At 44.3% G+C, this 57352-nt stretch overlaps 1 protein-coding gene across 1 annotated transcript; it reads right to left on the bottom strand.

Moving 5' to 3' along the window:
* Nucleotides 1–26844: 26844 nt before the first annotated feature.
* Nucleotides 26845–52784, bottom strand: NGF (nerve growth factor; the record flags this gene model as incomplete). The annotated part of the gene is made up of 3 exons (XM_082296324.1): nt 52710–52784; nt 30525–30652; nt 26845–27572 (listed from the first exon to the last, which is right to left on the bottom strand). The coding sequence occupies exon 3, from the start codon at nt 27559–27561 to the stop codon at nt 26845–26847; it is 717 nt and encodes a 238-aa protein (XP_082152450.1). The 5' UTR covers nt 27562–27572; nt 30525–30652; nt 52710–52784.
* Nucleotides 52785–57352: the final 4568 nt, after the last annotated feature.

Genomic DNA, 57352 nt, shown 5'->3' with positions numbered 1-57352 from the left:
ACTCAGAGTAAAACCCCACAATTTCCCTTTTTCTTCTGTGACGCTCTGCTAGGTGATGTTGATCTACCAGGTCCAATGTATTCCTTCTAAAATAACACAACCATGAATGCATTTGAATAATCAAAAGAACTTTGTGAAAATGAGATCAAACAGTAGCAAAAGACTTCATTATCCCCTGATACATCTGAAGCAGCGAAAAAACAAGGGAGCGGTTTTGCCTTGGATTATGACGGCAACATAAATAGTTTTTTAAAAAGTCTTTTATTAGGCTTCTCTGTTTCTCTAGTAATTTTCATGCTGATTTTCTCTGAAAGTGTAGGAATGGAGCATTCAACCTTCATAAGTAGTAGGTCTCCTTCCCACATAATTCTTGCAATGAATGAATCCCAAGGTGCTGATTTTCAGCACATAGTTCTTGGCATCTCTAGGAGGCACTTCACAGCTTCCTCCTGCACTGCCCAGGGGTCGCACAGGTTCGGGTGCCCGGGGGGTTCAGGCAGGTTTGGATGCGTGGGGGACAGGGATTACATGAGGCTGGCAAAAAGTCACTGGTGGGGGTCTGCAGGGCTCAGTTTTAGGGCTAGTGTGCTGCAGTGTCTTCAAAAACAACTCGGATCAGGACTCGAAGGGATACTGAAAAATTTTGCTAACAACACTAAACTGGGAAGAGCTGTTGACTTCCTTGGAGGCAGAGAGATCTTGAATAAATGTGAAGGCTGGGCAATCACCAACCATGTGGCATTTAACAAGAGCAAGTGCTGAATTCTGCACCTGAAGAGTTGCAGAACCTGGTAACCCTGGATGTGCCAACAGACTGGGGAATGAGACTCAGGAAATCAGTGCATGGAAAGGCACCTGGGGGTCCTGTCGATGGCAAGTTGGATCTGAGTCGGTGTGTCCTGGAGCCAGGAGGGACATCCCTGTCCTGAGGGGCACCAGGCCCAGCATCACAGCCTGGGTGAGAGAGGGATTGTCCCGTTCTGCTCTGGGCTGGGGCAGCTGCACCTCCACTCCTGGGGAGCAGTTTTGGGTGCCACAATATGAGAAGGATATAAAGTTGTTGGAGAGCGTCCAAAGGAGGGACACGAGGATGGTGCCGGGTCTCCAGGGGCCACATGAGGAGCGGCTGAGGGCACTTGGTTTGTTGAACCTGAACGAGCCTGAGGTCAGAGCTCATCGGGGACTACAGGGCAGCACAGGGACAGCTCGGAGCTCTGCTCCCTGTGAGCAGGGACAGGACCCCAAGGAAGGGCTGGAGCTGTGCCAGGGCAGGGTCAGGCTGGAGAGCAGGGAAAGGTTCTTCCCCCCGAGGCTGCTGGGCACTGCCCAGGCTCCCCAAGGAATGGGCACGGCCCCAAGGCTGCCAGAGCTCCAGCAGCGTTTGGACAGCGCTGCCAGGGGTGCACAGGGTGGGATTGTTGTGGTGTCTGTGCAGGGCAGGGGTTGATGATCCTTGCGGGGCTGCGGATATTCCTCAGTTCCATGAGGGCTCCGCGCTTCCCGCTCGGGCCCTCACGGCCCGTCCGTCCCGCGGGCGGCAGCGCCCCCTGCTGGTTCGGCTCCTGCCGCCGCTCCCCTCAGCGTGCGGCCCCGCTGGTTTCCGCGTTCCCCATTCATCAAGGGGTGTTTGAGGAAAAGCACAAAGGTGATCAGTGCTTTCATTTCGTAGGCTATTTGGAACAAATTAATATCGTTAAAGAAAGAAGAGAGGCATTGAATTTTTGTCGATTATCAGATTGTGAAGGCGGCATTTGCTTGGTAGACAATTCACAGTATTATTCCATGAGTTACTCTAGTTAGTCCTGTTTGCTGGGAAGAGTGAGCTTTCCATCTTGAACATGTCCAGCTTCAAAATCCATGGATTTTATTGCTTTTTATATTAAAGACCTTTCTGTTATCAAAGTGTCCTTTCCCCCTGAGGTTCTTAGATGAAACAAGCATGTAGATATTTGTAACAGGCTTCAAGTCTGGTAATTTATTTGCAGTTAGATTTACAATTATGCAGATTCTGGGGCAAAGACTATTTGGTTTTGGTTATTTTCTGATTGCAGACCATGCTCGGAAACTTTTCAGGGAAGTGATGTCCAGCTGTGGCACTAGGAGTTCAGATACTGCTAAGCACATGGAATTACTTGTACTTGTAGTGACAGATGAAAAAGAAACTGTCCTTGCTAGAGCAAGTGCAGTTTAATTTCAATTACTAGAAGAAAGCCTGAGTTATTCCCATAAAGATCATCCTGACTTGAGAATTAAAATATTTTAAAATGTATTTGGATGAGGGAGGGGATGAATTTTATCATTCTTCTTCCAGGTCTGACCTACACTTCCTCTGTTTTTCAGTCTTCCAAATGGTTCTCTGGTAACCCATTAACCTTTCAGATACCAGGAGAACACAATATTCTTTTTTCTTTCCAGTGTTTGACTGTTTCCTAAGTGTTTTACAATTCCAGATTTATGTTTTATGAACAGCAGAACTCCTATGAGTGTTTCTTAGCTCTGCAGAGGATTGTTCAGATTTCATAGCATTATAGAATAAAATTATAGAATGATTTGGGTTGGGAGGGACCTTAAAGCTCATCCAGTGCCACCCCCTGCCATGGCCAGGGAATGAAGAGGAGCTTCCTTAATAAAAATAATCTTATTCCCTGACTTAAATATTTCATTTGCATGGAACTACAACTGATTTTAAATTCTAAGCAAACAACCCCAAACCCATACTGGACTCCCATTCTTCCAGGGACAATGAAACTTGCATCATACCTTTGGCATCTGTGTTGCTGTTTCCATTTCCACTGAGTAATTGCCGGAATTCTGGGCCCGGCAACACTGTCTCTGTCTCTGAATGCAGCTCAGGAATTGCTCCCTGGAATACAAAGAAGATCAGATGGGACTGTACTTCTCCAAGTGTCTGGGCAAATCGTCTGCTCCTTTGTTTCCTCCCATGCTTTTAAATTTGTTTTCGATATATTTACTTGCTTTGCATCAGGCACTTGCGTTCTGGATCAGTCTGCAAAGCTCATATGGGGCTGTTGAGAACTGGTTGGATGTCCTGACAACTGCACTGGCCTGGTTTTCTCAGGAGGGTTCAGAATTTGCTGTGCTTCAAATCCTGGCCTGTCTCTGAAAGCTGCTTCTCAGAAAATGCACTGCAAGGGTGTAAAATCCCAGAATCTTGAAAACTACTTAATTTCTATAGCAAGCATAATCTAGATATTATTTCTAGCATCACCCCTTGAAGGCCAAAGTGGGAAGGAAGATAGAAGAACACCAAGTCTGCTTTTCTGTTGTGTTCCAAGAAGCCTTTCCCAGTCCCAGCTTGGCATTTTGAGTCCCATCCCAGCTCTCCACTAAACAAATGAGAGGGATTTGTCCAATTACCAGTTCTATTCTCTCTTTGCAGATTCCTTCTGCTTTTGTGCCTGGTTTCTCTCTACTCAGGTAGATGTGAGCTGCACAATCCCACTTGGATTAAGCAACTCTTCCTGCTGAGTCCCTCTGCAAGGTGCAGGTGAGTGGTCCCTGATGTTTACCCAGATGATCATCGTGTGTGTGATTTTGGTGGGCAGGAACAGAGGATGATCTGGTTTGCGGGCTCTTGTAACAGCCACAGCCTCCACAGCCTCTTAGATGTGAGTGTTCCAAAGGAACATTCCCACTAAATCTTCCCTTGCCAAGGAAAAGAAGCTTCTATATCATAGTTCAGCCTCTCTGCCCCGCTCAGGTAAGGCCCCACGTGCAGAGCTGCCTCCAGCCCTGGGGCCCAGCACAGGAAGGACCTGGAGCTGCTGGAGTGAGTCCAGAGGAGGCACCAGGATGATCAAGGGATGGAGCAGCTCTGCTGTGAGGAAAGGCTGGGAGAGCTGGGATTGTTCAGCCTGGAGAAGAGAAGCTTTGGGGTGACCTTATTGTGGCCTTCCAGGAGCTGAAGGGCTGGACATAAAAGATGGAGAGAGACAAGGTCCTGGAGGGACAGGACAAGGGGGAAAGGCTTCCCTCAGAGGGCAGGCCCTGGCACAGGGTGCCCAGAGAAGCTGTGACTGCCCCATCCCTGGGAATGTCTGAGGCCAGGTTGGATGGAGCTTGGAGCAACCTGGGATAGTGGAAGGTGTCCCTGCCCATGGCAGGGGATTCAGTGAGATGGGCTTTAAGGTTCTTTCCCACCCAAACCATTCTGGGATTTTGTGATGCAGGAAGAGCTGGAGTTGCTGTCCACGGGAAGAGCCCCTTTCACATATTTTTTGGTGGCAACATCCCATTCTCAGCAGTGGAGTGTCCTTGGCCAAAACACAGAACTGCCAGAGAGGAACTTTTGTCCCTGGTTAACGTTGCCTCTGGCCATGAAGCAGACTTTGAAAAAGCAAGTTTAATTGTTTCTGCTCCCCATTAAGCAGTAGCACATTCTGGGAAGTTGACGTTGATTTATCAATGAACCATCTCTGATAAAATGTAATGAATGCTCATGAAATGTTTTAATTTGGCATCATTTCCCTGGATGGATTAGAAAAGTAAGAAGATGCTTTGTTTCCCAGGAAACCTGGCCTAGAAGATAATAACATGGTCTGTCACACTGCGAAAATCACTAAGGAAAAACAGGTTATCAAAACTATTGCTCAAGTTTAATTAGAAGGAATTCTTCTGCTATGTGTGATGGCTGAGGGCTTTTTGAGCTAATCTGGCTGTTTGGGTCAGCATGGAAAATGAGGTATGGAACTGATTCCATGATGAGTCACAGGGGGTCTGGGACAGCTGGACAGGGATTAATTCATTTTGCCCAGGCCAAAGAGTTTCTGCTGTGGATTACAGTGGGAGCAGTTCCCAGGAGAAGAGGGTCCCTACTTCCACGTGGACATTTCTCCTGCATTTGCAGCCTTCCCAGTGAGAAGGACTGACATTCTAATCCTCATTCTTACACACTGAACACCTCGAGGTACTGCCTGATCCCAGTGCCCAGTGACAAAGGAAAAGGCATTTTTTTCCAGAACTTTTGTGTGTTCATTGTCTCTGGGCTCAGGAGTGTTCCACAGGTCCAGGGGACACGTATCACAACCAGGGTGGAGATTTTCTGCAGAGATTGGGCCACTGGAGTGATCCCAGAACTGTAAGTTCTTGAGTGTTGTCCTAGCTCAGCCCTGTGGTTTACTCCCATATAATCTGTTGTTCTCTTTAGGGAATTAAAATCTAATACACATAGAAGGGTCTAAGAGTGACTTATTTCATAGTGCTCTGGGACTGTTTATTACAGAAAGCCTATTAAAAAGCTCTGCTAATCTCTGAGCTGTGTTCCATCATCTTTTCCAACCTAAATGATTCTATGAGCTAGAGGAGGGTGTGCAGCTCTGCCCTTAGCCTGGAAAGTAGCAACAGCAGAAACCCAGGGTGCTGTACAGCACTCCAAACATTGCCAGCCATTCCAGGAATACCCCTGGGGTGATCGCCTGGGGGCACGTGGAATTTCATGCAGTCAGCACGGAGGTCCCAAAGGCCCTGACTCACAATCTGCATCACAGGAGGGAACAAGCTGTTGCTGCTGCTGCTGCTGTCTTGACTTGAAAATTGTTTGAGCCAAGTAGGAAAAGGAAACTGCTCCAAAGAGCAATGGAAAATAATAAAGTTACTCAAATTCAAAGCTTATGCCTCAGGATCAAGGAAGTTTACTAGACAGGTTTTAAACTGCACATTTCTGTGGTCCTTCAAAAATGCATCACGGCTGGAATGTGAAATCAGAGAAGTGAGTGGTGAAACGTGCCACGTCGTCTCTGCCTTTCACTTGACTGACATCGGGGACTGGGCTGATTTGTAACACCATGAGAAATACCAGTTCCACCAGTGAGGTCTGGGAGCCGGGTCAGCTCCTGGGGAGGGAGGGATGCGTTGCTGGGTGTGCTCCCTCCAGCAGAGCCTGGCTGCAGTTCAGAGCTGCCTCCAGCTGGCAGGAGATGAAGATTTCACTGACGGCAGGGGCTGAGTGGCACTGCAGGGTTTTCATCTCGTTGTGCTGGTGGAAGGGGTACCCAGCAGACAGCAGAAATCCTTCAAGAGAAGTGTCTGCTTCCATAAACTGCTTTAAACTGGGAATTGATGGAGGTTTAGGCATTTCTTCAAGTTTCAGTATAAGGACAGCATCAGCAGATGATGTATGAACTGTAGCAGGTGCTCAATATCACAGAGAAATACTCCCTGAAACCCAAGGCAGAGGGAAATCTGAACATGTTTATGGCCTTTAAGGATATAAATTTGTTTGTTGGTTAAACAGAAGAAAACAAGGGAACTGAAGAAGCCTAGTAAGCCCATTTATTTTCCTGTTTCTCTGAATATTGATGGCTTTCCGTCAAGAAAGGCAGCTATTAAAACAAACAGACATATAACACTATGGAGTTAAAAAGCTTCATCATTATTAGCATTTGGTTATTGTTATATCTGGGGCACCACCATGCTGCTGCTCTACCCTTACTATGAAATGTGATTTTCTCTTGGCACGGAAAAACTCTGTCTGTGTTGTATCAGAAGAATATTTGGACACAGCATTCAGTTATCTGAGGGAAGTTTTGGTTTCTGTTCAAAGAAACCATCAGTCCAACATGTTTATGATAAATGATTTTGTTAATTTTCTGGGAAGATTTCTCTGCTATTTAATCTGTCCTGCAGGCTGCAGAATGGCAATGGCTCCACTTGAGTTAGACTGGCAGCAGCGGTGCCTTTCTCCTCCTCCTCCTCCTCACTCCAGGAGTAAATTTCTTTGCTGGGCTGCACCTTGAATTCAATTGTTTCAACTCAGCTCCATCACAGGCACCATCAATGTTGAGGGAACTTTGGGATCCAGACCCTCAGCACTGATTAAATGTAAAATGATCCCTGCAGGATGAGCTGCTGCTCAGGACAGAATCTCAGCCAATGACTGAGGAGTCCAAAGAGCTTTTCTGGGTTTTACCAGACTTACTCCTTTGCAAGGACAAAACAGAAGGGGAAGGTCCAAAATGAGCTTTGTTGTGAGAATGGTTGCTTCTCAAATAAACAGAAACACTGCTGAGTTTTCCATCTTCCATGGAAATTTGCTAGAAAGCAGAGGAACTGAGGAGAGAAGGAACTTTTAAAAATGATGTATCCAAAGCTATCCTTGTGCTATTTATACAAAGCCTTTGCATCTGTAACTGCATGTTAGAGAGGTACAAAATGTCCTTCCAGAGCAAATGTACTCAGACTAATTCAGACATATTTGGCAACTCATAAAGGTGTTTAACTGTTTGTGGATCTGGTAGAAAAGTCAAGTACTTTTGATTTTAAGACTGAAATCAGATGCTCATAGTGACTGATGTTTATCTCAAGAACCTGCCACTAGGACTAAAATGTCTACTTTCATGCTAAGTCAAATCAACCCGTGTCTAAAATCACTATTTATTGCCTGTTAACTACAGAAAACTTCACTGAGTTTTATAACGCTCCTCCCCTTCCCCAATTCCTACTAACCCTGGTAAGAAACACTCATCAGGACTGTTAAAATATTTGCAGGGTGGAAAAATATTTGCAAGTGTGGAAAGGAAAATCAGGGCTGTATGAGGACATAATTCCTATTTCACAAGGATTCCTATTTCAATCATGATAGAATCTCATTTTCTGTCCCATTCACATGAGTGCTACTTTTCTGCTTCTGGCTGGAACTTTTGAAGGAAATATATTGATGTGATCATGGTGTGATATTGTTTGGGTACAAGAAGAGAAAATTTCCATCAGGGAGAGCCGGTCTGCGCACAGCTGCTGCTGCTGCTTGGAAACTTGCCAGTGTTTTAAATAGACTTCTACATTTTCCCAGGTCTAAGAAGTAATAGAAAAGGCTGTTAAGAGTGGAGTAGGATTAAGTGTTTAGGAAAAATTGGAGGAAAGGTATTGGAGTTTTCGTGCCTGGCTGTGAAGTGCAGAGGAGAATTGGAGAGACCCATTTCCAGTGCTCCAATCTGTGTAACCATGAGCCAAGGGACAGGACTCTTCCTTTGAAATCATCCCACAGCTCAGCCTGTCCTTATTTCCATTATTCTCCTCCAAATTTTCTTTTTCTGATCTTCTTAAAACAAACATCACTGGATTCCAGCAGGCCAATAGTAGGAATGTGCTCCTCCTATCCCTACCCTTACATTCCCAAGCTGTTTCCTTTAGCATTTACTGGCAGCTGCCCATAAAGTGGACAGGCCATTGGTACTACGAGAACATACATTTATTTCTCTGGCATTTCTTTCAAGCCAGCTCTGAGAATTTCACTACTCTGCAAGATGTCTGAAACAACATCAGTCCCCAGCCTGTGCTCTTCCCATTTCCACCTTCAGTCTGGAAAAAAACAAACCCATTTGGTGCCTGAGTCTGTTCACTCACATGGTGTGCACACGACTGGAGCTAAATCAGAATTAGCTAAAACAGGAAGCTTATTTCAAAGCCTGTGCAGCCCAGCCAGGAAAGCTTCCAGAAACATGTGCTCCGAGATGATCTCAGCACGTTCATTATTCAGCCTGTGAATAGCTTTAAAAGGGCCAAATTTCTTCGGGTTGAATCAGCTAAGAAAGTAATTCAAATGGAGCAGTAAGAATCACTTGAGAAGTTCAGGAAATGTTTGTTGGAGCCACTAAAAATGTAGGAGGAAGAAAAATAAAAACGACTTGGATTAATATGTATTAAAAGTTTGGGCTTATGAGAAACTGGAGAAGTAAATAGAAGTACCGTATTTTTTTTGTAGAATGGTGATGCTCTAAATCTTTTTATATCAAGAGAAAAAATCCAACAACAGCAACACTCCGCAAGCAGATATAATGGTCATGAAAATATCAGAGATGTTGAGTAAATTTTGCTATTTTGGGGATAAAGTGAAAGTAGCCATAACTATCATTCAGCGATTTTGTTAAAAAATCACAACTGCCATCAATTTTGCAGTCAACCTGTTTTTCACAGTGGCTTAAGTCATGAAAATCTATGGACCTTTAGAAATGCCTCAAACCAAATCTCTCATTTAGAATCAAAAGCTTGGGAAAAACATGGGACTGGATGTTCTGGAACCACACTAGAGGGCACTTGAGCTGCTTCTTCCCGAGTAGATAAAGGTCAGAGTAGTAGGATGCTTATCCAGGAGCAGCCTTGGACTGAATTGAACATGGGAATTACCAGGATTTATCACTATTAGGTTGGTAGAACAATCAGTGATTTCCCCCAACAGCCTATTGGGAAGGAATAGGTGTGAATTTCCAGGTCTAAATTCTGCTCGTAGGTACTGTATGCAATTAGGAGGAAATAATGTAAAAATTGCTGATTGACTGCAATAGTGTTTTGTCTCTGTGTATGGATCAAGCACAGAAATGTGGGATACTTTGAAGAAAATCTAGTCTCAAACAGAGCAATGTCTGGAGATCTGAGCTGCTCTTTGCTCCAACTGTAATGATCTTGCTCCTGTCCTCTCCCCATTTGGAGTGTGATGCCCTAAAATGATTGATTTTGTGGGAATGGAGCCAACAGCACCTGACAGCCTTTCTGTAAAGTATCCATACTAAATACTGAAGACTAGGAAGGTAGTGCAGACCCCACTGCTTACAACCCACTTTCAGAGGTTTGGTTAAAAAAAATTAATATGTTGGTCTGGTTCCCAATGTGGAAAACACCCACAGAAGTTTGAGTGTGTTTAGCTGGAGAAAAGGACGCTCGGGGGGGACCTCCTGGCTCTGCACAACTCCCTGACAGGAGGGAGCAGCCGGGGGGGGGGTCGGGCTCTGCCCCCAGGGAACAGGGACAGGACAAAGGCAAGTGGCCTCCAGCTGTGCCAGATTGGATATTGGGGAAAATTTTTTCACTGAAAGAGTGATCAGACACTGGCACAGCTGCCCTGGGGAGTGGTGGAATCACCATCCCAGGAAGTGTTCAGAAGTCGTGTGGATGTGGCACTTGGGGACATGGGTTAGTGGTGAGCACAGCAGTGCTGGGGGAACAGCTGGACTTGATAATCTTAAGATGCTTTTCCAACAGAACAGGTTCCACGATTTTCTGATCTCTCAGGGATCAAGGCCTCTCTACCTTTGGTGCTGGGCCCCACGTTTTGAGGTCCTGGACCCCAACCCTAGCAGAGAAGCTCCTGGGCACCTTCTCTGCCTGTGCAGAGCCCGCTGGGCTCAGGTGCTGCTGCACAGCACCATTGACAATTCACTTCCTGCAGATGACCATAATGTGTTTGTAAAACAAACTCTGCTTGAGAATTGGCTGTCTCTGAAGCAGGAGGCACTTGAGTGGCTGAGTTTCAAACAATTCTTCTTTTGCCCTGACAGCCACAAACAAACTCCAGCTCATAGCAGCTTCATTCAACAAAGCTACGAGCTGCAATTAAATTTCTGGGTAATTTACAGACTTTCTGGTAAGTCAGATTTCTTATGAAGGACATGGACTCTTTGTATGTACTGTGGAACACCCATTTTTTGTGGATCACACTCCCCCAGTCGCAGGGAATTGCTGGTCAGTTTTGTGACCTTTCTGTGTTTGCTGTTCCTCAGCCTCTCATCTTTCCCCTTCCTGTGCCCTTGTGAGACCCCACCTGCAGCAACTCTTAAAAAAAGCTGAATTGCTGTGCTGCTACTTCTGGCTTTCAGTACATGTTTCCTCATGAATATCCCGGCACAGTGGGAGTTTTCCTGCTCCCAGCAGTGAGGTAGGACACGTTTGTTGACAGGCTGACACGTGCAGCACGTCCTTCCAGTGGGACCAAGCTGTGTGCAGAGGGAAAAGCCTTGTGAGAGCTGGCTGAGGGCTGCTGGACAAGCTCTCACAGGATCCAGGAGCCACCTCAGACCTCTCTGCATTCCATTCAAATGCCAGGTGTGCTCTTTTGATCTGGCTCCAGGAGCAAAGAGGCATGGAGTGAGGCAGGAGCACCTCCATCCGTGTTCCCATGGATGAGGAGAGGGGAAGGATGTCTTGTGGCAGATGCTGGTTTTGTTTTTTTGGAGCACTATTGGGTTATGCTTGGAACCTGTTAATGAGATTAATGCAAAAACTGAGTGGGATAGAGTGGATGGAGACACAGATCTGCTTTTTACTACTGACATATTGATCTAATCTTTCCATGCTTTCCATGTATATCCTATGGATATTTATGGCATAAGAACACACCACTAGAAACACTGAGCACCCAAATCCTCCAAATTTTATCACTTTTTTAAAGATCCTCTTTGAAGTATCTTGAAGGGGATTTTTTGCCGTTTAGTTATAATCAGAATTTAGAGCACATGGGTAATAAAATGAGTTATTCTGTAGTAACCTCCTGAATGGTTCCAGTGCTGTGCACAGGGGAACTTGTCTGTCTAAAAGGAGCATATCCTTTAAAACTGAATAGATTCTACCTCCCTAGGAGGAGATTTCTGTGCCTGGAATAAGAAGAAATTCCCTTCCTTCTGCTGAGCGGAGGTTTTGCAAATATATTTTGTTGTTGTTGGGTTTTTAAATTAATTTCATGTTGTTTTTTTTAAGCAAATACCATAACCTGAAGTGTTTGGTGAACTCCCTCCTTCCTTAGTGTTTTTGGGTGGAATAGAGAACAGGAATGAAAGTTTAGTGAAACTCTGAGGCTAATGATTTTGTTCTTTAGCTTAAATTAGATTGTTTCCATGACAATCCTTCAGTTAATTGCACTTAAGCTACTTAATACCACAGTTTCTTCTGAGCTTCCTGTGCTGCTGCATGTGTGGCCTGACAGGACCTTTCTTAGCAAAACAGCTGAAATTGCATCAGAGAGGACTCAGAATATGGAGAGGAAAAGAGGAGTGAGGAAGAATAACAGAACAATGGACAATAAGTGTGAGTCTGACCCAAACTGCTGGGATGCACATGGGGCTGGAGGATGATTTAGGCAGAAAGGAAGGAACAAGAGCAAAAACTTCTCCCCTGGGTTTAAAGCACTTGGTAAAAGCATAGGAGCCCCTCCAGTTGCTGAGGTCAAACATGGAGGAGATTACTATGTAGAGATTTAGGATGTCTGGAACTGTCAACTTTCCAGTTAAATTACAAAACAGTACTCTGAACATGGAAAAACATGCAGGAAGAAAGCCTGTGGGATGCCATATGACTTGATTTGGACAAGAGGTAAATTTAAAAAATAGTGCATGGGCAGAGCTGGCAACAGATCTAGACTCAGAATTTTGACCTGTTACTGAAAAAGCAGCATTTCAGATTTTAGATAGGGAGTTGTTTCTCTAAGTTGTGTGGCTGAAGAAAACAAGATAAATGTGATTAAAGATCTGTGAGAAGTTTCTGGGAAGTCAGTCTTTTTCCTTGGATGTTTTTGGTAATATAACTTGCACCAGTTCCTTGTGCCCCTTAGTGCCTACCAGGTGAAGTTGGGTGACAATGTGTTGGCCAATATTTTCTTTCACACATGACCTGGATAATGTAACGGGAACTCTGTCAGGAATTTATGAATGAAAACAAAGCTGTAGAATGCTGCCAGAATGGGGGAGGACAGACATAGAATTATAAATGACATATTGGGGAAAACCTCTAAAACAGTAGGTATAACTTAATAATAGCATAGAAGATCATGGGTTTGTGTAGGAATAATCATCATCACAGGGGCAGCACTGGGAGCAAATGGCCAGGTAAGGTCTGCAGTGAGGAATTTGGGAGATGCTGTGAGCTGAGCAGAAAATGCTGCAGGGAAGGAGGCAACCCCTGGTTAATGTGGAGAGGTCCCAGTTTGTGGATGACCATGACAACCAGCACTCACAGCCCCTGTGGGATTCTGCTCCCCAGGAAAGGTGGGGACCACTAGGGGACAACCCAGACCAACTTTCAGCTCTCTGATCCCTCTTGGAGCTGCAAACATGAGATAATTCCAGGGTATCTCCTGCATATGTCCTACATATGTCTTAAGTCTTTACTGTGAACTCTGCAAATACTGCAAAGAATAATATAAAAGCACAGCCCAGATGAGGTGGTATCAGAATGTAGGAAAAAAGCTTAGAATGTAGGGGAAAAAATCCAAGTGACAAAAGCTGGATGAATCTGGAAAATTGCTCCTTCACAGCTTTGTGATTAGAATACTGCTTTCTGTCTTTCTTTGGCTGTCCTCTTTGATTGCTCAGAAATGTGGGAAGTCTAAACCCATTTCCTTGATTCTTAGTCAGTAGTAGAATGTCTTTTTCCCAGCTCTCCCCTGCACTTGCAGGCCAGGTAGGTAACTTCTCGTGGATGCTTGTGGAAGGTGGTGATTCAGGATGCCTTGGAAAATTACTGGTGCTGTTCAAAAGCTGTTGGAAATCACAGGATTTCTGGTGCCTCTGATGCTGGCCTGCATCTGGCTTACTTTTGTGACTTTCACAGGTCCTTGACTATTAAGCACTTCTGCTGGAATTGAGGTGGTGTGGGAGGATCACCATTCCCAGATCACCTGTTTGTCTTTCCACCCACATCTCTTGGGTGTTTCTGTGCCTGCTGCTGTCACAGTCGTGCCCTATTGCAAAAACTTGGGGAGATACAGATGTGTTCTGGCCCAGGATGTTTTAATGCTTTTAAGGGAAAAATTGTTATTTTAGTGTAAAAATGGGACCATCCACCACCCTGTCCTGACCTGATGACTGCCAGCTTCTCCATATCCTGCACAGGGAAGGACATGGATGGATTGGTTTAGATCAGATGTTAGGAAGAAATTCTTATCTGTGAGGGTGAGCAGGCCCTGGCACAGGGTGCTCAGAGCAGCTGTGGCTGCCCCAGCCCTTGGAATGTTCCAGGCCAGGCTGGACAGGGCTTGGAGCAGCCTGGGACAGTGGGAGGTGTCCCTGCCCATGGCAGGGGTGGGACTGGATGAGCTTTAAGGTCCATTCCAACCCAAACCATTCTGTGGTTCTACAAGTCTACGACCCCATCAAAACAATGCTTATTATTGAACATTTTAATTTTTTTTTTTTTCTGAGCAGTAACTTTGGTGTCAGTTTTTGGTGGCTGCAGTGAATTCTGGGCTGAGTTCAGATATCAGGGTACTCTTGGCCCTGTATTACTGGTAAGATGTTGACCAACATTTAAATGTGTATTGAGTCCTGTCTGATAAACCTGGCAATTTGCAGTGTCCCTACCAATGCCACTTTGCGTAGCAAATAGTTTTCAATCAGTATCATCTGTCTTGCAGGTTTTGCTTCTTCCAGGATAACAAACCCCTCCTCTGTTTGCAAGAGTTTTTGCTATTTCCAAGAGTTGAAAACTATTTACTGATGCAGCCCCAGTAAAAAGAACCATACGGTGAATTAAGATCCTCCAAGGAGGAATATGGCTGGAAGCAGCTCAGGTCTCTGCACTGAGCTGTTAAAGCTGAGCTTCCAAGTTTCTAATCAAAATCTGAAACCAGATGGAAGTAAAATGTGAGGAATAATATGAAAAATATGTTGCTGAGAAGATCAAATGGAAGAAAGAAAATGAAAATGCTCTCAATTGACTGCAGGGTTCCTTCAGAAGCAGCTTTGGAGGAGTCACCTTCTTCATCCTACACCTTTATTTTGTCCCTTGGTGCACCCAGGTGAAGCCAAGTGGAGCCTGTGGACCTGGGGCTTTGCCACAGTGCTCATGCCAGCACTGAAGAGCTCAGGTTTTTTGTGTTACTAAATCAGATTTAGGAATCTAATGGGTTTTCTGTGCTCTCCAAAGGCTCTCCCTGCAGTATCCACCTGAAAGGACAATAACTGAAGTTGTCTGCTCTGCAGGTAACTCTGTTCTCATTTCTTTATTTGAGGCAGTATGATGGCTTTCTCTGAAAAGCAAGGTTTAGAAGGACCTGAAACCTCCTGAAGATCCAACAATTTAAGAAGGAGAAGGGAAAATAAATAATTAAATCTCTCTGACAAGCAAGATGTGTCCTTATTCAGAGAACAGGAATACCATTCTTTCCTTCTTTGGGGAATACATGAACAGAAAAATGAACCCGGAGACAATAACATAAGAGTGTTGTCAAAGTATTCCAAAAAATAACTGAGACTTGTGCAGATGCCAAGTCTAACTTTGGCTGATTCTCTTTTTTAGGAATGTTGTAGAGCAATTTTCTGAATTCTATTAATATAACAAGCAAACAGACTTTGGATGCTCTGGATCTACATTGTGGGAAGTAAAGGTGATTTCTTGGAGATTTTATAGAGGCCAAGAGCCTGTGTGCTCTTGAAATATGAACTTAAATGTTACTTATAAATTAAAAGATGGTTAAAAGTTTGGGGAAGGGAAAGAGGGATGCGAGGCCTATGGAATATGCTGATAATGGTACAGGATATATGCAGCCCATGATGAGGGATGATTACAATAATAAATTCTGTATATTCCAGCCATGGCAGAGAGGATGGAGAGGGGTGCTCTGTCAATGGCTCTGAGTTAAGTACTTTCTGTAGCACTTTGCCTCCTGCTACAGCAGCTTTGTTTGAAAGTACATTGCTGTGTTCTTCAAACTTCAGATGAGACTGAACTCTTTCCATCACTGAAGTGCATTTGTCTTTCCCAGATATGGTTTCCCAGACTCCTGGTAACACCGGTGAGGTCCAGTACAGGAGGCTGAAATGTTTATTTGATTCCTTGCTCATTCCCAGCTCCCTGAGTGTCTTAGATTTATAAGGGAAGAGGCTAAATAGAGGCACAGGTGCTTTTACAGTAGTACCAAAATCCTGTTTAGGTGCTAAAAGCAGCTGGTTTTGACAAGGTTAAGAAGGTTTTTGGGTTTGCTGCTGTTGGCTCAGAGGTCCTCTATTTCTTATCTCTGTTTTTTTCCTATTTTCTTTTCCCACCCTGATAAAATGAACCAAGAGCCTTGAAGTTTCCTCCCTCTTTCAGGGACCAGACTGTCCCAAGGGTACCACAATTCCTAGGTTCCCAGGTTGAGAGCAGAGGGCTCAGCTTTCCTTTGTTACTGCTCCAAAACATCCCTCAGCTGGAGCCTGAGCTGCTGTCTGCAGTGTCAGAGTTGTCACAGAGGAGCACCACCATGTTCTGCTGCTTCCATCACACTGGGAAAATAAAAAAAAAAGAAATTTCACTTTCACCTCTGGTTTAGAAAGGAAGGCAATTTAAACACTAAGAATAAACATAAAATGGGGGATGTACAGTTGAAGCACTACCAAGTAATTCCTGCATATTCTGTTTATCTTCTGCTGTTGATTAGACTCACTTGACAAAGGATCTCCTGTGCCTTCACAGCAAAGATGTGAATGAAAGTAACAGGAATTTAACAATACCAATGAATTAGTTCTTGTGATGTTACCTGTCAGCAGTGGCAGACAAGAAGCTGTCTCCAGATGATTTCAATTTCTCACATCTTCTATCTTCTAAACAGCTTTAGGTAATATCCCAGCAATCAAAGAGGATAGGAAAAGCTGAATAACAGTGTCACCTGAGTTAGGAAATGTATTCCTAAGCATGCTGTCACAATATGACTGCAGGAATAAAGGTTTAATGAACTTCTAACAATACGTGTGTCAGATTTACAGGCAGAATTCACTATTTCGGTGTCGTGTGGATGTGTGCATAAAGTACCCAGAGCAATCTGCTGGAGCAGTGAGGAACAAAAATTGATAAAACTCACTTGAAGGTGCTAAAAAGGCAAGGCTGTGCAAGTTGAACAGTCTTCATTCAAAGTGAAGGCAAAGGCAAAAATGCCTTTGAGAGTAGAAATGTTTTGAATGAGAAGCATTACAACTCCACTGCCTTGAGTGGAATCTGCAAACTGAACAAGTCCAAACAACTCTCATAGAAGAAGAAAGGGGAGATCAGCAGGCAGGAGAAAAAACACCCAAGCAACTGTTAGGAAATGTTGCTCCAAAGTACTTGATGAGGAGAAATTACTAGGAACTTAGGTTTTTAAGGCCTCAGAGGCTGGTTAAGCTCTGGCTGGTGCAGCACAGTGGAGGTGCTAAGAGCATTTTCCTGCTTCCAGTTTCATGCTGCATTTGCGCTTTCCAACTCTCAGTCCTGAAGTGCTCATCTCTCCTACTGGTTCACTGAATGAGGAGTAGTCTTTAGCTAAATATTTCCTAAAGACTCTTGAATCCTAAAATCTAATGAGTCAGGAGAAAGTGTTTGAAGAGAGACTTGAGTGATACCTTCCCTTTCTGATCTCCTCACGTCTCTTCTTCTTCTTTCTGGTTTCCATTTCATGATGTTTGAGTAATTCGAGCTGAACCAAATGGTTGGTGTTAGAGATCATAGAATTCCAAGGTGGTTTGGGTTGGGAGGGACCTTAAAACTCATCCAGTTCTAACCTGGACACCTTCCATTAGACCAGATTGCTCCAGCCTGGCCTTGGACCCTTCCAGGGATGGACCAGCCAGAGCTTCTCTGGGCAGCCTGTGCCAGGGCGTCCCCACCCTCACAGGGAAGAACATGAACGTGGCTGCACATTTGCTGGATGGTCCAATTTTTTTTTCCTCCCTATAAACAAGCAAAGCACTCCAAGACACCTCCCTGTAGCAGGACATTTCTCCAGGCCTGGCTGTAACCTTGCCTTCTGTCCTGGGCAGGCCACAGGCACATCTCTCAGAAGTGTTCTTTGGTGCAGGACTTTGTCTAAACATTTTCCCACTGGATCTAATCCAGTCTGGGATCGCAACTGTCGTGAGAATGCAACAAATCATTCTGGGAAGTATCTAATTTTGCCCCTATTGGTCAAAGCAATGTTTATGCATGGCCAGAGCCACATGACAGAGGAGAGGGTACTCTTGAACCCTGTTAGCAATGTGTACTAAAAAAATACCAGAGCTCCCATTTTTTTGTATGAGTAAATGGCAAAACTACTGTTTCCTAGTTTGAACAACCCTTGATTTGAACATCATTGGAAAAAAGCCAGGAAAGCAACTGGAGTCAGCCCAGAAACATATTTTATCCTTGTGGCTGCTTTATTTAATCAAACAAACAAACAAACAAACAAAACCCCTCAATAAACCAACAAAAAAGCCCTTTCAAAAATGTACTTTTTCTTTGAAAGAGTATTTAAGGGCTTTACAATGATGCTTGAGATGTGGTACCTACACAGAGACTGCCAGGGAAATGTGAAACATAAAATAAATGCTGTAAGTGCATGTAAGTGCATGTGGTTTTTCTCATTTTCAATCCTGCCTCAAATAAATAATTGAATAAATAAAGCATTGTTCAGTTCCTCTATAGGAACTTCTTCACATTTCCAAGGTGTCTGGAAAGGCCCAGCCTTGCAGAGAGGTCTCTTTAGCAGTTTTCCAGCAGAGGGGATTGCAGAGCTCTCACACATCCAGGGCAAATGGCCAAGAAATGGATTGTTTCTGTGGGTTGCTCTGAATCCTGTGGAGGGGTGGGTTTACCTCCAGCTCTAATTGATGCTTGAGTTTAAAAACAGAGCATTTAATATGTACCTGAGGGAAAGATCTGAGGCAGCTGGGTGACAGAGGCTGTTTCAGGGAAGAGGGAAACATCCTGGCAGGAGCACTGGTGCTGTTGTAGCCTGTTCTGCAGGAGCTCTGCAGGGTAAAATGTGTTTGTTCCCCCAGCCACCACTTCATCATAAGCACCAAAACTGGCTGGGGTGCTCCTGCCTCCAGCTGCCATTTCACTTTAGGGTATTGACAGGGAAGATCTTTTGGGAAGGAATAAAACCTGGTTTGAAGGCTCAGATTGATGGAGCACCCACCCCGTGCATGGTCACCTGCTTGGGGGGAGTCACAGCATCTCCTGGGTGACAATTTGAGAAACAAATGAAGGTTTATGGCACAAAGTGCAAAGCAGGTAACTGAAAAATATTGCCAAAAATAGGAAAAATAGAATGAGAGCTGCTGCTGTTGAGGAGCATTTTAAAAATAATATTAATAAGCAAGATCCTGAGCACAAAAGAAAAATAGCTCGTGAAAATAAAAGAGAAATAAGAATGAGATGGAGAAAATTGGCTAAACCAAAACAGAAACTGGGCGATGCTGAGAAAGTGACAGTGTGAAATGTTTGTTGAATCACCTTTGATGCTCAAACACAAGATCCTGTTACAACTGGTTAACACAAACCCAGGGCTGGTTGATGGATGGGAAGATAAGTGCTGTATACTCTGTCTGAAGAATGATGGGTTGTTATGAACATTAAGAATAAACTATTACAATCAACATCATTATTCAGCCCAATGCTGAAGGAGCCAGAGCAGATCCAGTTTGCAAAAATCTCATTTATTAATTTGATTCTCCCTGTTTGCCCTTGCATGGCTTTGATGTTCTGAAGTCGGTGCTTAAGCCTTGCTGCAGATGACAGCTGTATTGGGAGTTATTAATCACCAAATGAATCATTTGTTCATTCACATCAGACAATGTCTAAGCAGTTTGATAAAGCTGAAGGTGATCTGAGTTTAGGGAAGATGAGATAAATAATATTTTTTTCAATTTGTCCCAAATCCATTGTAGATAAGATAATCTGTATCTTAAATTCTCCAAATAAATGTCTGGGTTTTTTTAAAAAAATCAGGAAATTAGGATCTGTAATGTCTTTAACACATTGGTGAAATAGAAGCAATTTAATTTCAAGTGCAAATTTGAAGAAAGTTTTTGGGTTGGTTATACTTGAGCTGCTGGGGACCCCATCTTCCAATTTCAGAAAGAAAAATCTTGTGTTGTAAATTAATTGGATGGTTTAAAATTGAGGGAGAGTAGGTTTAGATCAGATGTTATGGAGAAATTCTTCCCTGTGAGGGTGGTGAGGGGCTGGAACGGATTTCCTAGAGAAGCTGGGGCTGCCCCTGGACCCCTGGGAGTGTCCAAGGCCAGGTTGGATGGGGCTTGGAGCAACCTGGGATAGTGGAAGGTGTCCCTGCCCATGGCAGGGGTGGAATGGGATGGGTTTTAATGTCCTTTCCAACACAAATCATTGCATGATTCCATGATTGTATGAAAATGGAGCATTTGTCAGCAGTGCTGAGCTTATACAGGATCTGCTGCTTCTGGAATGTGTGGCCTTAATTTTCACAGTTCCACTCTCGTCCCTGTGCTGGCTGTGGAAATTACAATCAGAGTAGCTGGTTCCACTCAGGACGCAGCAGGAAGCATTTAACTTCTCCCAGAAACTTTATTGCCGCAGTTCTTCTGGCTCTGAGCTCTCTCTTACTGCAGCAGCAAGGAGGAAGCATAAGAACTCCAACAGCAGGTTGTCAAGAGCAAGCAAACCAAATGTTTGGGGGTTTTTTCTCTTTCCTACGTCAACAATTAGTCACTAATTGTATCAGTCCTTTCAATGCATAATGAGCTGCATTCTGTGTAGGTCACTTGTGCTGATGTGGCCAGGGTGGAGCAAGAAGATGCTGTGAGTTAGACACGGCTTTTCTGCATCAGCTCATGGCCTTGTGGCAAAAAGGTTTTCTGCAGTTCAGTGACAGAGCTGTGTGAAGCAATTCGGACCCTGTAGCTGGCAAATAACGCTGCAGGAGCTGCCTGTTGGAGATGGTGTTGGTGCCTGATTGCTCTGATTTGTCTGCGCTCACAACTTGCTGCAGTCACACAGCTGAGGAGTTGTTTGCTTCAGCCTAACAATAACTCTGGCCAAGTTTGTTGTCTTTGGCTTCAGGGATCTGCTTTGGGAGTGCACTTTGAAATGGAACTTCAAGAACTCTTGACTTCCTAGAACAAGAGAACTGGGCTTCCATCATTCCCCAGTAAACAGTCCCAGTTTAGAACAGCACTTTCCCATTAGATACTGCTCTTCCTGTGCTACTAATCATCTAAATTTATGGATATGGTTCCAAAATCTCTTTTTTGCTCTCCCTGTCTATTCTGATTTATAGTCTTAGGAAGTTAATGGAGGACAAGGGACTTTTCACACAATTTTCCATTCTGGTCACCTTCACATCTTCATTTTAGCTCATTACAGCTGTTGTGATTCAGAATATTTTTAACAGTTTTACTCTTTGCTAAACAATATTTGTGGCTAAAAATTTCTTTTAATTGTTGTCAGTGATGTAAAAGCTTTTTAAAGTTTTGTGCAAAATCTGTCTGCTTGGTTTTTTACTACCTTAATAGGGAAATGTTTTCCATGACTTTCTGAAAAATAGTCTGGACTTCATGTGAGAAAACAAAATAAAAACTTGGTTTTACTTTTATAGGTTTGATACAGTGGACATTGTCTAGCATACTGAACACACTCTTATTATTTCCCTTTTGAGCAGCTCCTTCCCATGTCCAGCATGTTCCACCCCACTTAAAATGTCAACTCATGGTGTCTAAAGGTTTGGAATGCACATGTTTTTAGAAATTTGGGTTCCAGTCTCTGTAAGGAGCCTAGAACCAAAGCAGTCCTTTGCAGCTGGTGACATGAACACTTCTCCCTTCCCTTTTCTTCCAGTGCATCATCAATCTAAAAAGAAAATGAATAGAGCTTGAATGTTACTGCAACAGATCAAAATGAATTTTGGAATGAGTACTCAGTTTAGCTCCTAAATCTGACAACTCCTGTTCTAATTAGAACCTGTAATAAAAGGCTTGTTATTTATTGCTTAATAGACCTGTCACCAGGGAATTGGGGTTGTGCACACTCCTTCCTTCCTGCCACAGCTTAACTTGTTCTCAGACTTGGACTGTGTGCAGCAGAACTGGAATGTAACCAAATCAAATGATTCAAGAGGAAAAAGGGAAACGGAACAAAATCCCCAGAGGACACATCTGATCAGTAACAACAACAGATGTGTTTTCCACAGAGGTGCCATGAGCATCTGCACCGTGTTCATCTGAGGCTGAAGGTATCACCTGGGCTGAGGTTATTGCAGAGCTTTCCAGCTGGGTGAGTCACTCCTGCACCCATCACGAGTCGGATCACAACCCCGAGGGCAAGATCTTGCTAAATGCCTGACAGGGACCACTGTGTGTGCTGGATTATGGAAATAGAGGTGATAAAAAAAGAGGCAATCCATGAGTCAGTGCGCTCAGTACAGGCTTGCCTTTTCCAGGCAGAAGGAGCCTTCACACAGGCACTGGAGCAGAGCAGAGTAGGTCTGGTGGGGTTTGTGCTGGAACTGGCTGGCAATATTCTATTTAAAAGCCATGTGTGCCTAAGCAATGCTTCAAAAGAAAAAGCCATTTGCATTTAAAGTAGAAATCCATTTCACTGGCTTAGACATGAGTAGGTTTGGATTGTTGGGTTTTTTCTCTTTTGGTGTAAAGCAAGAAAAATTTGTCCTCCTGAACAGCTTGTCGGAAACACAACAGAATAACCTCCTACTCCATCCTAGCCACTTTAATTGTCAGATTGTAGTGTCCCCATCATTCAGACAGCAAAGATGCACAGCAAAACTTGGCAGCTTCATTGTTCCTCTTCATGTCTTGGAGAGTTTAGGGAAACCCTCCAAAAGCTATGAATTTCTGATTCCACTGGGAAGTATTTGGTGTTTGAAATCTGGAAGGACAAGAAGGAAAACACAAAGAGCACTGAGGATGTGCTAAGTACATTGTTGAAGTAAAGACACATTGCAGGAGCAGTTATCACTGTGAGGATAAGGACTAAATGTATTATCTGGTAATTTGAGGCCAGTGCCTGGGTTCTGCTTTAAAACTGGGCATGCAGGAAAGAGGAGATCCTCAGATCCTCTTTAACACCAACCAAACCAAAACCATCAAATTTTCTAACAAGATATTGATCCTGTCACGATTCCCTTCTGCTGTCTAAAACCAATGGATGCTGTCACCTGACCAGATTAGAAGCTGTATAATTCTGTCTCGTATTTTCTTAGTTTCAGCCCTGTGCCAGGTATTCTGCTGGACTGTTTTCTCTATTTATTAAACTGCTGTATAGTGGTTATTCCATATTTTGTTCTGCTTTGGGCTACATTCAGTGTTCCTTAGATTTTGTTAATTCATTTTCACTTCCTAAAGCAGCTTGGTTGAGGGGTGATACTGAAGTGTCAATGTAAAATCCTTGATGGTTTTACTGACCAAGGGATTCAGGATTGCACGTCAGGCCCAGTGATTTATATCAGGCTGGAGATGCTGTATCAGAACATTTGTAGGCACAGAGACACCGACTTCTCCAGAGCAGAGAATTCCTCAGGAAAATTGACCGAGAAAAGTGAAAACACACACACAGTGATTCCAAACCCAGCAAGTAAATTCCCGGAGTGGTTGTAATTGCTCTCCTGAATGCTGTTGCTTACTAAGGAAGAGCTGGCAAGGGTGTGGCTGCTCTTTAATCGAGTGTTTGAACAAGCGATTAGAGAGAGTGGAGCAGCAGTGTCATGTAAGGGGTGAAAGGAAACTGTGAGAAAGCACGACTGTTATGTAAACCATCTCTTGTCTGTCAGTGTCAACATTTCCTGTCTGTATTGGAGCTGAAGTGAAAATAATCACCCAGGCACAATGAAGTGCAGCCTGGTTGTAGGTGTAGGCATTGGAATGGGCTTTCTGGCATTCCAGGCTCTTGGCATCCAGTCAGCAGCAGGAATGACTGAGTAACCTGTGGGGTTTCAGACGTGTTGTTGCCACCCTCCTGCACCCCCCCCCTCAAAAAAAGCCCCACCAAACTAATAACAGCAGTGATGAGAGGATGAGTCCCATGCTGGGTGATGGAAACTGATTATGATCCCTCTCTCTAGAGATTGATCTGTTTTCCTCCAGGCAAAATTTAACCTTCACTCCTTAGTCAGACCCGCTGAGCAGGAGTGAAATTGTGGGTATCAGGCATGTGGCATTAGGCTAAAGGTGAAACCAAATTGATCTGATTTGCTTTTTAAATATAAGGATCTTGCTTTTCTTTCCTCAGATTCTAAAGAGAATTTCAGATTCTTGTAATAGTGACTATGCAATTCTTCCCAAAAAACTCCTTCATAGCAGTCCCTTTAGTTGATCTTATTTTAGATGAAGTAGCTTTAATTTTTCTTAGCCATAAATGTTTTCAATCCTTATATTTAGAAGTAGGGCTTTAAGAAGAGAGGAAGATGCTCCATCTTTAGAGAAACAGTTGGTTATTATGCTTATCTACATAATTAAAACTGGTAGACTTCTTAAGCAGTTGGAAGAGAATTCAGCACACAGTGAGTAGCACTTGTTTCTAGAGCAGTGGAAAAGCTGAGGGCACCAGAGGAACTCTTGGAAAATGCAGAGAGCTGTGAGTGAGCAGTTAATGTTGAACAAAGTTGGTCTGTAGAGATCCTTCCTCCCGGGTGTTTCAGTTATTGTCACCTTACACGAAAAGCTGAGCAGGGCATCAGGTCCATCCTCCGTGCTGAACTACAGTCTTGACTCATCATACAGATTCTAATGCAGCTGTTACAAGTGAATGGAATTTATCGAGTATGGATGGTCCTGTCACTCTTTGGATTCAGCAGAAACAAAGCAAATGAGGCTGATTTTGGTGCCTTTGGCAGCATTTCAGCACTGTGAGTTGAGCTGTGATGTCACCTGGCCCTTCCATCCCTCACCCCTTCTCTTGCAGTTGTGGGCTAGGTTTGATCACCTGAGATCTCGATCAGAACCCAGGATGTTCTTGCTGAGCAGTTAAGTCCTGCAATTGTTTTCTTCTTTCCTTAAAGTGACATCAACAAGCAGATTTCCCCCTCTGCCCTGCTGTGTGGCCTCTTGGTGTGATCTGTAATTGCCATTGGTCTGTGGAAGGGATGGCAGCTCCCAAGATTGCTTTCATTATCATGGAATCCCAGAATGGTTTGGGCTGGAATGAACCTTTAGGATCATTTTGTTCCAAACCCTGCCATGGGCAGGGATATCTTCCACTGTCCCAGGTTGCTCCAAGCCCCATCCAGTCTGGCCTTGGTCACTGCCAGGGATGGGGCAGCCACAGCTTCTCTGGGCACCCTGTGCCAGGGCCTCCCCACCCTCACAGGGAGGAATTCCTTCCCAACATCCCATCTAAATTTACCCTCCTTCAGTTTAAAGCCATTCCCCCACTATTACGAAGTGTCCTTGTCAGAAGTCCCTCTCCAGCTTTCCCAAGGAAGAAAGGCATCCCTTTGAGGGCTTTTGAAGAAATGCCTTACACATGTTTGGAATTACCAAAGGCATCCAGAAGACACTTTCAATTGCAATTCTCTTATGTCAGTGGTAATGTTAGTCTCCGTAAATCTGGGAGTCCTGAATGAGCAGCAGCTCCATTTTTCTTTAGTCCCATTGTGTCAGGTATGGAAAGCAGTTCTACTGCAATTTGGTACTGTGCTCCATGGCTTTAAGGCCACTGAGGAGCACAGGTGGAAGCCTGCTCCAGTTCCAAGTTTTCCTTTGCCTCAGAGCACTGTGTGTCACTGATGTCCCTCCATCCCTCCTGTGAGGGTGACAGGGAGGTGGCTGCCCCTGCTTCTGTGTTCTGCTGCTGTGTCAGGGCATCTGGTCCCTCTGGGATTGCACTCAAAGCACCCTCAGCCTTCCTTGCCTCCCCCTGCTCCAGAGCAAGTTGTTATTTGGAGGATCAGGACAGTCAGGAGCCCGCCTCTTCCTTGAACTTTCAGATAAGTGATTTTTCATAAAAATATTGCAAATATGTTGCTCTGGATAGAGCCAAACTTTTGCACTGGTACGCTGCTGCCCCACACCATAGAAACTTATCAGAGGGGGGTGAAAACTGGCAGAGCAGTGATGGTCAGAGTGGTGTCTGTGCCTTCCACGTCACGCAGACTGGCACTGTCCCACCAGGAGGCACCTCTTGCCTGGCTTGGGTTAATTCCTCTGGCACTGTTTTACCCCAGCACGTTTTCTCCAGAGATTTGCTGCCCTGCTGGGCTGCTTACGTGGAGGAAGCAAAAGTCAGCTCTGCTTTTTGCATTAAAGCAAGAACCGTGCAGGAGGGAAGGCGAGGGTGGCTGTGCCCTCTAGGATTTGGAAGGGACCATGCTGAAAAACCTTGATGGTATTTGTTTTGAAACAGTTTCTGCAATGGAGAACAGCTGCTCTTCCAAGGGAAACAATGAAGGGATCTGCAGCTTTTGGAGTGTGCAGTGAAACGCCCAGCACAGGCCTGGGGCTCCGCCGGGTATTTCTGGAGATCAATGTCCCCAACACACAGAAATCTTGAGCACAGGGTTATTTTGGGTCCTTGCTAAAACACAGCCTCAGTGATTTGTTTAATATTTATTTTTTGATTTTATTCTGTCGTGCATGAAAAGACTTGCTCCTATGGCAGGTCCCCATTACCAGAATACTGGCTTGAGAAAATTATCAAATTTGGATTATAAGGCATGTGAACTTTTAAAATTTATATAAGTATATTGGCATTTGAAATCCCATCACTCTAATATAGCTCTGAAGTAATGAGCTGTAAAATATCGTTTTAACACAAAAATACACACTTTGAGATTCTCTTCTTGTGCAGACAAATGTTCCAAAATAATTCAGAATGGATTATTTTTGCAATTAAAATACTTCAGCAATTTAAAAATATACACTAAAGGTCTTACTTGGAAATTGATCTGGCAACAATGAAGAACTAGTGTTTCTACCAGGACTAAGATGATTAATTATATATGATTAATACCTTTATGGATAATTAGTAACACTGGAAGCAAAATTCCGTTTCGGTCTCTTGGTATCTAGACAAAAAAATTTCAATTGAAAATAAACCTACAATAAACCGGCAGGTTTTCTGAGGGAAATTTTCTTGTAGAAGAGAGGACTATGTGTGAAAACTGTGTGGAAAATGTTTTCTTTTTGCTGAAAGCTTGTTCAATGGCCCTGTGAACACTTCAGAGTTGTAGAGATGAATTAAAGGTGAGTTAAAGAGCTCTGCCAGTAAATAACTTAAAAAACACCAAAGGTTTCCAAAAGAGTTTAATAAATAATGAGGTTCTTTCTGTACTGTATAAACTATAAATATACCATGCAGTCCTTTATAACTTAAAATAATTTACAGACTGAGGTAGGGGGGTCGGAGGGTGCGGGCGCGGGCTCAGGGCCTCGCTGCCTTCCTGCTGAGCACGCAGACGCAGGCGGTGTCGATGCGGATGAACCTCCAGGCCGCCTGCTTGCCCTCCATGGTCAGGGCCTTGACGAAGGTGTGGGTGGTGGTGCAGTACGAGTTCCAGTGCTTGGCATCGATGCCGCGGCACCCGCCCGACACCGGCTTGGGGTCCCTGCACTTGGTCTCGAAAAAGTACTGCTTAAAGACGTTGTTATTGATGTTGACCTCGTCCAGCACTGTCACCTCCTTGCCCTTGATGTCGGTGGCCGTGGTTTTGTCCCCGACCCACATGCTGACGCTGTCGCACACCGAGAACTCCCCGCGGTGCAGCACGGGGTGCGTGCTCCTCCTGCTCCTGGCAGTCCTGTTGAGAGCCCCCGTGCCACTGAGAAATCCCAAATTCTGCCCCTGCCCGGCCACCGGCGGGGGCTGCGTGCTGAACAGCACCCGGGGAGACCGGAAACGCCGCTTCCTAAAAATTTTGGGGTCCACGGTGATGTTTACAGCTTCTTTCCTACCGAGGCTCCACGTGGTGTGGCCGTGGGATGTCTGCGGAGCTGCCTGGGCAATGTGGTGTCGGTCGCTCTGGGTATTGAGCAGGGAGTGTTCTGCAGGATACTCCAGTGGAGCATTGTCCTCTGACTTGGGAGCTGCCTGTGTGCCGATCAAAAAAGCTACAATCAGAGTGTAGAACAGCATGGGCATTACGTTATGACCTAGAACGAGAGAGAAAGGCACTGTTACTGCGAGCTGGGCGGGCACAAACCGCTGCCGTTCTGGCCATAAATTTATCAGATACCCGGAATCATACGGATTTCATCAGGTATTCATGTGGGTGCCAGATGTTGTTCTTCCGGAAGAGCTCATTCAGACAGCATCAATGTTCTTAATAAAGCGAGAACATTAGAAAATAATAGCTAGATTATTATTAATTCCTCTGGTATTTGTTGTTAGAGCACTGTTTATGAAGCACTTGTTTGGTGTTATTAATGTGGAGACCATATGGCGACAGCATGTTCCCAGGAGTCAGATCTCTAGTGAGTTTTGCAGCAACCTTTTTGGCCAGGGCTGGTCTCTTGGCTGCAGAGGAGTGAAAGTAGAAGCAGCCCCTTGGCTAAACAGCTGCCCATTCCCTAAACTTGTGTGCAGAGGTGTCCTTGGGGCTATGGTGGGGGCCACCAAGCCAGTACTTCGTGCCATTGTCACACCCTCAGCAGCCACTCACCTGCCATGTGGCCAGGCCCCACTGCTGGCTGGCTCAGCAGCCTCCAGCAGCTGCCAGCTCTCCCACCTGCCCTTTCAGGACACACCACATCACTGATTTAGGGCAGATAAAGCCCAGGCTCCCTCCTCAAAGAGCTCAGGTATCTGTGTCACAAGGGCAGATGGGATTTTTCCAGATTCAAGGGCAGATACGGGAGCACTGTGGGTGCCAAGCTACCTCTGCATTGGCATCTTAGATACAGCAAAGCTAAAGCCGTTGTGGCCAAAGTACTGGGAATTCTGGACAGGGAAACACCTGTTTTTTTCAGAATGCCACAAGCAAGAACTCCCCAAAAGTCCCTGCAGAGCAGATGCAGTGCCAGTGCTGGTCCTCCTTCGATCCAGAGGATATGCACATCTGTTTGGGTGTGGAAAAGTGCAAGCCAACTGTCTAAACCCTTGCTAAGACCCATTTCATGCTGGCAGAGCAGCAGCAGCAATACCTCGTTGGGCAACTACCATGTGCTGACTAATTCAGCCACATGTTCGGAACGAGAGACATTCAGAAACGCTCTGGAATTGCAGTGAACGGCAGACATTGTGTTTCCTCTGTAAAGACTTAATAAGCAGAGACAGGGTATAAACAGAAAAGCCCGGGTGAGGCTCCTCCCCGTCTCTTTGCCTTGTTTTCCTGACATGTCTCAGCTGGCCCCGAGCTCTGCCGTGGTCGGCCAGCAGGCAGGGAGCCCCAAAGCCACTGGACAAACAGGGTTTTGTACCAGAGGAATTGGGCTCTGCAGTTCCACTGTGATTTCCCAGCATGTCTTAATGTTTTTTCTGGGTGTGGGTCAATTATGGTTGCAGTTCCCCCTCTCTGTGGAGATTTTTCAGATTAGAATCCCAAGCAGCTCTAAAGGACTCAACCAGGGTGCTCTGCCAGAGCATAATCCTGTGGAAAATGCAGAACAACCCTAAGATGTCCCATAGGATCTTGTGTGTCTTATCTCGGACAGGAGCTGAAATGACTTAAACAGCAGGGTTTGTGCAGGGCTGAGCAAACATTTAGGAAACCAGCAGGAGATGCCAAGTGAAGGTAGTGACTGAGGAGGGAGGAGAAGCAGAGCCTGCATGGAGGGGAGGAAGGAAGAGAAAGGCCAAAAGCCACGTGAGCACTTGTCTGTGCAACTGTTGGGCTGGAGGCATTGGGGACAAAATGATGACGACGAGAGTCAAATGTTTGTCACGGAGCAAATCCTTACTGTTCCAAAGCCACTTTAATTTGCTTAAAGCAAGGCTGAGGGTTGCTCCTTTCCCACGTGCTGCTCGTGCTGGAGCACTCGTCATCCTCTGTATAAGGAAACAGAGCTGGGTGTAGCTCAGAGCTTGGCTGTGCACCCTCCAGAGAGTAACCCCTTGTTCTACAACCAAATTAAAGTCAGATGCTTCATTACATCTCTCAAGAGTTAGCTTTCCCAACAGAAATGTTAATGGAAAAGGTTTGCAGAACAAAATCCAGGCACAATTTAGCCATGCCAATAGCAGCCTCAACGCATTGTGTTTATGCATAAACCCCTTTTTTATTATTTCCTTCTATAGGAAAGAGGTGCTGCAATGTCAGCAAAGAGCTGGTTCTGGTTTTGTGCTATACAAAATTTGCTGTTCTAAAATGCAGCTACATTTACCTCCCTTCTCTGCGTTTCTTGTGTTGCACGTGCTGAGATTTTTGCTTTAATGCCATTAACACAAAAGCAGAAAGACCTTGCCTGCTTGTATTTTTTTTTAATTGCCTTGTATTTCCTCTCCTTGAGGCAAATCATTCTGTGGAGTGTGGCCCAAACACAGACAGAACATATTTGGGATACGTGGTAACTTTTGTAAAGATTCAAAATGGAATCTTTTTATCCATTATTGAGTTAGTGGAGAATAGAAAGTGACACATTAAAAAATGAATGAGACTTGATGACAACACAGGCAGGAGAAGTTAATATTAAAGAATAGGTGTGCCTTGGGCTGTGAGGATTGTGAATTCTTTTGCTGGGACACAGAGGTATTTTACAGGCTGTTTTGGGGAGTCTGGGGTGTCCCTGCCCATGGGGAGCTTTGAGGTCCCTTCCAACCCAAACCAGGTTGGGATTCTATGATTCTCTGTCTAAACTTTGTCACACAGTTATTAGATCCTCTCATGGTGCTTTCTGGAGATGTTCACAGTGGATGCCTCGTGCAGCCACCTGAACTCGCAGGGGATGTGCAGCTGCCAGTTCCAATGCTGGTGGTCTGTGGATGTCTGATGGGAAGCCCGGCCACAAAGGTTATCACAGGCGTTTTAATGCCAAAATTACAACACCTGTACTAATCCCACTTCTGTGTTGGTCAAGTGTTATTTAAGCCCTTCCTCTGGTGTGGCTGCTGTGTGAGCCTGGCCATGGGTGGCTTCAGGCTGCTGTGGGCAGTGAGTGCTGGCTTACCTCTGAGTGGACTGCACAAAGAACTGCTCCCCCAGCAAGGTCCTTATTTCATCCAGAGCTGAGCCGGGCTGGGCTGCACCTTGCCATGGGGCCCTGCTGCACCTGCCAGCTGCGTGTGCCGTGGGTCACTAGGGGCAGAAGGGTTTGTTTCAATAATTAGCCAGCAAATCAGTGTTTTCAGTACCATTCCCCTCTTGGCAGCAGCACAGGGACAAACCCCCTTGGCTTTCTGAGCTGCGCCTTTTCCCTGTCACAGCATCAAGCTTGTCTAAAGCAGTTCCAAACTTTGCAGAGCAGCACATTTGTAACTGTGGTTATCAATACACTGCTTCCCACCCCTCTCAGACACCTTCCAGGCTCAGTAAATGTTGGACCGATTAAAAGTTTTAACTTCGGTTAACCGAAGTTAAAACTTTTAATCGGTCCGACAAGCAAACCCAGGAGTTTTTCCCTGTGGGGCAGCAATACCTGGCACTGCACAGCAGCCAGGGACAAACCAGGGCTCACAGCCCCAACATCTGTTCTGGGAAGCAAATCTGGTTACAATTAAATTCAGGAGGAGAATCACATATTGCCGCATTTTGGCAGACAATTATCTGACTGTGGCTGATATTTGAGAAGAATTGAAGATACAAAACTTGCAGGCACATAAAAGCACATACTTAGATGTTTGTTGTGTTGCTACTGTAAGGGCAGCAATGACTCCAGTCTTAATCACTACATTGTGAATGGTTGTATAGACCTCAGTTAAGGGAAAACCATTATTTTCCTCATCAATTAAATCCAGCACGCTGACACTTTCTCATCAAAACACATTTTCTGATATGGCACTGAAAGGAATAGAAATAATATTTTGTTAATCTTATTATTCAATAGCTTATCTGTTCCATTTCATAAGGTAAATAGGGGTTGTATAAGGTACTCCTGTGCTGCAAAAACCCTGCTGCATTCAGGCTGAAGTGCATTTGCTAAGGAGAACAAGCTGCTAATGCTAAAGCATGAACTGGACTCACTTTCCACCTGCACAGCGTCTGTCCTCGGGAGCACCGGCTGCCAGCAAAGGCAGCCACTGGGTTTGGCTCTTACCAACACACAAATACAAGTTAATTGATGTTTAAACCCCCAGCTGAAACCTTCCCAGCCTGTTTTCATCAGTGTAGGGCACAGGAGTCACCCTGTTACGTGCTCGTTGTGCAACACTTGTGCAGTGGTTTGGCCACCCTGGCTTTGTCTGGGGCTGTGGCTCAGGTTCCCCCTGGGTGTTGCAGTATTTAGGAGCTGAGCTGGTTACACTCGTATCAGTGTGTCAGAAAGGTCACACAGAGTTCCAGAATCCAAAGCTTCATGCTACAGATGGAGTATGCTGTATTTTTGCAGGAATGTGCTAGTGAAGTAATAACCCTTTCAGTGAACTCTGGAGAGTTGAGTACCAGTAATGATAGAGCTATAATGTGCTGGCCACTGCCAAAAATAATCCAACAACTTTTCCAACTGTTCTGCCACCCTAAGAAAACACTGTTTCAGTTCCAACTGGCTGGTTTTTAACCACAAAAGCATTTATTTTCAGCAGGACTTTTTTTTAAAAGTTCTTTTACTGTCTTTTTCCCGGATTCCTGGCTGTGGTGGAATCCAGTAAATGATGCGGTGTTATTCAGCATCCATAGACTATTCCTCTGTTCTACCACTCCCAGACATTCATAAAATATCCTGCTGAAGTGAGTGTTTCTTCAGGATTTACATGCACCCAGGATGACAGACACGAGGGGTGAAAAAATCTCACTTCAATCTTATTTCTTAGTCTCAGCACATGTAGAGTAGAATTAAAGAATCCCAGACTGGTTTGGGCACAGGGTGCCCAGAGAAGCTGTGACTGCCCCATCCCTGGGAATGTCCAAGGCCAGGTTGGACAGGGCTTGGAGCAACCTGGGATAGTGGAAGGTGTCCCTGCCCATGGCAGGGGTGGAATGAGATGACCTTTAAGGTCCCTTCCAACCCAAACCAGCCTGGGATTCCATGATTCCATGATTCTGGAGAGTGGGGAAATGGATCACATCAAAAAGAAAATGGTTCTGTGTCTTGAAAAGCTCTTTGCTTGCAGGACCTGTAAGTGCAGCAAGTGCCAAACAAAACAAGTTTAGGGAATTCCTTTTTTGTTAAAGTTACCCACAGAATCTGAGGAAAAATGGACAAACAGGGAATGTTGTCTGGAAATTTATGAGGAATGAAAATTTAATAAATTTACTAAATTAATTGCTTCCAATACAAATAGCAGTCAGTGCAGCCTTCTCACCGCACGTTGACCAGATGCCACTAAAGTAGCTCCTACACAGAGAACAGATAAATTAATGCTCATTTGGCTCAGTCAAACACAGCAAGTGAATTATTTTCTAAATAAAAATAAACATAGTCAATAAACATAAGCATAGAATGTTGTAATCTAAGGCATGATACAATTTGGAATGTTGTTTTCTGTCATTCTTGAAGTTGTTGGCGTATTTTAGGGATGTGCAAAAAATAAACAGAACTGCTTGGCTGTCAGTGCAGCAAATGGGATCATGGAGGTCACCAAAATAAGCAACAAGTAGTGAATTAGTTTTGTCTCATTGCTTCTGGTAGTGAGAGAGAAATGAGGGAGGCAGTTGCTGCTGAAGTTGCTGGTAAAGAGAAGGTGCCTCTGGCACATCTCTCACGGAAACATTTTCACAGGTATAGGAGTTACATGAATTAAAATTTAGCAGTAGCAATTCAGGGAGAAGGGAGGCCCTGGGAGGGAGGCCTTGAAGGGAATCCTGAAGCCATTATGACTAAGAGCAGTGTCAGAGGCACAGCTTTCCCTTGATCTTAGCTGATGAGCAAGAAAATGGGAATTTCTAATGGACTCAACATTTCATTCCTCCATTATATCTGCAGTGACTCAGCCCTTAAATAAGAGGTTTATGGGTGCTGGAGAGCCAGCTGGAAGCTACCTGTGTCTCATTCACTTCCTTTTTTTTTTTTTTTCCCCAAATGCCTCTAGCACTGAAATGTTCCTTTGAGGATTTCTAGGGAGAGCAATAGACTGAGAAAAATGCTGCCCTGCAGCACAGAGCATCGTGTCACCGTGATCCTCCTCATCATCACAGGATGTGCACCCAGGATCTGCCTCCAGAGCTCTGACTCATCCTTAGCCCGGGTAAAGGTAATAATAGGGATGCCTCATAGCCCATTAAGCCTCTGGTAATTTGGGGTACTTAAGGGGGAATAGCACCTTGAGTCTGGACCCACCCCTGGAAGCGTTCAAGGCCAGGTTGGATGGGCTTGGAGTAACCTGGGAGAGAGGAATATTCCCTAGCCATGGCAGGGAGTGCAGTCAGATGATCCTTGAGGTCCCTTCCAACCCAAACCATTCTTTGATTCTGCAGGGTGGGGATTCACCAAATCCAAAGCCAGTGAAGCTTTGGAAAACACTTCTTAAGGTTTATTTTAAGTTTACTAGGGTATAAGCAATGGAAATGGCTTATTTGTAAGGGCCTAATTTTATCCTTTCTTTCATCCTGAACCAGTACATCAAGATTTTAGTTGCTGGTGTCTCTGTAGAGAAGTCCAAAGACAGGGAAAGGAGTGCATTTCCCATCACCTTCACTGACACCCCTCAGAGCATTTGGTGCTGAGTGAGGCCACCTGCTGGGAGAGATCCAGCCTGGAGCCACAGCCGGGGGTTTCATGACATGGGACAGGCAGAGCTCACCTTCAGAAGGCTCAGTTTAAAACTCCTGAGTGAGTAAAACAAAATCAAAATTTCTACGAATATAATCATTTGTTCTGCATCTCAAATTCGCTTTACAACGTTTGGCACCATGATACTGTCTCTCACTTGTAGAACGTGCTCATGGGAATTCAGAGGCATCAACAGCCATCTAAAATGTGATTCCTTTGGGAAAAAACCATGATCTTAGGTCAAGATGGCCATGCCAGTAAAGGCTTGTGACAGGATGCAGCTCTTGCTGTGACAGATGGGCTGTTAGTGAGTGTTGAACATGCACAGAGCCGCCCTGACAGAGCACAAAGCTTCATCCTGCTTCAGATAACAAAACCAAACTGACAGTTATTAAATAAAAGATAAAAAAATTGTCTCTGTCAAGATAAAAATCTCTTGAAATAAAGTGAAGGAAAGCACATCACTTACAAAACTAGTGACAAATCTCTGAAAACAAATGACAGAAAACAGCCTTTGGAGGAGCGTGTGAATCTGATTCTCCTGAAGTCAACGACCGCAATGGCATAAAGCTGGTAAATTAAATAAGCTAGAAATAAATATCCTGGCTAGGAGCAAGTTATCTGAGCATACCAGGGTTGTATATCATCCCTATATTATCATCCAGAAAGCAAATCCTAAAATCAATGATTGACACGTGATGATTACTTTGGAACTTTCCATATAGCCTTGGAGCTGGATATATATTTTATAGGACTCCAGGGTTTCATATATCCTAATTCATAGGCACCAAGGAGTGACTAAAGATCTCAGGCACTAACTGACAGGAAAACTACTGCAGGATAAATGGGATAAATCCATCCATATAAAGTTGGATGCCTCCATCCTGCCCAGCTGGCAGCCAGCACGAGATTGCTGCTCCCTACAATTCCTATCCAAACACAGCAGGACTCATTCCCTATTGCTGCTTAAAACAGTGAGTCCAAAGGCCTTCCTGAGGCTGGAGCATGGCCTGCCCTTCTCCCCTCTACACCTTTCCCAAATGGATTTAAATTTGGGAATACTTGGCTTGCTATATTTGGCTCTGAGGTTTCCAATACAAAATTACCAGTAATGAAAGAACTGGAATTTCAGACTTCACAACACAACCAAAAAGAACTGGAATTCAGCTGGGAACAGAAAGTATGAGGGCAGTCAGACTGTGATGTTACATCCCCTCTTACAGCCAAGAGTAGTTAAGGCAGAAAAATACAATATCTTTAGGGCCAGTAAACCTTTCCAACTAGTGATCTTATTCCAGCTATTCAGAAGGGAATATAAATCCTGATTCTTTTCCAAACCCTGATTAATAAGAACCAGCTGAATCCCAGCAGCAATGCTAGCATTTAGTTTTTATTCAGGCTCATAATTTTCATTTATATTCTCCTTTTTCACTTTTCTACAACTGCACAAATAAATTTGAACAAAGGTGATTTTTAGCAATTGCACGAGTTGTAGTGTAAGGCATCAATGTAGTGACTCCAGAAATGAGGTAGAAAACAAAAATGAGCTGGGATGTCATGATCAGATTCCCAAAGGTAGACTCCATCATCTTCAGTGTTTCTCTGGATCATGAATTTGGAAAAGAACATTATGTAAGGACAAGGAGCAGCCATAAATTATGGCCATGACTTTTCAGACTTTCCCGTTCTATTAATTATTTACATCCAAAAGGAATTTTATCTTCTACAAATCTTCCAGTGTGTTTATAACTATTTTAAATGACTCAACGATATTTTAATAGGGCGGGAATTCTGAGAAATTCCAAAGGGAAGCTGAAGGGTGTCTGTGCTTGGCAAGTCAGAGTACAGAAGGATGCAGCAAAGGAGGGAGTTGAGAACTTTAAAACCTCTGTTCTACTGAACTGAGGCTCTGGCTGCACCTGATAAATTCTGTAGCTGGAGCAGTTCGAACTGATGTGTTGGATCTTTTTTCTATTAAAAAAACCCTTAAGGATATAGACAAAAATCTACAAAATAAAATCTTATGACGTGGAGTTGCTCTTGTGTTCATTCAGATGGTGCTGAGATAGGGAAGAAGCAGTCAATACTGGAATGGAATATTGCTTTGCCTGTGTAGGATTTTTCCATCCAGAATTGTCGAGTGCTTTTACAAACACTTAATAAAATGATCCTCCCCTCTCACTCATGGTCAGTAGAATTTACTTCTGTAGCATGTGAAGAACCCAAAAAATAACACAGGATTCTTGCCAAGCAGTAGCAATGTTCCTCTTCTCCATTGCCCACCTCCTTTTATTATTTTTTTAATTTCTAGGATATTCTTTACTATTTCTAAATCTATTTTACCTTCATGAGACCTACAGAATTCAGTTGCCTTCTTAGGGATCAAATTCCCTCTCTTATGATTTACTTTACATTACAATAGGAAAATCATGACAAAAACCCCTCAAATGACACCTTTAGAAATTGAATTCCATATTTTTATTGCAGTAGGAAATGGGTATTGACCCCACAGCAGTCACAGTCATTCTGTGCCCTCCTTATTGTAACTCACAAGGCACGGGCATAATGCTCTGAACTACAGAAAAATGTTAATATTTTCCCTTAAACCAGCATACCCCAAGGTGAATTATATGTACAAACGAACAAAGTCGTTGGGCTGTTTCTCATAAGCTGTTTGACTTCTGTATTCTTTGAATATCCTGGACATTTGAGAAGTATATTTTCATAATTTCTGGACAACTGGATTTGGGCAGATATTTGTCTATCTGCTCCTTGCAAAGCCTGAGTTTTTTCTGCAGATTGTGAAGATGTGGTAATGCTCAAACCCTTGTACTGCACCTGCCTTTCCCATTTAAATTGGGTTCAAAACAATTTCTTTAGAATTCCTAAGCACTCCACTACAGAGATGTGAAATATGGTGAGTTTTAAATTAAGCAGGTCTAAATAAATAGTAATATAGTAATATATTATAATAAAAAATATATATATTAAGTAATAATCTTCGTGTGTTAAATCTAAACTAAGTAAATTCTTTAGTTTGGTGCAAGAAAAACTTTCAGCTTTGAAGTTTTTTTGCTACTTGCTGGTGGTTTAAAAATTTAGTTACCAAAGAGGTGGAAAAAAGGGTTTTGTTTCCCTGCACAGCAGGAACCTTTTAGATGTGGTGTAGTTTTGTAATGAGAGGGTAAAACCTCCTAAGAAACAGGGTAGAGATGTCCACAGAACATCTGGAAACACCACCAAATAAAACAAAATAAACCACAGAAACACTGAGTTATCAGATTGCAGTGTCATCTTGTAATGTTCTCTGCAAGCACAAGTAGTTCTTGCAGGAGAAATAGGAGTCTCCTGACATCTAGGGTAGTTTACCAAGAAAAACACAAGGTTCTTACTATTGCTTAGACCTTTACAATATTCCTTCTAATGCTGTGGTCCATCTGAACACGATCGGAGAAAGGAAACAAGCAAATGGGGTTTCGCCTTGGAGTTCCAGCACTCCAGAAGCAACGGTGCCTTCCATGAAGAGACAGAGCTGGTTTGTAAACTGTGGTGCCGCAGGAATTTTTACCCCTGGGCTTTCATACTTTGTATGTTTGTACTCAGCACTTACTGAGGATTAAAGCCTGGTTTCTGTGGAAGTGTGTTGACACTATGCAAAATGCTCCATACCTACATTTTTCCCCCTGTATGTTTTTCTGAGTTCAGCCTGGGAGATCATCTTGATTACTTGGCAGCAGAGTGGACTACTGCAAAGCACAAGTGTTCAGGATGTTTGGGAAACCGATCCTATTTCTTCACATGCTTTTATTTGCCTTATTGTCCTTATTTGTTCATTGTATTTTAGTGTGTGCATGCCTCAAGTGGTAGAAAAACAAGAGTGGTTTTGCCAGTGTTTGTAATCCATGCGAGTACCAGCTCCTTCTCTCTTTACCAAAACCCTTTTCTGCACCTTTTTTTATGGAGTGAACGAATTAAAAAGCAGCAGGAGAGTGAGATAGCCATCCCTAAAATCTGTTCTCTGGCTCTCACTCCTGCCCCTGGTCATGCCTATGTGTTGACATCCTCTGTTTTGTTTCCTCTCCAGCTCCAAGTGCTGCTCCACGTGCTTTCTGACTCCTTTATCTGCAAAGCTCCTGCCTTCTCCTGTCACACATTGAGTCCAGCTGCCTCAGAGCTGCTGCCCCACACAATCTTCTCTGCAGCACACGTGGGACCTCTTCAGCGTCTTGGCTTTCATCTGCTGTGGAAGGTATTTACTCCTTGCTGTATGATTGTTTTAACTCATTACTCTATTAACTCACTATGCCAGACAACTGCTGGCACCCCTAAAGAGGGGTGGTAACAAAATGCAATGGATTCTGTACATTAGCAACAGAATATATATTCAGAGAAACTAATCCAAGCTGCGTTGCCTTGCACTGAGTTAGTACAGAGATTGATTTACTTCGTTCCTATGCTCTGAGAATCTCAGCTCTGATTCCGCTGCGACCCTGACACCAAACCTGTGAGGCCAGAGAAACACAGCCCAAACTTCAGCACTCTCAGCATCCTGAGTGTGTCAGGCAGCTGCTGCACAACAAATCTGCTCATGCTCCCAAAGAGCAGAGACAGTTTGAACTGGGGCCATGTTTCAGCTGTACATTGTGGGCTGCTGGGCGCGGACCCAGCGAGCAGTGGGGAGTAGGAGTTTTCCATCTTTGTATTATGTCAAGAGTTTGAGGGGAGGCAGCTGCTGTGGATGTTTTAAGATAGGAGGTTCTTATTCCTCACTCAGCCATTTAAGGTGAAATGAAATTTAAGGTGACATTTCAATGTGGGAAGGGGTTTGTTTGTCTGGATCTTGAACCTCTGGAGCCTGACAACTCTGGAATATCCTCACCTCACACAAAGCTTGAAGGATGGTCGGTGTAATATGCAGAGAAGTGAATGATGTTGCAGCGTGCAGGACGTCCTCCCCTGCTGGGAGCCTGCAGCTGTCTCTGGAATAACTGCCTGTGTCTTTGAACAGTTCTCCTGGCCACACAGCTACTCTGTGCAAAAGGACAGCTCAACAGAAGAGAGTTTGTCAAGGAGAGTTCGGATCCTGTCTTGTACTGTGGGAATCCTTCAAGCACAGAACAGAGCTCAAAAAAGTTTAAATGAAGATCAGCAACCTTTGCTTAAGAACAGGAAACAGGGAGTTGGACTGACCTGGCAGTCTCAGCAGCTCTGATAAATCTGTGTTTGGCAACTCACTTCTGTGAGGAGCATTCGAAAGGTCTTCACATTTTCTGGCATCATCTTGTTGCTGAAAGCATTTTTTGCTACAGTACAAACTATAATGGGAAAGATGCCTCTTTTTCCTTTAAAGTGTGCCCTTGAGTGTTTCTACCACATTTTCTAGAATTCTCTTTGGCCCTGTTCTGAGTCTGAACAGCTCTGAATCCCTGCATTGCAACACAGTGCTATCACTGATGGCATGGGACATCTTTGCACTATTCACACTTCAGCGTTCTGTGGGGTTCACTGACTTCCCTGGTATGTGGACTTGGAAATTAGGGAATTCTTATAAAAGTAGGCCAGGATTAGAAGATTACTGTTCCCATGTTTACCAGCATATTATTTTCCTTGCTACTTTTTATTATTATACTAGATATGAACCTTTTTTTCCATTTCCACAGTGAGAACAATCAATAGATTGAATGTGGGAACTCTTGGACTGGGGAGAACTAAATTGCTGTAATGAGTTTCCTCAGCCTACATTTACTAAAACAATCTTGCAGAAGCTGATTAAATGAAACCTTCTCTTCGTGCAGTGTCACAAGCTTACAGAAAATAAGGGGAAGGAGTGAGGGCAGGAGGTACTTCTGAAAGCTGTGGAGTGGTACCTTGCTATAGCAAGAAGAAGCTACAGAACTAAAAACTTGTAAATAAAATTTCAAGGTTGCAGCTGGTAAATGAAATACAGCTGGAAGTTCCCAGGATCATTAAGGTTGGAAAAAACCTTAACACAGCACTGTCATGTCCACCACCAAACCATGTTCCCAAGCACCACATCTACATGTTTTTTGAACATTTCAAAGTGTTCCACTCCACCAGTGCCCTGGGCAGCCTGTGGCAATGCCTTTAGTGAAGGAATTTTCACTAATATCCAATCTTCCCCTGGCCCAGCCTGAGGCCGTTCCCTCTCCTCCTGTCCCTGTTCCCTGGGAGCAGAGCCCGACCCCCCCGGCTGCCCCCTCCTGTCAGGGACTTGTGCAGAGCCACAAGGTCCCCCCTGAGCCTCCTTTGCTCCAGCCTGAGCCCCTTCCCCAGCTCCCTCAGCCTCTCCTGGGGCTCCAGACCCTTCCCCAGCTCCGTTCCCTTCCCTGGACATGCTCCAGTCAGATCATGCTTCTTCCAGTTTAATAAGGAGAAAATGCTGCGGAAAAATGCACACGTGTTCCTGACAGGACAAGATGTTGGGAGCCTGTGGTTGGCAGGGACACCTTCCACTATCCCAGGCTGCTCCAAGCCCCATCCAACCTGGCCTTGGACACTCTCAGGGATGGGGCAGCCACAGCTGCTCTGGGCACCCTGTGCCAGGGCCTCCCCACCCTCACAGGGAACAATTCCTTCCCAATATCCCATCTATCCCTGCCCTCTGGCAGTGGGAAGCCATTCCTCCTTGTCCTGGCACTCGAGGCTGTCCATAGTTTCTCTTGGAGCCCCTTTAGGCACTGGAAGAGGCTCTCAGGTCTCCCTGAAGCCTCCTCTTCTCCAGGCTGAGCATTCCCAGCTCTCCCAGCCTTTCCTTGTAGGAGATGATGTTGACCCCACTACAAAATGGAGCCTGTTATTCAAACCAGTGTAGATAAAAAGTCATGGCCTGCATGGAAGAGAGCTATGTTTGTGCAAGCTTTGATGTTAAAAAATAGTAACTTGAACTCACAGATGTACTGATTACCCTGCTAAAAGAAGACGTGGAATCTCTTCTCAGTATTACAGCATTTTAATTAGAAGAATGTGAGCAAAGCCTTAATCTTGTTAGTAGGGATAGATACGGATGAGGCAGAAACAAAATCCACAGCAACATAGTCCAAACACGAAAAGCAGTGTCTTGGAGGTTGGTAACAGCACCAGAACTGCTCCCTGTCACTGCTTTTCCTGCAACACTAAACTTGACAGTGACTAAGTTGGAAGAAATAGCTCTTCTGCCTTGTAGCACTGAGCTACATCACACACAGCTCTTTGAAAAAAAATAGCTGAAATGTGGGAAAGGTACTTCAGATTTACAAACCAAAATCCACAGATGCTTGATTATTGTCTTTAAAGTTCTTTTTAGCCCTTCTAAATTCTTGTGACACTCAAGGATCAATAAGAGTCTCATCTGTAGCTGATTCTGACAGATGTTAATCTTTGCCTTGGCTTTGCAGTCTGCTTGAAATAGTACTTGTTCCTTCATGTCAGGCCTCTGGCAATGCTTACAGAGTCAGGATTACAGTCTCCAGTGAATCCCATTTTTACTGTCATTAACTTTCTAAACTGTTCCCCATAGCTGGCAACCTTTCCATGCTTGGAGATCTACTTAGTGGGAAGCTGGGAGAGTGATGGGTTTTGCCTGTCTGGAATCATTGTGCCTTTAATTGAGATTTGTTTAATTTTGTCATTAAGTCCATTTACATTGTAGGCATCGTGACCATGATTACACACTGTGCCTGTACCCTGGTTGTGTTTTGTGCCATTTACCTATTAAAGAAAGGGGGAAAAGCTCGGTGTTTACTTAAGATTTTTACAAGTAGCCATTTTTTTCTTCCATTACTTTAGTTAATAAATTAATCTAATTTTTGGATTGGAAAAAACAGCTCATCTGCAGATGCTGTGCTGTGTTCTGAGGAAGTGATTAGATCTATTTGGCAAAATACAGGTGAGGATTCAGTACCTGCTTGTCTGGAAGGAATTATCAGAACCCATAAACATGGGGATTATGGTTGATTCCAAATTAGGGACAAATCTTGATCAGAAAGCAACAGGAATGGAAACATTTCTCCTGCAAATCCCAAGGACTTTATGATGAACAGAAACCACAGGGTGCATTGCTCTGTGTGTGTCCCTCAGTCACAGAGTTGTGGGAAGGCTTGGAGCAGCCTGGTCCAGTGAAAAGTGTCCCTGCCCATGGCAGGGGGTGGAATGAGAGGAGCTTTAAGGTCCCTTCCAGCTCAGACCAGTCTGGGATTCTGTAATTCCATGATTCTCTGACAGATTAGGGGTGCAGGTGACTTTTCTTCTCTCAGAATGTGAGTCAGGGGTGACCAAAGCTGTGTGAGTTCCAACACGAGTTCAATAGTGATCACTTCAGCAGCTGGAGAAGCCAAAGACTTGCTTCTTAATGAGAAAAAAGAAAGCTGATTAATCAGCTGAGTCATCCTGCTCTGCCTCAGTGCTGGTATGAGTGGCATTCCTTATGGATCAGCCTATTCCAAGGGAAAAGCCAAACCATAATCAAGGCTAATTGACTGAGCTCAATCAAATGTTTCGAAATACCACCCATGAGTTTGACATCAAACAAAAAGCAGGGATATTCCCAGTCAGGCAGTTAATTGCTTCATGAAAACTTGTTCTTTGCAAAAATTTTAAGATTTTCACCAGTGCTCCCTTTTATTTCCATTTCCTAGGCTTACAGTAGGTTACAGTGTAATGTACAGATTAACAGACTGGAACAAGACACTTGCCCTCTCTCACATTTTTCCTTCTGAACAATGCTGCAGTGCTGCCTTGTCTCTGCGACAGAAAATTTGCAGCCTCCAGGAGTTAAAATAACATTGTAGAAGGTTTTAGAAGGATAAATAATACCAACTTCTTGCAGATATTAGTACAAGCAGCAAAAATTGCAGTATTTAAGGGTAAAGCCACTAGGCTTTTTAGTCATTATGTTTAGAGAATTAATCCCAAAAGGATAATTTCTGTGGGTTTTGTTTCTTACATCCAGCAGAAATTGTTTCAAAGAGGAGCTGAAATGCCAGACTTTTTGCAAGACTTTTGTCTAGTGGAAAATAACGGTGGTGTTTAAACATTTGTCTGGTTCCTGATGTGCCCCAGGTTGTGTGCAGCGATGAAAAATTTATCAGCAGCACATCTGTAAATGAATCATCTTTTTCCCTGCACGCACATGGTTGCACAATTTTATTGACTGCTTGCTTTGGTGAATATTTGATATTTGTCGTGTGAAGCTATCCCATCCCATTTGTAGTATCGGAAATTCCAAGCACAATTAACAACTGGATGTGGTGTCACAGTTAATGAACCCCCAGCCCCCTGTGACCCAGGGCAATAGCACACAGGGTGAGCCAGTCTTCTGTAGTCACCAATGATATCAAGACTGAAGTTACAACACAAACATCTGGCTGCAACTCCTGCACCTGGATTGAACATTTTCTCATCTGGCTGAATGTGCAGAGCAGGTGGGGGGACCTCAGGTGAGGCCCAGTATTAGAAAGAATCAATATGAAATCCTGGGATGGTTTGGTTGGAAGGGACCTTAAAGCTCATCCAGCTCCAACCCTGACACCTTCCACTATCCCAGGTTGCTCCAAGCCCCATCCAACCTGGCCTTGGATATTCCCAGGGATGGGGCAGCCACAGCTGCTCTGGGAAATCCATTCCAGCCCCTCCCCACCCTCATGGGGAAGAATTCCTTCCCAATATCCCACCTAAACCTTTCAACCTTTCTGTCCAACCCTGTGAAGGGAAGTGTTTGGGTTTCATAAGGAATCTGGGAACACTCAGTCCAAAGCTTCTAAACTGGGAAGCCCCTGGTGGGACCCACCAGCTCTGAGATGTGGGTTTGGTCTTTAGTCACAACAGGGGATGCAAAATGATTTAATGGGTGTGGTGGTGTTCGATCAAAGGTTGGACTTGATGATCTTGGAGGTCTTTTCCAACCTTAATGATTCTATAATAAATTCCACAATCCTTTTCCCACATAACCGTGACTCTGGTTTGTATTTCACTTCAGAGTCCATCACTCTTCTGCAGCAGGACATGAGCACAGGTGCCATGGCTGGGCTTCACACCTTCTGTAGCTCCACAGAAAACATTCAGAAAACTCCCATCCCAAATCTGAATTTCCATGGGGTTGTGCCAATATTAATTAGTACAAATAATGTGATATATTTGAAATTAACTGTCATTATAACACTTAACCCCGTATGTAACCATGTATTTGCCTTGTCTGGATATTTGATGTGCACCTTGTATTTATTACAGTGTTATTTGTTAATGCTTTTGTGTGGTGAATCAGTTGTCAGGAAGAATCATTGTGGTTACAAAAAAGCAGTTTTATTGTGAACTGGAAGGAAGAGAATATGGGTGGGGATGGAGTGGGAAGAGACAGAAGATGACATTTGTAGCCAGATGTGATTTGTAGTATGAAAATATTAAATGCTGTTGAAAAGTGGGACTCCACAGATTATTGACATAATTGTGGCAATAGGAATAGATTTTTCTTTGGTATTTGCCTATTTTTGCTACAATTTTCATCGGATGATGAATACATGACAATTTTACATTGTCTAACGCCAAAAAAAAAGGCTTTTTATTCTATTTGTTAAAATAACATATGTCTAGCAGATTTCTAAAGGAACCATCTTTTGAAAGAGGCCTATTGTGATTGAATTTTTCATCTTTCAACTTTTCTCTGGGGTTTCTTTGCATTATTAGGTTCCAAGCAATAATCAGGGTCTAAGCCTTACAAGATCATTTTTTGCCTGTTTAAAATGAAAAGCAGAGGGGAGTTTTGATGATTAGGTGTGTACTTCATTTCTGTGCACAAAGCCAGAGTTTAAATACATGTCACTTGAAAATGAGCTTTCTCAGATTCAAAGGGAGAGAGATGAACTTTAAATTGGAACTTTAAACCTTGCATCCGTTTTCCTGTGGCATTGGAAATGTGCTGTTTTCACAGAAAGTATTTCCTTTTGCTTTCAAGTGATGGCACAAGCAAGTGCTGAAGACTGAATTCAAATGACTTAAATTATTTTAAAAATTTGAAATATTGAACAAAGGGGAGAAATTCTGCAGGTCATGAAATAGTTTTCTAATTTCTTTGCTTTCAAAGAGGAGGGAAGAAATGGGAAGGAAAGGGCCACATGGCTTTCTCTCTCAGAACACACAGAGAAAAGAAATGGTCTCTAGAACAGCCCTTCCCAGCACCAGGAACGTGCATCCAGGGAGAGCTCGTGGATCAAACTCCCTCTGATGCTTTGGATTCTGGATGCTTTGCCAAAACCAGAAACTCACACTTTTGGCATAGATAAAGTGTCCTGGAATGTGAGGCTGAGCAGTGACCCTTTGCACTCTCCTCTTTACAGCCTGTGCCTGAGAAAATGATGAGAGGAAGGTTTGGCAGGAGGCACTGGGGCAGGGAGTGTTTGGATCCAGGCAGAACAGAAACATGGATGTTGAATATTCAGAGCACTGATAACACCAATCACTGAATTCCAGGATGGTTTGGGTGGGAAGGGACCTTAAAGCTCATCCCTTTCCACCCCTGCCATGGGCAGGGACACCTTCCACTGGACCAGGTTGCTCCTCAGTAATGAGGAGAGGGATGGAAAAGATTTTTGGAAAGTAAACCCACACCTCACTTCAGTGGCTTATTCTGTGCTTATTTATTTCTCTTGACACTCTTCATGTGCTTTCTCCTCCCAGGTAAGAAGTGCAGTTACTGTGATCAGTTTTGCTGAGGGAAATGGACAAAATTGCTAACACTGAGCAGAAACAAGAATAATCGACTTATTCCCCTTAAGAGAGAACCCCTTTAATGTCCTCTCAATACCGACCAGGTGAAGGGCTCGTTGTCTCTGACAGGGGCAAATAGAAGATTCTAAGAGCAAGATAAGCATATCATGGTATAAATAATTCACATAAACAGTTTGTATGGCTGTGGGAATGCCCCCAGCTCCAGCACCTTGCTGGTCCAGTGCTGGGACATAGAGTATCCCAAAAGAATCATGGAATAATGGGCAGGAAATGATGCACTTGGAAAATGCAGGCTGTGTCATCCACCACAGGGCAAAACTCTTTGTGAACAGGCACAGGTCTTTTTTCATACCTGACTCATCCAGACATAAAGTCATCAAAGAAAAAGAATAAAAGCTATGTTTCAAAATAGAAAAACCCTTATTCTGTGAGCCAGAGCTCTTAAATGTATCATAATCAAAGTATTACGTAGCAATGAGGTGCCTGGCAAATCCCCATCACAAAAATTCCTGAAGAACTCTTTTTTTTTTTTTTTTTAAAGAGCCTGGATCACATATGGTTGTGTCAGGAACAAAATAAAACAGTCAAAGTAAAGCAGTGAACCAGACCACTAAAAAATCTGTGTCACCTTTCTACCTATACAACAGGGGAAAATACAAAGTGATTAAGAACAGGGAAAAAATCAAAATAGTAATTTTTCACCTGGCAAAGCCATACTTGGCAAATAGAAAGTTATCAAACACATAATCTGCTGCCCAGCTGTATTTACACTGGGCTAATTTGCTCATTGTAGGTCAGAACTGTCAGAATCAGTGTAATCTTTATAAATTTCCTGGGCAGTTAACAAGTAAATGAGCTAAGACCATTTTTGCTGCATCCTCTTTAAGGCAGCAACATTTCTCAAAAATATGGCAGCTCAAAATAAATGACCAGCCCTGAGTTAAGAACCAGGTTCATTTTATCCATTAGTCATTCATTTCATTCATTTCTTTGATTTTATTCTTGGAAGGAGCTTTATATTTGCATGACATGAATGGTCATTATGGTTTAGTGGGCATCGTGGTGTTCGGTCAGAGGCTGGACTTGATGACCCTGGAGGTCTTTTCCAACCATAATGATTCCATGATCCTATGATTTTGTCAATAATATGTAAACCAAGGCCCAAACCAAAGTCAAAGATCTTGTTTTACCTTCTGGTTGATTTTTGTCTTTGTGCTTGACTCTTGGAAATTCCAAGCACAATTAACAACTGAATGCGGTGTCACAGTTAATGAACCCCCAGCCCCCTGTGACCCAGGGCAATAGCAGTGGGGATTTTGATTCCTAACAAGTCAATGGGAGCAGAATCTGATCTTTTATTGGCACATTGTTATGGACCCTATGGGGACAGGAAATTGGATTTTGGAGCCAGGAAGATAAACGAGGGACAGACTTTTTGGAACCCATTTATGGTCTGGGTTGATGTTCAGTTTTAAAAAAACCCTGAATAAAAGAAGTCTTGAACTACCTCAAGTGGTCTGGTCACTGCAGGTTTGATTTCTGTCATGCTGAGGGGGGATTATGTTAGGGTTTGGTTGGAAAGTCCAGGCCAGGCAATTCCTCAGCACTGGGCATTGTCACCATCCCTCAGTTTCTTCCAGGAAATGCCACTGTGAAATGTGGAAGTCGCATCCATGAGATAGGACAAGGAGGAATGGCTTTAAACTGAGAGGGGGCAGTTAGATGGATATTGGGGAGAAATTCCTCCCTGTGAGGGTGGGCAGGCCCTGGCACAGGGTGCCCAGAGCAGCTGTGGCTGCCCCAGCCCTGGGAGTGTCCAAGGCCAGGCTGGACAGGGCTTGGAGCAGCCTGGGATAGTGGAAGGTGTCCCTGCCCATGCAGGGGGTGAAACGGGATGAGTTCCCTTCTCACCCAAACAATCCCTTGGTTTTCTTCGATAAAACCCATCCCAGCAACAGAGAGTGTGTGACTGATACATCTTGATTTGGGTCACCTGATGGTGTCAACTACTGTGCCATAAAATCTCAAAGCATTGTTGGAAATGCAGGAGCCTCAGGGGAAAAAAGAAGAAAGGTGATAAACAGCTGCCTCCAAGATAAGGAAAAGTCAGAGGTGTTTCATTCAGTGAACAGTGGCCTGGGGCAACTCAAAAGATGGGCAGAAATGTGGCAGAAAAGCCATCAAACGTCATTTCAAACTACATCCTGCAGTTGAATTTAGATAATGTGCCAGAGGCCTCGTTCCTCTGTGTGTGTGTGTATTTAGGGCCTGATTTCTCCATGCACTGGGCAACCTTCAGCTGTGTGCAGGCTCAAAATGCTAAGCAGCACTCTGCTCATCTTCTCCTGCTGTCCTGTCCTGGTGTGATCTAAATGTTTCTCCCAGGAGTTGTTCTGACTCTGGGTTGCTGTAGCCAGCTCTGGATGTCCTTGGTGACTCCTCAGCTCTCTGCCAATGCACTCAGGTTCTTGGCATCCAGGTTTCACTGCTGGCATTGCCATTCTCTGCTGCATTTCTCAGGGTGGTGCAGTTCTCAAAGTGAAAGGTTTTTGTCAGTGTAATTAATGAGGCATTTCCCTGCTACTTTTTACTTGAGATTTATTTGTGTATAACATTTTTAGTGGGGGCTGTTAGAAAAGACCTGAGTTCAATAAGGACTTTCAAGTAAGATGTCAGCTCCATATAAAGACCACATTGAGATGAGAGAAAATGGTATTTCCCCATTTCAGTGAATTTCACAAGATGCCCCAGGATTCATGGCCTTTCTCCACTATCTCATGATCTGTTCAGACACTGATTCGCCTGAAGAGCTGTAAATCTCATCACTGATGTCTTTCTGTAGTGGTAACGTCCATGAACACTGGCCTACACCTAATCCTTGAGCAAAAATCAAAATGAGGGATGCTATTTTACCTTTTGATTTTGTCAGAATTGCCATTCTTTCACCAATGACCTGGCAACCCACAGTAAATATTACAGTCATATCTTTGGAGGTAGGTCAAGTATTTGACAGCTGAAGCACCAAGGAGAAGGAACTAGAGCAGAAGTGCTCCCAGGTCAGAAATTCTGCCTCCTGCAGCAGCTGGGGAGCTGGGTACACACAGAGCAGCCACGTGAGGATCATGTCCTTGGGCTGCTCTCCCACTCCGAGGTCATTCTGGAATCACAGATTTATGGAACCACAGGCAGCATCTTTGCTTTCAGTGTGCCCGATTGCTTCCTGAACCCTGTGACCTGCAATATCCCGTGGGAAGGAATTGCACAGCTCCATTATGCCCAGAGAGAGGAACCACCTTGTTTTGTTTGCCTCGATATTGCCACCTGCCAGTTATATTTCCTGCTCCTTGATTTTTGACAACAGCCATTTCCTTTCAACATCTTAAGGAAAACTGTGACTATAAATATCTCCCTCACACCCCTGCTCAGCCATCTCTTTACCAGACTTAGAAATCATAATCTCTGTAGTTTCTCTAAATACAGAAAATGTTTCAGGCTTTCATCATCCTGCACCTTTTCTTGTTTTACTTTATCCTTTTGTCCTCGTAACCGGTATCCAGAACTACAAGCAGTACCCAGGATTTGGGGATGGGATGAAACTCATATTGAGGGTCTGGGATTTTCCTTCCCCCAAATGCCATGGCTTTAGTATTAGTGGCACTGGGCAGACAAGAGTGCACATAACTCACCGTGATTGATCCTGGGATCTCTTGGCAACAGCAAAAATGATCTTGCTTTGCTTGACCACATAATTTTTGGTATTAATTCACATCCACATGCACACAAATATTTAATGAATTCTGTGGGGCTGCACAAAGGGCATTGTGGGGAGAGAAAAAGCCACAACACATCCCACAGGACCTCTGTCCCTGAGCTTTGGTTGGAGAAATGTTCTGAAATGCTTTGGCCTCTGTGACCCTGCTCAGGTCCAACCCAGCACAGGGAGAATTTCCTTCTGGCCAGGGCAGGAACACAGTTATAGGAGCGTTGGTACACGTGCCTTTTGCTTCCATACAACCATGGAATCATTAAGGTTGGAAAAGACCTCTAAGATGACTGAATCCACACGTTAACACAGCACCACCGTGTTCACCACCGAACCACATCCCCAAGGACAACACCTGTGCATTTTTGAACGCTTTGGATGGTGACTCCAGCACTGCCCTCAGCAGCCTGTCCCAATATCTGGCAACCCTTTCAGGAAAGAAATTTTCCATAATATCCACCCTGAGCCTCCCCTGGCCCAGCCTGAGGCCGTTCCCTCTCCTCCTGTCCCTGTTCCCTGGAAGCAGAGCCCGACCCCCCCGGCTGCCCCCTCCTGTCAGGGACTTGTGCAGAGCCACAAGGTCCCCCCTGAGCCTCCTTTGCTCCAGCCTGAGCCCCTTTCCAGCTCCCTCAGCCGCTCCTGGGGCTCCAGACCCTTCCCAGCTCCACTGCCCTGAGACAAGTTTCTTTCTTTCCACGAGGTAAATTTGGTGGGAAGAGGCGTTGCCGCCCTTTCTCTGGGAGTATAACGAGTTTTAATAAATACTCCGGTTAACAAATCCTTTGCCCAAGCAGCCGCGGCTCCCGGGCAGCTGCCGGCAGAGGTCACCGTTGCTGTAGCTGGGCTGGAAGGGGTTGAATTTCCCCGGCTTTTATTGGCCTCCCATTTGGGATTGACAAATATTTCTAACCCCACCAATCCAGCGCTGACCGTTGCTGTTAGAGCATTGAATCTTTTGGAATGAAACCATGGATTTTAGTAACCCTTTATCTTTTTTTGTTCGTAAAATGTAGATGAAAAAATCACAGGTTTCTGTTAACTTCTTAAAATCACCAATATTTTTTCCACGGGCCTTTAATTTAATGCAATAATTAGTACGTATCCAATATTCTGTTAGTCCTAAAAGCATTTTGTAAGGAAACAGAAAAACAATTAATAGAATCTGTTCTTAAAGGAACATTTATATGGCCAAAGCCATGGAGCAGTAGGGAAATTTATGGGATTTGTTCTATTGATTGAAACAATCTAGTTTTTAACGTGTTCTATTTGACCCTTGTTCTAGATGTCCCATTAAATAAAGATATTTTACACTTGAAAATGCTAATCTGAATACATATTTTAGGTATTCTTCTAGCCTGATTTTTAAAATTAATATCTTATGGTTATTTCATAGACTGCTCAGTTATCCTATGAAATAATTGTTTATTTAGCATATGGGTTAAAATGATGCTTGTGCTCATTGTAACTCTCCACTGAACTTAAATGAAGACATCTAAAAAGAGAGTTTCAGCTTTTGATGGAGAAAAGGGGCACTGCTGAGCTACAAGGATGAGAAAATACAGCCATGGTTACTTTCTTTACCACCTTGTTGGGAGGGACAGATCCCTCCGGGGTGAGTGGCTGGGACTGATCAAGCTGTGAAATCACTGGCACTGCACAGATGTGTCGGGGGGCTCCTCTCCAGACCTTGCTGAGATTTGTTTAAAAATTATTCATATCCATTATTATTACAAATTTAAAGGCTGAGTCTTTCTTATCATACTTGAGAACTCTCCAATATATTTGATTCTTCGTTCCATCCCTGTAACCTCTTGGACAAATGCAGAAAATATTGTAACCCTCTGAATTTCAGACAAAACTGCCTGAAATGGCAGTTGGCAGGGGGATTTTTAAAGCCTGTTTTCCACAATATCTGAACCAGCTCAGAAGTGCCAAGAGCAGGAATGTACAGACAAGTCAGCTCCCTCTCTGTCTTATTGCAGATAATTGTCACATTTTAGTTCGACTTAGCAAAAAAAGTGCCCCAAAAACTTCATTGTGATACTCTAATGCATGAAAACACCCATAAATTATCCGTCTAACAGTTACAATGCAACTTCCAAGTTGTGACAACTTGGAAAACCAGCCTGACAAGCACGCTCACTTTTGGTGTTTTTCTAAAACTTCTTGAGCGTTATAAGGAGAATTTAAAGTGAAGAAAGAACCGAAGCACAAACACTTTTTGTTCTCAGCACACAAATTCCTTCTGTCTCCCTGCCTGGAATCCCCCGTTTTTATCTGTGAGCAGTGTCTTGGCTAAAACAGTGTTATCACCAGCTATAAATCAATAAACATTGTCAGCTCCATCCTGTCACTACACACAGGCAGCGGGGAGGTCGTGAGCTTTTCCAAGTGGACATCCCAGAGGATACATGGTCTCTAGTGAAGTACTGCTCTGTCTGCAGCTAAAAGGATTCTGCCTTGGGTCAGTCACGCTTTGATTTAGCAGAATTCCTATTTATTTATATTAGTAAAGAAAGAAAGGGGTTTTTCTCTAGAGTAGAATTATCACAGGGAGGAAAGAAAAGGAAATAAGAAAGCCTCAATATTCAGAACAAAGCCAGTAAAGAATTTTCATATAGGTGTAACTGCTGCAGAATGCAAATAAAACTTAAGTTCCCATATACCTGGATAAAAAGAGTAAGAACACTTGCATTTCCCTAAGATTAAGCTGCTCTCGCTAAAGATGTTTTTCAAGCTTTAAGCTTATCCACAGCTGCCCCGCGAACACCTTCCAGATGTGTGTGCGGCCAAACCTGCCTCAGCAGATGCGATTTTCGGTTTCACCAAACCACGCTGTGCTTGCAAACGCTGCTTGTAGGCAGCGAGCGCTCCGCGTTTCAGAGCCATCCCATGCGTGCCTGCTCCGGAGAGCAGAACCAGCGCGCAGCACCCGCACCTGGGCCGTGCGGGGATCCCCGAGCTCCGGGCGCTGCCGCAGCCGCGCTCCGGCCGTGCGGGTCACTCACCTCAGAGCCGGAGCGCCGCTCGCCGGGGGCTCTGCGCTGCCCGAGGGGTGTCCGGGCTGCTATGCGCTCTGTGGCACCCCTGTCCTCGGCCCCTGTGCCCAGCCCGAAGAGCCATTCACATCCCGCTGCCGCCGCAGCCTCATTCAGCGCTCAGGGCTCCGCTCTGACTCACAGCGATCCAGCTCCCTCTGGGTCCTAGCGCTGTGGACGTGTGGGAGCTGCACGGACTCGCAGGAATTCGGCGCTTGGCTCGCTGCCGAGCCCAGGCAGGGATGCACAGATGTGCAGTGAAAGTTTCAAAGCGTGGCTGGTCGTCTGAGTGCGCTCGCAGAACGCCCAGAGAACCCTCCGGCTTCCCGGTGCCGCTGGCAGTGACTGAAACCCTCTGCAAGGGATGTTTTGTCCTCAGCCTTTCCACTCTGCATCCTAATCCTTGCCCTCAATTTAAAGATGAGGGCTCTCAGAATGAAACTCCCAGCTCCCTGATGAATGGGTCCTTTAGAAAATCATCTCCAGAGCCCTTTGCTCATCTCGGGAGCCTGTAAACAAACCTGTAGGAACACCAATGGCTAACTGGGGAAGGAGTGGACCGGGTTCCCGCAAAAACTGTGCAGTCCCCATTATCAGCTGGCTTTAACTGGGGTCAGCCAAACACTGGTTGAGAGTAGCAAAGAAATATTTGACCCTGACTTGAGGCAGAGGAAAAGATTATATAATAATCCTTCCAACTGAAACATCCTGCGTTTAACACGCTTACCTTAAGCAACAAAGAGGTATGGAAATGTTTTCCAGTGTGTTCGAGGAGAAGGATTAAGCAGTTTACAAGGGAACAACAGTGGGATTTAGGCACTGATAAATATAGGAAAGGAATATAAAAATTTAAAACATCGTTATATATATATATATATATATATATATATATATATATATATAAAAGGCAATTTGGCTATAAACTCTACTCTCAAAAAAGTTGGCAGCTCTATTGAGGATTATGAAGCAGCCCCTTAGAATTTCCTAGCTCTCATTCTGGCACAGTGGAACCTTTGTGATTATACAGACCCAAGGAAAAAAATTAAAAGCAGATCACTGCGTTTTATCTAAGTGGAAGTAATCAAACACTTTTTGATTCCATCCAGGAGAGGGCAGCCAGCTGGAGAGACTGGTCCTTAAATCCTTTGGGAAGGGGAAAGATGTGTGGAAGGCACTATGTAAAGGCGAAGAGCAAGGAGGCAGAGAAGCTTTGAGATAAGCAAGTTATTTGCCACAGGGGTGTGCTGCTTTCTGCACCTGGAGCACCCATATCCTCGTGTTTTATTAGCACCAGTAGAAAAACCCTGAATTCCTTCCCCACAGTGCCAAAGTGGCTTCAGTGCTCGATTGATTCTTGGAGGTGATGTGTGTTTAAAATTGCCCAGAATATGCTTTAGGAAATTGCAGCACAAAATGCTGGATGTGAGTGCTGAAATTGCCTTCCCCATTTGCCAGGATTATGCAGATTGCTTTGTTTTTCTCCAAGAAAAATTCTTCTGCACATGATGGCAACTACAGGCCCAAGTGTGTCTTCATTTACACAGAGAGAGTTGCTTCAAATGTTGCCTGTAAACCTTGACCTCGGGATTTGGCCGGAGCCTCAGGGTCCGTGGCAGAACTGCCAGGCTGTGCTTGTGCTGAGCATTTGTCTCGCTTCATTAAGATATCCTCAGATTAGGACTTCGTGCTGGAAAATTGGAAAGAGCCTTAGAGCCCATTGTGACTGCAGCAAACAGCATCAGATGAGAGCTATAAAATGATAGGATTTTTCTTTTCTTTACTTAAAGTTAACGCACACTTGTGTTGAGCATCTCTAAGTTGATTTCTTGGCAAGAGCTGCCTGATTTTTCTTAAAACTGTGTCACAAAAGCTCGTTTGGACACAGTAGTCAACAAAACATTGTGTTTGTACTCAATCTGTATCACCAGCACTAATTTCTGTCTTGAAGAAATCCTCCTCTTGTCCCACATTCTCATCCCTCCTGAGCTCACCCCAGGCAGGCTGATGTTAGCAAGCAGCACAGCTGGGATCCCTGGGAAGAAGAAGGAGTTTTTCTGCTTTTTCTGACGTTCCCATGTCACCCAAACAAACACCAATTCAGCTTTGGAGAAGGTGTGGCAGCAGTGCACAGAGGAATGTCTGATCCCAGGGACTGTAAGGCTCGGAGGTGAACCCTTCTCCTCCAGCACTGGTTGGAGGCACAGATTTAAAGAGAAAATCCTTACTCAACCCCTCCACGAGCTGAGGGTTCTCTTGCTTTGGCAGGTCACTGGCGCGAGGTGAGGGATTGGAATGTTAGGCTGAGTAAGGAAAAGATGTGCTCTGGAATCAGAGAGGCAGCTGGATAAAGAGTCTTGTGAGCACAGAATGAATGAATCCTATTTCTCTGCTGGGTTGCATCCAGTTATTTCTCTGCTTCTACTACAATTTAAAGCCTCCCATGATCTCCTGGATGAGCTTCTTCTGTGAGGAGCTGTGGCTGCCCCAGCCCTGGCAGTGTCCAAGGCCAGGCTGGACAGGGCTTGGAGCACCCTGGGAGAGTGGAAGATGTCCCTTCCAGGGGCTTGGAACTGGCTGAGCTTTGAAGTCCCTTCCAACCCAAAACACTACAGCATTCTACAGATTCCTCCTGGAATCAGTGTCTTTTGTGCTGCTGAAAGTCTCAGAGAAGGCATCTGGGAAGAAGTGTCTGGGCTCTTTTTGTTTAGAAGAAACAGCCTTCGAGGAAAAATGTTGCTTTTGATGAATCCTCATTTATTTCTGAAATCTTTGTGGGTTTGGAAGCAACATGGGAGAGTACAGCTGCTGTTCATAAAATCTTGGCACTTTAGAGAGGTGTCAGGTCACTGAGAAAGGGACCCACAGAGCACCAAACAGTTTTCAGAGATCCTGTAAAAGTATAAAGGGATAAGATGAACTTAACAAGTTTTATTTTCTTCAGAGATGCTTATTTACATGTGTGCGTGCATTACATTCAAGACTTCCTTGTAATGCTAAGTCTTTACATGAAAAAAGTTGTATCACAAGTAGCCCTCTTCCCCTGCCTGTCCTGGGGGTGCTTTGATGTGAGTGTGAGGAAGAGTTTTAAGCATCTCAAATTAAACACTCAGAGTGGAAGATGGTGTCTGTTTTACCTAAAAGAGTATTTATCTTTTACACTTTTAAATTTGCAGGAAGCAGAACGTCATTAACTTGTGTAAACTTGTCTGAGAGCTGTTCCCAGAGCTAAAGTGAATGGAAAGAGATCGCAGAATACCAGACTGGTTTGGGTAGAAAGGGACCTTAAAACTCATCCAGTCCCACCCCTGCCATGGGCAGGGACACCTCCCACTGTCCCAGGTTGCTCCAAGCCCTGTCCAGCCTGGCCTTGGACACTGCCAGGGATCCAGGGGCAGCCACAGCTTCTCTGGGCACCCTGTGCCAGGGCCTCCCCATCCTCACAGGGAGGAATTTCTTCCCAATATCCCATCTCTCCCTGTCCTCTGGTAGTGGGAAGCCATTCCCTGTGTCCTGTCCCTCCATCCCTTGTCCCCAGTCCCTCTCCAGCTCTCCTGGAGCCCCTTTAGGGACTGGAAGGGGCTCTAAGTTCTCCCTGGAGCCTTCTCCAGGTGAGCATCCCCAGGTCTCCCAGCCTGGCTCCGTAGGAGATATTAAACTATGACTCAGCTGGAGGAAGCTCACCCATGTCTGGCTAAGTAGAAGTTAATCAAGAGGTTGGAAGGAATGAGCACAATGCAAATTCTCTTCTTGTGTTCATTACAGCAAGCAAAAAAGTTGATAGAGGAACTAAGGGCCTGTTTTGCCTTTGTCAGTTTGTGCAGCACTACTGCGGGGTTGTGGGGGGGGGGGGAGACGTTTCCAGAAAAATGCAGAAGCTCATTATGGGTCATGAATAAATGGGTCAGACAAATGAGTTCATTACTGATATACTGTAGGACTCAGTCTCCTGTAAATATTTTCTTAACTGTCTCTGCCTCATGGCTTCACAGCTGAGTCGATACCACATAGGGAATGCGGCTTGGGCGCGTCGGAAAATCAATGGGAACACGATGCAATTCCAATAGCCTGCAATCCAAACCGAGCAGGGAGACAACCACTCATCTGTGCTGGATTGCTGAAGTGATTTGCACTAATCCTTTCTTTCTCATTCTCTTTCGCTTGGTTCTGTAGCACACAGGAGAAGGAAACCTTTTGACTCTAAATGAAAACATCTCAAAAGCCTGAGCTGACTAAAAGCAAAATGTCTGGTGATGGTTCAAGTGCTGTTACTAAGAGGATATAATTGTAGTGGCAGTGACATATAGACAGAGCTCTGAGAAAAGCTTCACATTCTGCTTCAGACTCAGCACAGATTTGTCAGACAGTTGTTTGAAGAGATAACAACAACTACACTTGTTTTCTGGAATGCACAGGCTTGCGTGCAATATATTCTTTATTTAATATATATTTTTATTAATGGCTTTAAACTGAAAGAGAGTAGGTTTAGATTAGATGTTAGGGTGAAATTCTTCTCTCTGAGGGTGGTGAGGCCCTGGCACAGGGTACCCAGAGCAGCTGTGGCTGCCCCTGGATCCCTGGCAGTGTCCAAGGCCGGCTGGATGGGGCTTGGAGCA

This window comes from Coloeus monedula (assembly GCF_965178545.1).
Source record: "Coloeus monedula genome assembly, chromosome: 23".
In the NCBI taxonomy this organism is placed as follows: Eukaryota; Metazoa; Chordata; class Aves; order Passeriformes; family Corvidae; genus Coloeus; species Coloeus monedula.
Note: the sequence above shows the minus strand (reverse complement) of the source record. Positions and strands in the feature narration are given on the sequence as shown.